The 72,089-nt window shown below is 42.7% G+C and overlaps 1 long non-coding RNA gene across 7 annotated transcripts; it reads right to left on the bottom strand.

Annotated features, from left to right (window-relative positions):
* Nucleotides 1-23,852: 23,852 nt before the first annotated feature.
* On the bottom strand, nt 23,853-63,589 carry LOC138740992 (uncharacterized). Of its 7 annotated transcripts, none has more exons than XR_011343250.1 (6): nt 63,440-63,589; nt 50,844-51,065; nt 46,097-46,220; nt 45,245-45,369; nt 26,529-26,718; nt 23,853-24,108 (listed from the first exon to the last, which is right to left on the bottom strand). It is a non-coding gene; the product is annotated as an uncharacterized lncRNA (long non-coding RNA). The 7 variants fall into 7 exon arrangements; XR_011343252.1 differs by lacking the exon at nt 63,440-63,589 and adding an exon at nt 57,682-57,768 and having other exon boundaries at nt 46,087-46,220; XR_011343253.1 differs by lacking the exon at nt 63,440-63,589 and adding an exon at nt 57,682-57,768 and having other exon boundaries at nt 23,853-24,111.
* Nucleotides 63,590-72,089: the final 8,500 nt, after the last annotated feature.

Below are 72,089 nucleotides of genomic sequence, written 5' to 3'. Positions count from 1 at the left end.
GCTCACTTGAAATTTGTTAGTAGATTGATGGATATGGACCAACCTCAGAGTTGGGCGAAGGTGGAAATGGCTTGTATTTCTGAAGTTGAGGTACATCAGTTCATATTTAAATGGAATATTAATTTATTGCGGGAATGTAATATGCCGGTATTAAAGCACTTGTTAAAGATATGGGGTAAAAGAAATATGGTTTTAGGGTCAAAGGGTAAACTATCAATTCAAACTCCAATTTACCATAATCAACTTATTCCCTTTTCAATATTTAATAATCATTTAAAGAGATGAAATTCCAAGGGTATAAAAATAGTTCAGGATTGCTTTGAATAAGGACAATTTCTTTCCTTTAATCATTTGAGGGAGAAATTTGATACATCTGTAAATTCTTTATTTGTGTACTATCAACTCAGAGCTTTGATAAAAGAGAATTATGGTAAAGAGATGAATTTACTCATTTTAACAAAATTTGAGTCTTTGATTTCCTCTACACCAAAGAAAGGTTATATTTCAGATATGTATCATTTGTTACAAGATAGCATGGATAAATCTGAAAGGGAGAAATCTAGGTTTAAATGGGAAAGTGATTAACTTACATTTTTCTCCTGAAGACAATTGGGAGGTTATGTGTCACAAAAGTGTAACAAAATTGACAAATGTAAGATTATGGAATGGTTAATTATCATTTTTTTTTTTTAACATCAGTTATATTTGACTCCAGAGAAATTGAAAAAATATGGGTTTAGTAATTTGGACTCTTGTTTTCGATGTGGACTATGTACTGGAACTTTTTTTTACATGAGTTTGGACTTGTGTTAAAGTACAACCATTTTGGGAAGGAATTTGATTGGTTTTGGAAAAGTTATTTAAGATTAAATTACCATTAGACCCATCGATTTTTTTTGTTATATATCTGACACTATCATTACATACCTCCCTGCTGGATCTGTTATTTCCTCATCTATCGTGATTGGTACATTTTTGTTAACTAATATGGCTACACCTCTAGCTTTTGAATTATATGATGCTGCCACTATGTGTCCTACCGAGTCTCTCTTTAATTTGTTATGTTCCACTTCAGTTAGATGCATTTCCTGCACAAATACAATATCTATTTTTTTCTTTTTTCAGTAAATTTAGTAGCCTCTTCCTTTTAATTTGGATATGTATTCCATTAATGTTTATAGTCATATAGTTCAATGTGGCCATCTTATATCTTGGCTATACCTCCTCACCACCTCCTCACCACCTCCATCCCCTTTTTCCTCCCCATTTTTGTCTTTTAAGTTCCCCTTTTTAAACTCAATGTATGACAACACATTTAAAACATAAAATACTCCAACGGTTCCCACACCCAATAACACCTTAACCCCAAATACACCCCCCTGCTCGGAGTTGCCCCTTATCCCTTTCCATTTGGTTTGCGATCTTGCTCGCAAGTGTCATCTGATTTTGCAGTGACAGTTATTCTCTTCCCCCCCCCCCCAGAAAACAGTTATTAAAAAAAATATACATACATCAAATTTGGTTCTCTAGTTCTACATTATTTTTACTTTATATTATTACATCTTTATATATACACTTTATCGCCAGTCTTCCTTGTTACATCTCTTCATCTCTCTTCTATCCTGCAAACACTCTGCGAATTCTTGTGCTTTCTTTGGATCCGAGAACAGCCTGTTTAGTTCGCCAGGTATAAATACTTTTAAGTACGGCTGGATGTCTTAACATGAGTTTATAGCCTTTTTTCCATAAAATCATTTTTGCCGTATTAAATTCCTTCCTCTTCTTTAAGAGTTCAAAACTTATGTCCAGGTAATAAAAAAAAAAAAAAATTGTCCCTTATATTCCAACTTTCTCTAATTTTATTCCTTGCCTGCTCCAGTATATTTTCTCTTGTCGTATATCTTAAAAAAAATTTACTAAGATGGATCTTGGTTTTTCATGTGTCTGCAATATCAGAGCTAGTGCTCTATGTGCCTTTCTACTTCCATTTCTTCTTGCAATTCTGTCATTCCCAAAACCTTCGGGGTCCATCCTTTTATAAATTCCTTCATGTCTGAGTCTTCTTCATCCTCCTTCAGGCCCACTATTTTTATGTTGTTTCATCTACTATAGTTTTCCAACATATCAATTTTCTGAAATAACAACTCTTGTATCTCTACATTTTTTGTCACTTTCTTCCAATTTTTCTCTTAAATCATTTACTTCCAATTCTACAGCAGTTTCCCATTCTTCTACATTTTCTACACTTTTCCCTATTTCTGTCATGACCAGTTCTAACCTTTGCATTTTATCTTCTGCTCTTTTCATTTTTCTTTTAATTTCACTAAATTCTAATGATAACCATTCTTTTAATGATCTAATTTGTTCTTCAAAAAAGGCTTTATCTATATTTTGTCCATCTGTTTTACTTTCTTTTTCACTGTGAAGATCTTGGTCTTCTTCCTCTTTTTCTGTGTCTGTACCTGTGTTTGTGTCTTCTTCTCTTTATAACTGTGTCTCTTCTGCCTTTTCTGATAAATTACTTCTAGGTCTTTGTCGGGCCTCCTCTTGCAGGGCCTCTTGCAGTTGGGCCTCTGGTCGCAGTCAGTCTGTCTGTCTGTCTGTCTGTCTGTTGGGCCTCCTGCTGTTGATCATCTTGTCATTGGTCACCCTGCTGCTGTTCTCCCTCTTCTGGCTCCTCGATCCTTTCTTCGCCATTATTTTGTTCCTCCAGCTGAATACCCCAATGCCGGGTGTCCCTCAGCTGGTCGTGTTGTAGCTGCCCACTCCTCGGCTGAACTCACCTCCCACCGGTGTTCACTATCTTTTGGTTGTGCACTTTTGTTTGGCTCCGAGAGCCATTTTTACAGTCCACCGGACGGAAGGTCACAACTTCGCAGGGCACTCACCAAACTCGGAGATTGGCTGCTCTTCACCACCGCAGCTCCCTGCTCCTTCTTTCTTCTCCAGTGATTTTCCTTTTTTCCCTCCGTTGTTCTTACTTTCTCTTTTTTGCGTGCCATCTTCTGGTTCTTCTCTGTAACTTTATCTTCAATTTCTTGAGTTTTATATTTGTTGAGCTCTGTTTTTTTTCCCCAAACTTTTTTTTCTTTTTCTGGAGAGGGCTGGTTCAAACTGACTGGCCACTACTCCATCACGTAACTCCTCAGCATGGAAACACTTTTGAGGTAAACAAGAGAGACTGGAAATACTGGAATACGGGAGCAACACACAAAATCCTAGAGGAGATCGATAGCTCAGGCAGTGTCCATAGAAGGGAATAGACATTTCAACCTGAACCCCTTCCTCAGGAATAGGGAGACAAAGTCAGGAGCTCATTCAAAATGTGGGGTGGAGGGTGGGGAGGAGGAGAAGCAGGAATTGGCAGGTGATCAGTTAGTGCAGGTGGGAAGGGGAAGTTTGGGAATGATAGAAGGCGGAGGCCTGAGAAAGGGAAAGGGAGCTGCAGGATGGAAGGTGTGGGTGAAGGCCAGCACCAGTTACTTTTCTTAAAAATTTTTGCAATTTCAGAAATGTACTTTACAAGAATTTAGCACCGTATTCTACACAATACTGCTGCCACAAAACAACAATTTGCATGGCTCATGTTCATGACAACCAACCTGATTCTGATGGCAACAATGATGAGGTGCCCATCAGAGAAGTGGAAAAAAATCTCGTGAAATGGTGCTAGAGTAACAATCAGAGTCTTAACATGGACAAGACAAAGGAGATGATCATGGACTTCAGAGAATGACCACCCTTCACTACACATTAACAACTCTGTAGTGGAGACCACTAAGTTTCTTGGAGTTCATTTAACTAGTGACCTATCATATAACCATACACAACACAAAAACAGGCCAGTTTGGCCTTTTTAGCCAGTGCCGAACATCTTCTCCTACCTAGTCCCACTGACCTGCATTCAGCACATAACCCCCCACATCTCTCCTGTCCATATAGCTATCCAAACGTTTCTTGAATATTAACATCGGTCTCACTTCTACCATCTCTGCCAGAAGTTCATTCCATAACCCCACCACACTGTGTGAAGAAATTCCTCCTCATGCTTCCACTAAACTTTTCCCCCTTTACTCTCAATCCATGCCCACTTGTTTAAATCTCCCCCACTCAGTGGAAAAAGCCTTTCCATATTGACTATCTGTCCCCCTTATCATTTTGAATACCCTTATCAAATCACCCCTCAACCTTCTACATTCCAGAGAATAAAGTCCCAGCCTACTCAGCCATTCCCTGTAACTCAAACCCTGAATTCATTGGCAATATCCTTGTAAATCTCCTCTGCACTCTCTCTATACTGTTTATATCCTTCCTGTAATTTGGTGACCAAAACTGCATATAATATTCTAAATTTGGCCTCACCAATGCCTTATACAATTTCAACACAACATCCCAACTCTTGTGTTCTATACTCTAATTTATTAAAGCCAACATACTAAATGCCTTTTTCACCACCCCATCCACATGTGATTCAAATTTCATGACTCCTAAATCCCTTTGTTCCACTGCACTCCTCAATTGTCTACCATTTAATGTGCATGTCCTATTTTGATTAGTCCTACCAAAATGTAGCACATCACATTTATCAGTATTAAACTCCACCTGCCATCTTTCAGCCCACTCTTCTAACTGTCCTATATTACCCTGTAAACTTCAATAATTTTCCTCACTGTCCACAGCACCACCAACCTTTGTATCATCTGCAAATTTATTAATCCAATTTGCCACCCTATCATCTAGATTGTTACTATATCTGACAAACAGCAGTGGACCCAGTACCGATCCCTGAGGCACTCCACCCATCACCAGCCTTCAATTCGACAAACAATTTTCCACCACTATGCTCTGGCATCTCCCAACCAACCATTGTTGAATCCATTTCACTACTTCAACATTAATACCCAATGCTTCCACTTTCCTTACAACCTCAAGAAAAGTCCAAATAGACAACATCCACCACCTTCCCCTCAATCTTTTTAGAAACCTCCTCGAAAAACTATAAAATTTGTTAGACATGATCTACCATGCTGGTAGACAGACTGACTGCGACCAGAGGCCCAACAGACAAAACCATGCTGACTACTCCAAATCAATCCGTCTTTTCAAGTAGTTGCATATACGATCTCCAAGAACACTTTCTATTAATTCCCCACCACTGACATCAGACTTACAGGCCTATAATTACCAGGTTTACTTTTATATCCTTTTTGGAACAACAAAAAAAAACATGAGCCACGCTCCAGTCCTCCGGCTCCTCCCAGTGACATATTAAATATTTCCATAAACGCCCCCAATATATGTTCACTAACCTCCCTCAGGGTTCTATGGAAGATTTTGCCAGGACCTGGAGATTTATCCACCTTGATCTTTTTCAATATAGCCAACACTACCTCCTCATTCATCCTTATATTATCCATGACATCACTACCATATTTCTTCACTTCATCTGGCTCAATATTCTTTTCCTTAGTGAATAAGGAAGAAAAAAAGTCATTAAAAATTTTACCCATCTCCTCTGGCTTCTCACAGAGCCGAACCCCCTCATCTTCAAGTGGTCCAATTTTATCCCTCACTATTCTTTTACTTTTAATATACCTATAGAAACCCTTTGGATTTACTTTTCCTGCCAAAGCAGCTTCATTTCTCCTTTTCGCCTTTCTAATTTCCTTCATAAGATTTTTTATACAATCCTTATATTCCTGAAGCAGTTCAGCCCTTCCTTGCTCTTTATACCTGTTCTACACATCCTTCTTCCTCCAAACCAAGTTCCCAATATCTTTTGAAAACAAGGCTCCCTACAGTTTCTAACCTTTCCTTTTACCCTCACGGGGACAGACCGACTCTGCGCTCTCAGAACTTCTCCTTTGAAGATCCTCCATTTATCAGCTACATTCTTCCCTGAAAATATTTTATCCCAATACACACCCTCCAAATCTTTTTTCATCCCTTGAAATTTGCTTTCTTCCAATTAGGAATCTCAACCTTTGGCCTACCTCTATTCTTTTCCATCACTAGCCTAAAACTAATAGTATTGTGATCACTAGACCCAAAGTGTTCCCCAACACAAACCTCTCACCTGACATACCTCATTCCCTTATAGGAGATTCGACACTGCCCCATTGAGTCAGTTCTTCTATGTATTGATTAAGAAAACTTTCCTGAACACATTTAACAAACTCTACACCATCCAGCCCTCTTACTGTATGGATGTCCCAGATAATGTGTGGAAAGATGAAATCTCCCACAACTACCACCTTGTTTTTTGTTTTTTTTTTATTTTTTTTTTATACACATATATGCAATCTCCTTACAGATTTGCTCCTCTAATTCCCTCAGTCCATTTGATGGTCTATAATACACTTCCATTAATGTATTCATGCTCCTGCCATTCCTCAATTCTTCCTAAATAATCTCACTGGACGATCCCACCAAACCATCCTGCCACAGCACTGCTGTAATGTTCTCTCTAATAAGCAATGCAACTTCTCCACCTTTTATCCCCCCCAGTTCTATCAAGCCTAAAACAACAGAATCCTGGAATATTTAACTGCCAAACATGCCCTTTCACCAACCAAGTTTCACTGATGGCCACAGTATCATATTTCCATGTGGCCATCCATGCTTTAAGCTCATCCTCCTTACTTACAATGCTCCTTGCATTAAAATATATGCACTTGAGAGACTGTCCTCCACATATACTCTTTTTGTTACCAACTACCTTTACCTTCATTTATATTTTTGTTCTGTTTCCTCCATCCAATTGAGGTGTTCTTCCTTCCTAATCTCTGTACTCTCATTCTGATCCCTCACCCTGCCAAACTAGTTTAAACCCTCCACAATAGCTCTAGAAAAGCTGCCCATCAGGATATTGGTCCTCTTCCAGTTCAAGTGCAGCCCGTCCCTTCTGTACAGGTCTGACTTGCCCCAGAAGAGATCCCAATGATCCAGAAATCTAAACCCCTGCCCCAGCTCCTGAGCCACACATTCATCCTCCACAACTTCCTATTTCTACCCTCACCAGCACATAGCACAGACAGAATCCTGAGATTGCCACCCTAAAGGACCTGCTTTTCAATATCTTCCCTAACTCTATGTATCCCATTTCAGGACCTCATCCCCACTTCTAACTACGTCATTAGGCCCGATATGGAACACAACTTCTGGCTGTTCAACCTCCCCCTCCAAAATGCTGAGGACTCAATCAGAGACATCCTTGACCCTCGGAGGCAGCTAAACAACCAGGATCCCCAATCTCGTCCAACAAACCTCTTATCTGCTCCCCTAACCATCAAGACCCAAACCTCAAGAGCCCAACTTTCCCCCCCCTGAGCCAAGGGTCCAGCCCCTGTGCTAGAAATCCAACCTCCATGACATCCTCTGTACATCATGCCCCCAACAGTATCCAAAGCAGTATACTTGTTGTTGAGGGGAACAGCCACAGGATTTCTCTGCACTGCCTGTCTCCCCCCTTTCCTCACAGTCACCCATTTCACTGACTGTTGGGGGTGACTTCCTCCTCCCATAACTCCTATCTATCACTGCCTCCTTTATGATCCACAGTCCATCCAGCTGCAACTCCAGTGCCCTAACCCAGTCTTCCATGAGTTGCAACTTGATGCACCTTTTGCAGGTGTCATCATCAGGAACATCTGTGGTGTCCCTGACTTCCCACATCCTGCTATTGGAGCTCTCAACTGCCCCAAGTGCCTCCATCACCTGCTCTTCAATTTAAAATAGAGTAATTTAGAAATATTTAAAAAGAAACTTACCAAACCTTACCTCATTGGGAAGCTCTTCCTCAGCCCCTGCTCACTTAAGTCAAAACCTTGAAGTCCCACTCCTTCACTAGACCACACACTAACTGAGCTGCTTCTTTAGCGAACCCTCCTTTTTAATTGGTTCCTGCTAATTTACTTAATTACCCAATTAATCCCTCCCACAATAATCAATGACCAGCAGTCACCAGACTCACCTGGCTGAAGGCTCCTAACCAAGTGAAGAGCAAGATAAGCTATCCTTATCTTTTTAAATTTTCCCTCCCGAGCAACGTCATGGTCTGCACACTAGGCCCCCACCCGACTTTCAAAATCACCCAGGAAAATTAAATAAGTAAAAAAAGAGAAATAAATAAATAGACCGGCCCTTAGAAATAAATAAATAGATTTCATCAAACACCAATGACTACTCACGGATAACCAATGACTCTCGTGGCTGAAGTCAACACTCAACATCTCCTCACTTATCAGGAAGATGCAATAGTGACTGCACTTCCTGGGAAGACTGAAGTGGGCAAGGCTACTGGTCACCATTATGTCAACCTTCTATAGGAGCTCTATTCAGAGTGTCCTGACCGGTTGCATCACAGTGTGGTACAATTGCTGCAGGGAAATGGATCGGAGGTCAATCCACAGAACCATAACATTGGCAGAGAGGATAACTGGGGTGTCACTTCCAACCCCCACATTTGGCTTGATTCTCTAGGATCATTGTCTGAAGAAGGAACGTAAAATCATTGAGAACTCTTTTCACCCTGCACTCAGCATCCTTCAGCTGCTCCCGTCAGGGAAGGGATACAGGAGGATTAGTACCAGCACCACCAGGCTGAGGAACAGCTTCTTCCTACAGGCAACGAGAATGCCAACAACCAAAGGAACTGCTTGCACTAACCATCCAAGACTTTCATTCAAACAAATCAATATTTATTTATTCCTAGATAAAATATTTGTCCTGTGTTGGGCTCTACCAGTTGCCCCAGTAATCACAAGGACAAAGGCTTTATTGTACAGAAGACTTGAGCTGGCCCGAATCCAAACTAGGGAAGTGCCGGGAAGAGAGAGGAGGCCCGACCTTTATGGCCTGGGTCCTAGGGGAGGAATCCAGGTGAGAGTGTCATCAGAGGGTGGGCCAGCCTGAGCCAATTAGCACACACAATCCATACCATTACATCCTGTATATGTATTATTTGTCTATATGTGTGTTATTTCTGGTTATGTGTCTGTGTGTTTTGCACCGAGGACCGGAGAATGTTGTTTTGGGCATGGACTAGAAGGGCCAAGTTGACTTGTTTCTATGTTGTAAGTTTTGGCTCCTCATGCCACACCCTGGAAACCGCTTCAGCTAGCGGGAGAAAACAAGTGAGGGGGTGGTGTCATTACTACACCACCAGGTGATCATCGCAACAGTGGAGCAGGTGAAAGAGGAGACATCTCTCAACGGCTACAAAGGCGGATGAGGATGCCCAACAATGGGTAGGGAGGCTTGTGAGCATGTTGCAAGAACTGCCGTGGACCCACAACACTCAGGGCTCGTCTATCTAGCATGTGATGCCTGGATTCAGTGGACTGTGTGGAAGAAACCATCACTGGTTTGACGGGCAGAAAAGCGATTCTCAGCAATGCATCGTGGAGCCCTAAGAGGGCACAGTGAGACACACACTGAACACTGCCGGCCATCCACTGCATCCTGATCTGTCTCCAGCCGTCTTTTATGTCTTGCCGCTGGGTCCAGATAGACAGGGGCGAGAGCGTAAGGCTGACGACCTGCACAACTCTCACTTTATTCCAAGTCAAGCTCAAGGCATGATTTCAAACCCAACAACAACAATATATTTACTCTCTTTATTTACTGCCTTCTCCCTGTGATTCCTAATTCCCTTCTTGGACAACCTCCATCTTAAACATACCCAAATGACTTGGCCTATACAGCCATATGAGGCAACAAATTCAATAGATTCACTCCCCTCTGGATAAAAAATTCATAATCTCTGTTCCAAATGGACATTTTTATATTCTAAGGCTCTACCTTCTGGTCCTATACTCCCCTACCATAGTAAACATCTTCTCCACATCCACTCCATACATTCTTTCAGTGTTTGATAGGTTTCAATGAGATTCCCCTCATTCTTCTGTAGTCCAGTGCGTCCAGTCCCAGAGCCATCAAACACTTCTCATAGAATAACCCTTTCATTCCAGAGATCATTCTAGAGGACCTCCTCTTGACCATCTTCAATGCCAATGCATCCTTCTTCAGATAAGGAACCCAAACCACTCATGGGCTTAATTACATAAATGAAACTGATGGTCCAGCAAATGTTACACTTCTTGCACTGCACAGAGAGCCGAACCTCATTCTTGGTGTCCTGGCTAATGTTGATCTCTCGTCCAACAAACAATCTGTGCATTTGATCATTGCACTTTGTGGGATGTTCCTGTGTACTGGTTCATTTCTATATTCCCTACCAACAACACCCGTTACACACTGTAACATAATAATGCCACAATGTCTATTCTACTCAATGCTTCATTAGTAATGAAACACCGTGGTCTATCCTGGGCTGTGAGAGCTGCTGTTTAAATGCAGATTGATTCTGTGAGCTGGGCTTGATCTCTGCTTGAGGCATGCCTCCGTAAGATGTCACACACAATGCGACCTGAGCCAGGTCACTAGGCCAAATCCTGCACATTTTTGCATGGTGAGAATGTGCCTAGATGGGGAGGAGCAATATTTAGATAAGGGGTGAATTCCATCACCATTTACGTGTTGCTGCTCTGTGCTCCCAACAAAGGGCTTTGAAGTTCTCGTTCCCAACCTGGCTACTCCTCAAGGGTCAAGTATCTCCATCCACTGAGGATATTACACATGGGCGTTGGGCAGCTTCTTGAATCGGTTCCTCTGTGCACCTGATAACTTCTTGCCGCTTTCCAAGAAAGAGTCCAATTGCGGGTTTCTCCTTCCAGAGGAAGGTGCACCACCACCATGTCCTTGGTAGTGGCCATCTCCTACCTGTCAGACCTTGTTGAAGGCAGGTCGGTGTCTTAGTGCAGCGATATTCAGGTTTATCACTGTTGAGGGAGCTCTATAGGGGTTCTAATATTAAAGTTCTAAAGGGGTTTGGTGAAACCAAATCTGGACCTTTGTGAACAGATTTAGCTTCATCATCTTAAAAAGAGAAATTGCAGACTTGTGCCTCAATACTCCGCTGTGTGACTGGATTCAAGATTTCCTCACCTCCAAACCCCAATCAATGCAGTTTGATTCAAGATTCCCTTATTGTTATGTTGTAGTACAGAACATTGCACAGATATAATAATATTAATGTTGCACAACTGTGTCTTCTACTGCCTGTCAGGCAGACAGTCACCATTAATGTCGCTCTGTGCCCATTACATTACGAGAGAAAGACAGGAAAGAGAGCCCTTTCAGAGTCACTGAGCATCCATGGATTTTCCTCCCAACACTCCCACAACCTCTTAGCTTGTGGTTACAGGATTTTACCTTAAGGGAGCCGTCAGCTCCTCTAACCGGCCGTTTAATGCCTGTACGGAGTTTTCGGCATTAGGGCCAAGCAGTTGAACCCTTTGGAGCAGTGCAGTGGCTCCATTATTCCCTCTCCCAGATCTACACCAGAGGCAGCACTGCTATTGCAAGCAGCTCCGAATGCCATTTTCAGATTGGCAAGAACATCTCCTCAGCCATCTCCATCAACACTGGGGCACCACAAGGCTGCCTATGCAGCCCCCTGCTCTAATCGCGATACACCTTTACAGACTTGATGTAACATTGGAAACCCTGGCAAATTTCCACAGATGTGTGTGGAAAGTGGGCTGACCAGCTGTATCATCATGACCTGGTAAAGGGGGAACACCAATGCCCCTGAGTGCAAAAGGAGGTGGGATGCAGCCCAGGGCATCACAGGCAAAACCCTCCACATTATCAAGCACATCTATAGGGAACGCTGCGATCAAAGAGCAGCACCCATCATCAAACACCCACATCACCCAGCACATGCACTGTTCTCACTGCTGCCTTCAGGAAAGAGGTCTAGGTGCCACAAGATTCACACCACCAGGTTCAGGAACAGCTGCTCCCCCTCCACCATCAGACTCCTCGACGACAAGCTCAATCAGAGACTCATGCAAGGAATGTAACGACCCTTACTATGCATATTATTTATTACTGAATATTTATGTTCTCTGTTTTTCCATATTAGTTTGGTTACATTATTCTTTGTTTACATTTCTCTCTTTTGTATACACATTTTTTTCTGGAGTAAAGTTTACCCGACTGATAAGTAGAAATTCTACCTGGCACACAGGTTAAAGAATCTCAGGGTTGTATAGGATGTTGTGTATGTAACTCTGACAACAATTTTGAACTTGAGCTTGAGAAGAACTTCACTAAATTGATGCAGAACCTCAACAAAGCAATATCAAAACAAGCTGGAAACACTCTGCAGATCAGGCAGCAACCACGTTAAGAGAGTTTCCGCTCCGTAAATGGTTATGTGGTTATATGGTTAAGTGGGGTTAACGTGGGGGGCGTGGCAAGATGGCGTAAGGAACAGACATGCCTTCCAGTCCTCTCCTGACTCTTTGTTATTGTTTTGTCTATAAGTGCCCGTTGAAACTTTCTAAAAAGTTTATAAGTAGTTAGAGGTGTTAAACTAGCTTCTAATGGTACAATTGCTGAAAAAAAGTAAAAGAAAATGGCAACAGATCGCTAAGAAATTACATTTCCCGAAGTTATCAGAGCCTACCTGTTTACAAGAAGCCAGGATTCAGCGTGGAATGGATCCAGGAGGAGAAGTGCAGGATTCGGCAACGGAGCCTCGCTCTTTACCAGTAGGCTCTTTAAAGATGGCGCCCGGCAGCCTTTGGAACAAAGGGCTAGCCAGGCGCGTGTATTTCAATCAACGCCCGCTATGAGCGCTGTCACTGAACCTTTGACAGTTGGAACAGCTGGGACGCCGCCAGCTGAAGACCCGACTTTAAAGAGACGTCCGCCGATTAATATAGCGGTGGCGCTGCGAAATGCACCACCAGTTATGAAGACTTCAATAGATCTTGATGTAATGAAGGCTCTTGATGTAATATGGGTTAAGGATAACCCTGACTATCAGTCTTCTGATACTGCTGAGGAGGTTGTGGCAGGGGTTTCTACACGGAGTCATACTGCAAGAAAAGCAGTTAAACTAAGGGAAGGATTAGAAGACCCTCTGGTTATTCAGAAACAGCAGGATCCTATTGTACCTGAATCTATTCCAGTTGATGTGCTTATTAAGAATCTTGAATTTAAGTTATCTTCTTCAATCAAAGAGATAGGTAAATCTTTGGTTCAAGTTAATACTAAGCTTAATACCTTGGTGGACATTAATACTCAACAGATGGTTGATTATGGAGCTTTTAAGCCTGAAACGAATAAAAGACTTGATGTTTGTGACCAAGGTATAGTTGAGGTACAAGATCAAATACAAGACGTAAATAAAACAATTGAAACTTTACAAATTCAGAATAAAAATTTAGCGAAAAAGGTTGATTATTTGGAGAATCAGTCTAGACAGAACAATGTAAAATTTATTGGTTTGCCAGAAGATATAGAAGGACCAGATCCAAGAAAATTCTTTACTGATTGGATCCCTCAAGTTTTAGGACAAGATAAGTTCCTGGATGGATTAATACTGGAACGTGCTGATCGAGCTTTGAGAAGAAAGCCTTTTCCAGGACAGAATCCAAGACCTGTTCTGGTCCGTTGTTTAAACTATTATGATAGAGAGACAATTTTGCATGTGGCTATTAGAAATGCTCAACAAAGCAGATCTCCTTTGATGGTCCAGAACAATCGTGTTTTTGTTTATCTACATTTGAGTCAAGAAATTATGTCTCAACGATGTGAATTTAATCCTGTGAAAGAAGTGCTATGGAAAAAAGGATATAAAGCAACATTTAGATACCCTGCAGTATTGAAGATTTTTCAGGATGGATATCAACCAAAATTTTTTGATAACCCTAAAGAAGCTATGGACTTTGTTCAACTGTTACCAATTACGCAATTCCAGGAATGACGTAGTCCTCCATGGTCTCCGAAGAGAGTGGAGACGCAAGATGGGAACCGAATTTCAAGAAGAAATTGAAGCAATGGTGGTCGGAGTGACAAAGCTGATTAAATATTTTTTTTTCTTATGAAGATTTAGATAATAATGATAGTTTAATGTGAAATGGGAGTCAGGAGAGGGAACTGGGTGGGCATTATTTTCCAGAAGTCGTCAGCTACGTGTGAGTTATCTCACACCCAATATTTTGTGGGAATTACTGCATTGTGCAGTTCAGACAGGAGGAGGTAGTCGTAACCTCCTACCTGTTGTTTTTTTATTAATTTTTGGATTAAGGAGTGAAGTTTCTTTTTATTATTTTTTGTTTTAATAATTTCTTTTTCTTGTTGTAGTTTTAAGAGGGGATAAAGGGAGGGGGTGTTTTTTTTATTTTTTTCTTTCTTTTTCTTTTTTTTTCTCTTGTTGTGTTGTTGTAAGAAATGTCTAAATTAAAGTTTGCTTCTCTTAATGTCCAGGGTTTAAATAATCCTATTAAGCGTAAGAAAGTACTTACTTACTTAAAAAAATTAAAAGTTGATGTGGCTTTTTTGCAGGAAACTCATTTAACAGATAAGGAACATTTGAAACTTAAATGCGAATGGGTTGGAGAAGTTTTTTTATTCTTCATTTAATTTAAAGGCAAAAGGAGTGGCAATTTTGGTGTACAAAAATCTACTATTTCAGTTACAGAATGAAGAGAAAAATGGTGGAAGATTATTAAAACTGAATTGTACAATCTTTAACGAGGCTTGGACTTTGCTTGATGTTTATGCTCCAAATGTTGAGGATACAGCTTTTGTTGTGGATATGTCTTTATTACTTGGACAAGCAAATTCTAATGTGATGATTGGGGGAGATTTAAATGTGGTGTTGGAGCCGTTATTGGACAAGTATCCAAGAGCAATTAAGAAATCTAAGATGGCAGTGCAAGTGACTAACATGATGACAGATTTGAATTTAGTTGATATTTGGCGAAGATTTAATCCTACAGAGAAAGATTTTTCTTTTTATTCTTCATACCATAATTCTTTTTCAAGAATTGATTATTTTTTAATTTCAACGCATTTGCAAGATAAGGTTATATCTGTAGATTATAAGGCAAGGTTGGTTTCAGATCATTCATTACTATTATTAGAATATCAGAGTTCGCAAGATGTTCAGAATTTATTAGTTATTTAAAAAAACAAATTGGGGTTTTTATTAGTAATAATATTAATTCTGTTTCTAGTCATTTTGTTTTATGGGATGCAATGAAAGCTTTTTTACAAGGTCAAATTATTAGTTATGCTTCTAAAGTAAAGAAAGAGAGAATCAGAGAGATTGAAGATTTAGAGAAAAAGATAACTGTTACTGAAAAAGAATTTCAAAACAATCCTACTGAAATGCAAAAGAATCAGTTAACTAATTTAAAATTTAAATATAATGAATTACAAACATATCGGTTTGAATGTTTAATGAATCGAACTAAACATAAGTTTTATGAATGGGGTGAGAAAGTTCATAAAGTCCTTTCATGGCAGTTGAAAAAAGAACAATTATCTAGGATTATACCAGCAATTAGAAAGAAATCGGGCATTACTTTTAGACAAAAAGAAATTAATGAGGAATTTTGTAATTTTTATAAAAAATTATATACTTCAGAATGTAAAGATGTAACTGAAGATGCAATAGATTCTTTTTTGAAAAATATTAAATTGGCACAACTGAATCAAGAAGATAGACAAGAGTTGGATAAATCTTTTACAGAAAATGAAATTGAAATGGCAATAAGAGATATGGCAAATGGAAAGGCACCTGGTGAAGATGGGTTTTCTATAGAGTTTTATAAAACTTTTTATGTTGATATATCTTCTATTTATAAGGATGTAATACGGCAAATTTATAAAACTTTTCAATTACCTGAATTTTGTTCTAATGTTATAATTACAGTTATACCAAAAAAAGATAAAGATCCTTTACAGGTTTCTTCTTATCGACCAATATCATTGTTAAATGTGGATTATAAAATTGTAGCTAAAGTTATGGCTAATAGATTAGCTCAATATTTACCTAAAATAATACATAAAGACCAAACAGGATTTATAAAAAATAGATATTTTTTATTTTGGGTTTAATAACTTTGATAAACAAATCTAAATCTCAAATGAATTATCCAATAGTGGTTTCGTTGGACGCAGAAAAGGCTTTTGATAGAGTGGAATGGAAGTTTTTATTTAAAGTACTTGAGAAATTTTGTTTTGGTTCCTTGTTTATTGGATTGATAAAGGCTTTATATAATAGTCCGAAGGCTAGAGTTGCTACCAATGGGCAGATTTCAGAATCTTTTGATTTAACAAGGTCTACTAGGCAAAGGATGTCCATTGTCACCTGCTTTATTTGCCATAGTTATTGAACCTTTGGCACAATTAATACGTCAAAATGAAAATGTTAAGGGTATGAGAGTTTTAAATGAGGAATATAAGATTAATTTATTTGCTGATGATGTTTTATTATATTTGGTGGATCCTGATATTTCTTTACCAGCAATTCAAGAATCTTTAGAAAATTATGGTCAATTATCTGGTTATAAGGTAAACTGGGCTAAAAGTGAAATTTTGTCAATTTGTAAAGATGATTATTCAACATATAAAAATATTATAAATTTGAAGTGGATTAAACAAATTAAATATTTAGGAATCAATGTTAATACAGAATATCAAGATTTAAATTCAATTAATTATCTTCCTTTAATAAAAAAAGATTAAGTTAGACTTGATTAGGTGGAAGGATTTACCTTTAGGTTTATTGGGGAGGATTAACACTATAAAAATGAATATTTTTCCTCGGATACAGTATTTGTTTCCATCAATTCCTTATTTTTTTTTTAAAAAAAGCTTTTTTAAGGATTTATATAAAGCAGTTAGAGACTTTTTATGGAAGGGAAAATTTCCGAGGGTAGCAATGAGAAAATTGCTGTGGGACTTTCAATTTGGAGGTTTGAGACTACCGAATTTTCAACATTATTATGAGGCAGCTCAATTTAAATTTCTTAGTGCATTAATGAATACGGTGGACCTACCTAGTTGGGCAAAGATAGAAATGGCAGTTATTTTAGAAAAATTTCCACATGAGTTTTTGTTTCGATGGAATAAAAATTTATTACGAACTTATGATGTACCAATATTGAAACATTTATTGAATTTATGGACAAGTAAACTTAATAAATTGGGGCTTAAAAATAAATGGTCTGGGCGATTGCCATTATATAATAATCAACTTGTTCCTTTTACAGTCTCCAATATTACTTTGAAACAATGGGAAAGGAAAGGAATAAAAAATTTATCAGATTGTTTTTTTGAAGGATGTTTTTGTTCTTTTGAGGAATTACAAAGGAAATTTGGTATTAGTGGAAATTCTGTATTTGTATATTATCAGTTAAGATCATTTGTAAAACAGGTATGTGGCCGACATATGATTTTATTGCCTGAAATTAGTTTTGAGAAATATGTACTTTCCATACCAAAAAAGGGGTATATATCTGATTTGTATTGTATTTTACAAGAAAATGAAAACAAGTTAGATTGGGATAAAGTTAAGTTGAAATGGGAAAAAGATTTAGGTTTTATAATAGCTGAAGAAGCCTGGATGGAAATTTGTCAGAATAGTATTCGGAAATTGATTAATGCTAGATTAGCAATGATTAATTATGATTTTATACATCATTTATATTTAACACCAGAGAAATTAAAAAAGTTTGGTCTTAGTAAGATAGATTGTTGTTTTTGTTGTGATCAGATGGCTAATACTTTTTTGTGATCGATTGCAACAGTTTTGGAAAGGTATTCAATCTATATTTAATAGTTTATATAATATCTATGTTGTATTAGATCCTGATATATTTTTATTAGGGAATATGCAATCATTAATTGACTTAGGCTTAAATGATTATCAGATTTCTTTTATCTATTTAGCCTTAATGGTGGCTAAGAAATGTATAGCGCTTACTTGGAAAGATAGAAATATACTAACCTCAGACAGGTGGTATTTAGAGATGAAGTCTTGTTTAATTATGGAAAGGATATCTTTTTCAATTCAAAATAAGATGTCTTTTTATCAGCTGAAGTGGACTCCATTTGTTAAGTACATGCAATTAAGTTTGATTTAAAAATGTTTTATGTGTGATATTTTAGATTTGATAACTTTTTTTATTAATATTTTTACTTGTTTTTTTTGTTTGTGAGTGTTTTTTTAATATATAATATTACTAACTTTATTAATTCTTCACTCTTTATTTTGGGGGGAAGGGTGGTTTTTTTTATATATATAGTTTTTTTTAGTGGCCGTATATATGCTGGGGGGGGGGGGTTGGACTGACTTAAATTAGGTTATTAATACTGTGTTGTAATAATTACTTTATTTTTCTTTTTCTTTAAATGTAATTTTTTTGTTTTATTCATGTGATAAAATCTTTAAATAAAGTTTCCAAAAAAAAAGTGGGGTTAACGTTTCAGGTGGAAGACCCTTTGCTGATTCCCATGGCATGTCTGTCATATAGAGGTCGATTGGGAAGGCTGGGGCTCCACTTCCTGGAGCCGAGAAGAAATGGGAGGCAAATTCACTGAAATAATAAAAATCATTAGAGAGAACAACAGGGAGGCTGTGGACACACCAGGGCAGAAGCAAGGAGGCTGAGAAATCTACAACTCCCAGGATAAGTGCCAGGCGAATTAGAACTGGAATGAGAATTGTCAGGCTGAGAGCCTTTGGCATCCTCTGCAGTGGAAGATTGCAGGGTCTCTGTCTTTGATTGCATTGGAAACAGAGGTCATTAGATTTCCCCTCCACTTTGTCCTCAAGCCAGAAAAGTTGACCCCAGTGATCCTGCTCGACCAGAAGATTGCATTTGGCTTCCGATTCCAGCGTCAGCAGTCTCCACCTTGTAATGAAATGGAGGGATATGCGGGTAAAAGTGAGGTCGATTATCAGCCAGGATCTCAATGAGCAGCAGAGGAGGCTCACAGAGCATGTGCAGTGCAACTCATGTTTTGCGTGCGACAGGCTTCACTTTGTGGAGTGGAAGTTGCCAGCTTGTCCTCCTTTCAATGTGGGCTAGATGTTTACCCTCACTGCTACATGGGGTGAACACAGCAAGGTGCTACAGCAAGAGAGGATCTGGATGTCCAGCATGTCCATCAACACACTGGCATAGGTGATTATCTATCAATGTGTACACATGGGTGAGTATGGTATGGTAGTGAGACTTGGACCACCTACTCCAAGATTTAAAGGAAACTCAACAGTTTTCACCTGTACAGCCTTCGCCACATCCTCAGCATCATCTAGAGATTCAAAGTCTCAAATTCTGAGGTCCTCTCCCATGCTGGACCCCACAATGTTCATGCTTTTAAGATAGCACAGTTTGCATTGGCTGGGCCATGCCCTTCACATGAAGGATGGCAGATGGCCAAAGGACATCCTCTATGGAGAAATGGCAACAGGCAAGAGGAACATTGGCTGACCCTAGCTTAGTTTCAAGGACCTCTCCAAATGCAACACGAAAACCTTAAAAACACAAGGATGCTGGGAGGATACAGCAGATGACCACAACAAATGGCAAGGTACTCTTCATCAACACCTAGAGCAAGGTGAGAGACTGATCGTGAGTCTGTATGAGGAATGGAGAGCTAATCGAAGAGCACAGTGGACAGCGGGCAAACAATTCGACGATGCGCTACACCTGCCATTCCAGGATCAGCTTCCGTAGCCACAGGCGATGCTGCTAAACAAACCAGTGAATACCTGAGGAGTAATTCCCATGGTTAATCGCGACCGATGGAGGCCAAGAAGATGGTGGGCATGGGCACTGATGCAGTCTCCTCTACACTGCGTCTCACAATTCCTCATCAGTTATCCTGCCTCTCCCTGTGTGCCACCCCCTCCAGCTCTTCCTCTCCCCACCCCTCTCTGAGCAAGGTGCTACCTGCTAGTGAGCTTATAATAGAAGCAGCAGCCACTCAGACATAAGATCAGGCTTTGTAGATCTGTTTGTAGCCGAAACCACATTCAGAGTATACAAGATTCAGGCTGCAGATCTGTCCCAGATGCAAAAGCTCACAGTTCATGTCACTGTGTGCCAGAGGATGTTTTTGCAAAACCAGACCATCAAGGGCAGAAAATAGAGTAATTTGTTTTTGTGAGTGGATGCGCGTACAAATTTAGCCCAGGCTTCCCCACCCTAAATTCCATTGAAACTGTGTTCCATCACAGAGTGCAATGTCCTTCCTCCTTCCTTATCTCACCAAGCATGCAGAGTAGGGAGTTGACTGATCTCCCCACTCCACTGCATATCCCCATTGTCTTCAGCCTCGCCAAATGTAAACGCTTGCATCTGCTGGTTCTTTGATGGCTCTCTGTCAGTTCCTCTTTGCTTTTCTGTGCAACAGGACAATGAACATTGAGGGAGAAACATTGGAGCGGCAGTGGCTGGAATCTTATGCAAACAATGAGAGACTGGAGGGACTCAACGGGTCACGCGCATTCTGCTCTATTTATTTGCAAAGCCCAAAAGCTGGATCCCACAGGTGGATCTGCTACCTTTGAAGGGCAGAGAGTTCTACACTAAACTGAAAACAGACATTGATCTCTTGAAATACTGATACCAGGGGCTGATTGTTTTCTGGTTTTCACCTCTGTTTGCTCGGCTGTGGTTCTTTGCCACTAGAAGGTTATGGTATTTAAAAACACACCGAAATGCTGGAGGAACTCAGCTGGTCTTGTCAGTGTCCATAAAAAGCAAAGATATATTTAAATATGCTAGCAGGCCCTTTCCTCCCAAATCCACCCATTAGCCAACAATCCTCACCATCTCCTCCCCTGATCGATTCTCACCATTGTCCTCCTAGCCATGTCTAATTATCACCTTTTGTCCGCTGGCCTGAGCTCCTCCCCCAGCCTTTTTATTCTGGAGCTTGCCTGTTTTTTGCTCAAAAATTGAAGAAGGCCTCAGGCCCAAAACTTTGATTATGGATCTTTGCCTCTTATGGATGCAGCGAGTTCCTCCAGCATTTTCAGATCCAATACTATATATTGTCATGTAATTAAACAGAGATGTAATATTACACAAAATTGGAGTTTAGAAGGATGAAGAGAGACATGATTGAGGTATTTAGGATTATCAAAGGGCTTGACAGGCTGAAATCAGAGCACATGTTCCCAATGATGGGAGAGACTAGGACTAGAGGGCATAGTTTAAGAATACAAGGAAGGCCATTTAACACAGAAATTTGGAGAAATTATTTTACCCAGAGAGTTGTGGGTCTGTGCATTGCCACAGAGGGTAGTGGGGGCGGATTCGTTGGATAGATATTTTTCAAACTTTATTTAAAATATAGAAAAAAAGCATAACATACAGTATAATAATAACCAAAAAATGATTTTACCAAAATATATATAAAAAACAAAACAAAACAAATAATATATTTTTTTTAAAAATCCAAAAAAAAAACCCCACCCCACCCCACCCTCCCACCCCTTCAGCCAGCTCCCTTAAGGGGAGCAAAAAAAAAACTATATATATATATATATATAATAAATATTATATATATAAAATATTATAAATGTTTAATAACATTTCAAAGTATATCTAAGTGCATATATTTCAAATATGGAGACCACTTACTAACAAAAGAAGAAGAATTATCATGTAAATTATAGGTAATTTTTTCCATGACAATACATACTTTCAATTCATTATGCCAGAGTAATATATTAATCTCAGTATCATCTTTCCAAGTACTAACAACACATTTACGCGCTACTGATAACACCAAACGTACAAAAGCAATTTGAATATTATCTAATCCCATTCCCCTTAATGAATACAAATTTCCCAACAAAAAAAAAATCATTGGATCTAATGGTAATATAAAATTATATAATTTTTACAAAACTAATATAATTCCTTGCCAAAATGATTGAACTTTAACACAGGTCCAAACGGCATGTAAAAAAGTTTCAATACATGAGCCACATCTAAAACAAGAATCTGAATTACTAAACCCATATATTTTTTAGCATTTCCGGGGTCAAATATAATTGATGTAAAAAATTATAATTAACCATTCCATATCTTACATTAGTTCAATTTAATTACATTATCCTGACACATAGTTGCCCAATCATCTTCAAGAAAAATAAATACTAAATCATTCTCCCATTTAAGTTTAGATTTTTCCAAATCTGACTTATCCATACTATCTTGTAACAAATTATACATAACTGAAATATATCCTTTTTTGGTATAGAGGAAATCAAAGATTCAAATCTCAACAAAGTAGGTAAAGTCATCTCTCTACCATAATTATCTTTTATCAAAGCTCTAAGTTGATAATACACAAATAAAGAATTTACAGGTATATCAAATCTTTCTCTCAATTGATTAAAAGAAAGAAATTGCCCCTCTTCAAAACAATCCTGTGTTGTCTTTATACCTTTAGAGTCCCAAATCTTTAAATGATTATTAAAAATTGAAAAAGGAATAAGCTGATTATTATATGATGGAGTTGGCTCTGAATGGGCAACTAAAGCGGCATCGTCTGCAAAGAGTAGTTCACGGACAAGTTGCTCTTGTGTCTTGGTGTGAGCTTGAAGGCGCCTCAGATTGAAGAGACTGCCATCCGTGCAGTACCGGATGTAAACAGCGTCTTCATTGTTGAGGTCTTTCATGGCTTGTTTCAGCATCATGCTGAAGAAGATTGAAAAGAGGGTTGGTGCGAGAACGCAGCCTTGCTTCACGCCATTGTTAATGGAGAAGGGTTCAGAGAGCTCATTGCTGTATCTGACCCGAACTTGTTGGTTTTTATGCAGTTGGATAACCATGTTGACGTCCTGTTTTGTGGAAACTGCCAACATGTTTGGCCTGGAAGTCAGCCTGAAGAAAACTGAGGTCCTCCATCAGCCAGCTCCCCACCATGACTACCAGCTCCCCCCACATCTCCATCAGGCACACAAAACTCAAAATGGTCAACCAGTTTACCTATCTCGGCTGCACCATTTCATCGGACGCCAGGATCGACAACGAGATAGACAACAGACTCGGCAAGGCAAATAGCGCCTTTGGAAGATTACACAAAAGAGTCTGGAAAAACAACCAACTGAAAAACCTCACAAAGATTAGTGTATACAGAGCCATTGTCATACACACACACTGACAAATGAAGATCAGAGCCATTGAGAGTAAACCGCAGTAATAACATCACACATTGATGGGAAGGAATGGAACAGAAAGGTCAGAAACCAAAATTCCACAGGTCAATGTATCTACAAATCTAAACATGGCTGCAGTGTGGATTTCTGGAGGTGCAGGCCTTAGGGTAAACCTTGGTGCTTGGAAAATATTGTGCACATCTTATCACTACTGGAAACAGAATCAAGAGATACCAGAAAGGAAGATACAAGGGCAGGGATATGATCATTACCAGGAAACGATGGTCAGATTGTCTCTTCTCTTGAAAAGGGAAACTGAGGGTGACTTAATAAAGATTTCTAAAATGATAAGATGTTTCGTTAGACTTCTTTGGAGAAGAATAAGATTTAAAAGGTGATGAATATAAAATAGCTACTAGCAAAATAACAAGGGAACTACAGAATTATTTCCTGGTATTAAGAGTGGTGAAAGCAGGAGAGTAGCTTTTAAGAAGAAACTGGACAAGTGTATCGAAGACAATTGGCGATGCAGCTGATGAGAAGGTGGGAGTGTATGTGAGCCCAAAGACCTACTTTGGTGTCCTATATAACTCTGACATTTTCCGCAATAGTGACTACAACTGATATCAAACGTTGCCCCAACCTCCCATGTAACACATTAGTCATCAGGGCCAATCGAAGTATTGCCCTGGGATTGGTTAACAACAGAGAATGTGGGGAGGCAAATACATCAGCAGCCAGCCCATGACCTGTAGCGTGCGTGCTCCTGTGAAGTGTGGGAAGAATGACTCACACCCAAGAGTTTGAAGTCGACGACTGGTTTACTGCACTGCAGCTCTACTTATATTCTCTCCCCACTACTGATGACAGGAGTGATGTCATGGCATCGGATTGGTAGGTTTTCCCATCGTGGCATGCTGCTTCCCACCGTGTGGGTTGTTACCTGGGACCCTGCAGGGTCTCCGCAGTCGCCGTGTTCATCAGCCATCTTGTGCACCGGTTTGCGTCCCAGTTAGCGAGCCACTGCAGTTTTACCATTCAATAGCTCCTGGCTGAACCTCCTCAATGGAAATTCCATGTATTAATTTTATTCTCAGCTCAGCCCTGCCTGCCTGATTCCTTATCTGTGACTGGAAATGGATGTTCTAGGGTCATCTCACCAGGGCCCCAGTGATCCCAGGAAGAGATCTCTCCTCTTGTGCTCATTCTCTACCAATAAAGACAAACCCTCCCATTGGAGTCTCTCACCTCGGCCCTGGCTGCCCACCCCTTGGAGTCTCTCACCTCAGCCCCGGCTGCTCACCCCTTGGAATCTCTCACCTTGGCTCTGCCCACCCACCCATTGGAGACTTTTACCTCGGCCGCCCACCCATCTGTGTTCGTGATGGCTCTGAAGACTCAGAAACTTCCCATGGTCCCAACCCCCACCGCACTGCTGGATCTCATAAGCTCATCCCCCTACCATCACTCCTTATCCTTCCCCATCCCCTCACACCTCTCCCTACTTAACCTCCGTCTCCTCCTTTGAGCTCCCCTTTTCTTCCCAATCCCCCAACCCTCAGACCCTTTCATCTTCCCCTTACTCTCTTGAGATCCTCCACCCCGCCACTTCTGACCTTCCATACCTTCTACCTCCCCTCCCTGACCTCCCCAACCCTCCTCCTCCCCCTCTGATTACATACCCCTCTCAGAAACATAATGCTCTGTCCTCAGTGGAGGGCTTACCTTCATCCTCCTCCACCCACACCTTCCATGCTGAACTTTTCTGTCATCTCCATGCCCACTTCCACCACCAGGATTCTCTACCCCCATCCCTCCCACCCCACAGTAGACCCCTTCTACCACTTTGAACCTTCTTCCTCCTCTTAGACACCTCATCCTGGCCAGCTGCCCACTCTGAATCTCTATTTCCAATTGCAGCTGAGACATCAACCATCTCAACTTCACCACACCCCTCTATTATTCTAATCTTACTTCCTCTGAACGCTCTGCCCTCCACTCTCCACCACAATCCCAACCTCATCATCAAACCCGCAGACAAGTGTGGTGCTATTGTGGTCTGGTGACCTCTTCCTTGCCAATGCCACGTGACAGCTCTCAGATACTTCCTTCTCCTTATCCCTTCCACAGGACCCCACCACAGAAGATCAAGCCACTGTATCCACTACTATCTCTAATATCATCACTTTTGGACACCTCTAACCACATTGTTCCCTATCCCCACACTGCCAGGTCTTACCTCCAACGATACACAAGCCCAATTATTCATGTGGACCCATTGTTTCTGCCTACTCCTCCCCCACTGAACTGGTATCATCTTACCTCAACTCTTTTTTTTCTCCCCTAGTCCAATCCCTCCCTGCCTATATCCACGATACCTCACTTGCTCTCCATCTCTTCAAAAGACTTCCAGTTCCCTGAACATGACCATCTCATTTTCACTATGAACATCCAATCCCTTTACACCTCTATCCCCCATACAGAAGGTCTCAAAGCCCTTTGTTGCTTTCTTCACAAGAGACCTAACCAGTCCCTTCTCCACCAGACCCTCCCCCTATCTGCCAGAACTAGTTCTCACCCTCAATAACTTCTCCTTTGACTCATCGCACTTTCTCCAAGTAAAACGAGCAGCCATGGGACCCCGCATGGGTCCCAGCTGTGCCTGCCTTTTTATTGGCTTTGCGGGGCAATCCACGTAGCAAGCCTACATAGACAAGGCCCCTCAACTCTTCCTCCACTACAATGATGACTACATCATTGCTGACTCATGGACCTATGATGAGCTTATCAACTTTATCCCCTTTGGTGTTAATTTTCACCCTGACCTCAAATTCATTTGGCCCATCTCTGGCAACTCTCCCTTTTTTCTTGCTCTCTCTGTCTCCATCTCAGGAGACAAAGTATCTACAGACATTTTTTCACAAACCTACCAACTCCCACAACTATCTCAACTACACTTCTTTACAACCAGTTTCCTTCAAGGATTCTGTTCCTTTCTCTAAGTACCACCATCTCCATTGCACCTACTCCAAAGATGAGGTCTTCCAGCCCAGATCATCTGAACTGTCGTCCTTTTACGAAAAATGTGGTTTCCCCTCCACCACCATCAACGCAGCCCTCACCGTATCTCCTTTTTCTGCTCATCTGCCCTGGCCCCCTCAAGTCCCCTCCCCCCACCGATACATCAAAAACAGGATTCCCCTAATTCTCACTGACCACCACACCACCCTCTTAATCAGCATATTACTCTCCGTAATTTCCATCACCTACCACACAATCCAAACACCAGATACATCTTCCCTTCTCCTCCTCTCTCCGCCTTCTGTGGGGACTCCCTTGTCCACTTATCCCTTCCTATTAATCACCCCCTCGGTACCTTCCCTTGGGGCCATTGGAAGTGCCACACATGCATCAACACCTTCTCCCTCACCACCATTTGGGGCCCCAAGCAGTCCTTCCAAGTGAAGCAACACCTCACCTGTGTATCTGTAGGGGCTTGCCTACTGCATGTGGTGCTCCTGCTATGGTTTCCTCTATATCAGAGAGAATGGATGCAGACTAGGAGATGGCCTCAGGGATCTCCCAGTGACCAACCATTTCAATTCTGCGCTCCAATCCTGCGCTGTCAAGTCTGTTCATGGCCTCAGGTACTGTCAAACCAAGGTCATCTGCAAATTGGAAGAACAACACTTAATATTCAATCTGGGCCCTCTTCAATGAGACGGCATTAATATCGACATCTCATTAACAGCCCCTATCTCCTTTCTCCCTCCTTCTCCCATCCCTCTGTCTTCTTTCCTCCAGTTCTCCGCCCCTTCCCTCTCCATTCACAGAAATGTCCCTTCTGCCGCTATTTGCTGGTGTGCTCCCCCTCCCTTATCCACCTATTACCTCCAGCCTGTGGGAACATGCCCCTCCTCCTGCCCTCCCTCCACCATTTTGTTTGGGCACCTGCTGACATTTTGCTCTTTACCTTGATGAAGGGCTCAAGCCTGAAACGTTGGTTATGTAACTCTGTTTTGATATATAAAGTCGACAGTTCTCCAGCCTTTTGATTTTACTTCAATCACAGGGTCTATAACAATGGTTCTCAAACTTTTTTCTTTCCACTCACATTAAGTGATCCCTATGCTCTGTGATTAGTAAAGGATTGTGAGTAGGAAGGGAAGGTTGAGAATCACTGCTCTCGACCCAAATGTTACTGAAATATTTTGCTTGAGAAAAATTCTCATTGGCCCATTTCCTTTGGGGTTCTGAGACCATGCACATAACAAGTCAATCAGGGATAATTAAAACAGTGGTTTTCAAACTTTTTCTTTCACCCACATCCCACCTTAAGCAAACACTTACTAATCACAGAGCACCAATGGCATAGGGATTACTTAAAGTGGGATGTGAGTGGAAAGAAAAAAGTTGAGAACCACGGCATGTTTTCCTCTCACAAATGGAGAGTGTGAACAGCTGGGATATCACCTTTGATTCCAGTACCAAATGGTTAGCCCATCTATTTTGGTTAGCTACTTTCAAACCCTTCTTTTCCAGGTGAACTTTATTGCTTCCTTAATCATTAATTCCAGCATTTTCAGGCATTCTGTGGCACCATTTTCTTCAATTGTAGGTTGCATTTTAAGTCATCGTGGTTAGTGTAGCGGTTAGCACATGATATTACAGAGCCAGCGACCCAGGTCTGAATCCCCCACTGTCTTCAGGAGGTTGTATGTTAGCCGCAGACCTAAGCACATTTCCTCCTCTTTGAACTCCAATGGGAGTTTAATGAGATTGTAGGACTAGGCGCTCGAATAGTCAGTGGGAATTAGAGGAGAAAAATGTTGGGAAATTGCAGACAATTGTAAGAATAATAAGGCTGTAATTGTAAAGGATTTTAATTTCCCTCATATTGATTGGGACTTCCAAAGATTTGAAGGCTTGGATGGGGAGGAATATATTAGGTTTGTCCCAGAAATGTTCTCAAGCAACTTCAGTATTAAAAGGTACCCATTTAAAACAGATGTGGAGGAATTTCTTTAACCAGAGAGTGGTGAACATCTGGAATTTACTACGAAGGGCAGCTGTGGAGGCCAAATCACTGAGAGTATTTAAGGCAAAGATTGATAGACATCTGAATAGTCAGGTTATGAGAAAGGAAAGTAGTGGGACTGCATATGAGAATGGATCAGTACACACACAGACACACACACAAGCCGCTTTCAGGTATTCTGATAGAAGATTAGGCGCCTGCAGACACGACTAGAGGAGTTCAGCTAGCAGAATGGATGGCTTTCTGGCACCTAAACGTACCAGCTGACTGCTAGCTGTCGAGCAGCGAAAGCCGGCTACTCCGGAAGGCGCCTAGTCCCGCCCACGCTGACTTCACGTCATAGCAGTGCGTCGCCATCCCTGACAAGCAACTCAGGCATGACTTGACTCTCGCTGCCATCTCTCCCCCACCCTCAACCGCCCAACTCCCACTGCCGCTGCCACTCTCCCCCGCCAGACTCCCATTGTTTCTGCTGATCCCCCCCCCACCCTCGCCCGCCCGACTCCCACTGCTATTCTCCACCCCCACCCTCACCCGCCCGACTCCCGCTGCCGCTTCGGGGGTTGGGGGGAGAAACCGGCAGTGGGAGTCAGGCAGGCAAGGGGGGGCAGACCGGCAGTGGGAACGGGAGACGGGTGGGAGAGGATGCGGTGGCAACTGGCAGTGGCAGTGGGAGTAAGGCGGGTGAGGGTTGGGGGGGATCTAGAAGCAGCAGTGGGAGTTGGGCAGGTGAAGGAGGGTGGGGAGAGACCGGCAGTGGCAGCGGGAGTCGGGTGGGTGAGGGAGGGTAGACTGTTAGCGGCAGCAGGAGTCGGACGGGCGAAGGTGAGGAGATGGGGAGACTGGCAGCGGGAGAGGGTGCAAAATAAAATTTGAAGGTCTACTTTAGTCTGGCTTCCTTGACTCTGGAGTCGATGGCTGACGACGTCACCGCAACATCATCAGCCCGCCCCCTGGCAGCCCGATACACAATCGATACTCCGACCAGGATAGTTATACCTCTCAGAGAAGGGTTAGGGAAGTAACCCTCCTGGCCGGCTTTTCTGGTTTCAGATGGCCACCCGACAGCCGCACAGGAGTATTCTGTGCAGCTTTACAGTTGAGCTTTGTGGCCACCTGAAAGTGGCTACAGACACACACACACACAGTCAGACACACACACAGACACATTCAGACACACACACATAGACAGACAGACAGACGCACATAAACAGAAACACACACATACACAGAAACACACAGACACACACTCAAACACATATACTCACTCACAAACACACACACTCACACAAGTGCACATGAACATACACACAGAGGCAAATGTGCACATACACATACAGACACACAAAGAGAAACACACACGGAACATACACATCTACACACGTAGACTCAAGCACACACATACACATATGCTCACACAGGCACATACACATGAACACATACAGGCATTCTCATACACATACGCAGACACAAGCACACTCAGACACACACAGACATGCACACACAGTACATACATACACACAGACAAACACACATACAAGCACACTCACAAAATCACAAGCACAGAGACACGCAGACACATAAACTCACACATACACACAGGCATGAACACACACAGAAACAAAAACATGCACAAACATACAGACGCACACATACACATGCACAGTCCCACACATAAACACACACACATACAGACGCAGAAATACATACATGCACACATAGACCACCATATGAACACATACACACACAAACACACACTCACATACACATATGCACACACAGACACATAAACAGACACACACAAACACATGTACACACAGAAGCACTCATACACATACACAAAGTCACATTCAAACACACACACAGAAACAGACACACACACAGATATGCATGCACACACAGACACAGAAACACAAACACACATGTGCACTCAAGCTTACACACATATACACACACAAACACACACAGAACCATGCACAAACACACACACACTCAAGCTCACACACAAATGATTTTTCAACAGTCACTAGAGAGGGGCATGGTGCTGTGGGATTAGCATGTTACAAACATGGTTCCTCTGTTTAAAAATGGCTCCAGGTATGGGCCCAGAAATTATCGGCCAGTAAGTTTGACATTGGTGGTTGTTAAACTAATGAATAGTATTCTTGGAGATAATATGTGTAAGTATCTAGAGGGGCAGGGACTGATCAGGACACCTAACATTGGTTTGTGTGGGGAAGGTCATGTTTGAAAAATCTTGAATTTTTGACAAAGTGACTAAGAAGGTTGATGAGGGTAGAGCAGTAGATGTAGTCTATCTGGATTTCAGTAAGGTTTTCGAAAAGTTTCCACATGGAATGTTGGTGAGGAAGGTTCAGGCACTAGAGATTAATGTTGAGATAGTCAGATGGGTCCCATGGTGGCTAGAAGATAGATGCTAGAGAGTCATGGTGAATTACTGTCTGGCATGATGGAGGCCAGTGACAAGCGGTGTGCCTCAGGATTTGGTTTTGGGTCCCTTGTTGTTCGTCATTTACATTAATGACTTGGATGATGGAGTGGTAAATTGGGTTAGTAAATATGCGGACGATACAAAAATAGGGGGAGTTGTGGATATTGAAGATGGTTTTCAGGGGCCCAAATTATAGGAAGAATATCAATAAGGTAGAGAGGATGCAGTGAAAATTTATTAAAATGTTGCCTGGATTACAGTATCTAGAATAAAAAGAAAGATTGAATAGACTTGGTCTTCATTCATTGGTGAGTAGAAGGTTAAGGGGGGATTTGATAGAGGTATGTGAATATGGTAGATATGCAGAGATATCTACCTATTCATAGGTAGATATGAATAGGCTCTTCCCCTTGAGGGTAGGAGAGATTGGAAAGAGGGGTCATAAGTTAAGGGTTAGGGTTTGTAAGTGACATAAGAGGAAGCTTTTTCCCTCAGAGAGTGGTGGCTGAGTGGAATTTCATTCCTGAAGAGGTGGTTGCAGCAGGGTCAATTTTGTCATTTAAGAGAAGGTTGGATAAGTGCATGGATGTGAGCGGATTGGAAAGTTATGGACAGGGAGCAGGTAGGTGGGACTAGTGGCTTTGAATACTATGCAAAATGATAAGTCTCCAGGTGAAGATGGGTTTACTTGTGAATTTTATAAAAAGTTTAAAGATTTATTAATGCCTCTATTAATCAAAGTATTAAAATAAAAACCTCAAACTTGTTCATTACCAGAATCTTTTTAAAATAGTATAATAACAGTAGTACCTGAGAACAATAGAAATTTATTAAAACTGGAGTCTTACAGACCTATATATTTATTAAATGTTAATTTTAAGATTGTAGCTAAAGTTTTGGCCATTAGCTTGAATGTATATTTACCAGAATTGGTTCATTTAGATCAATCTTAATTTGTTAAAAAGGGATACTGTGCCAATAATATTGCTAAATTAATTAGTTTAATTCATGTTTCTCAGAATAAGTCAGATTTAGCTTTAATTTTATCACTAGATGCTGAAAAGGCTTTTGATAGATTAAAATGGGATTATTTATTTAAAGTTTTTTAAAAATTCAATTTGGATTAATATTTATTAAATCCTTTGGCTAGAGTAGTGACTAATGGACAAGTTTCTTCTCCTTTTTCATTAACCAGATCAGCTAGACAAGGTTGTCCTTTGTCTCCAGCATTATTTGTTTTGGCAATTGATCCATTAGCACAATTAATTAGACAAGATGTTAGTATTAAATGAATTAAAGTCAATAAAGAGGAATATGATTAGTAGATTTACAGATGGTGTATTAATCTATATAACAGATCCTGAAAAATTATTATCTTTTTTATATAAGAAATTACAAGATTATAAGGAACTATCTGGTTATAAAATTATTTGGGACAAAATGAAGTTATGCTGTTAGTTGAAGATTATGATCGATGTAAACAAATTGCTCAATTTAAATGGACACAAAATCCAATTAAATATTTATGTATTAAAATTGATAAAAAATTTAGATAATTTGTATAAATTGAACTTTTACAGTTACTTAATAAAATTAAAGATGATTTAAATAGGTAGAATGATTTACCTATAACATTAATATGTAGAGTGAACTGTATTAAAATGAATATCTTTCCAATTATCCAATTTTTTTTCCAGTCTATTCCTTTTCAAATACTTCAAATTTTTTTTAAAGATCTTAACTTAATTATTAGAAATTTTTTTATGGAAAAGGGAAATGGCTAGAGTATCCTTGAAAATATTAACTTCAAAATTTGAATTAGGTGGCTTACAACTTCCACATTTTCAGAATTATTATAAAGCTGCCCAATTGAAACATATTAATGAATGTTTGACTTAAATAAATCCTCAGTTAGGTAAAATTGATGAACAATGTATACAAACATTTATTTATAAATAGAATTCAAAATTGTTAATTGGTAGAGATCCACCGATATTAAAGCATTTATTTCAATTATGGAATAAAATTGATTATGAGGTAAGTGGAAAAGATAAGATTTCAACTAAAACACTTTAAATCAAAATAAGCTTTTCCCTTTTACTGTTAATAATCAGTTTTTGAAGATATGTAAGCAATTGGGGATTAAAATGTTGAAGATTGTTTTGAAGCAGGGAACTTTATATCTTTTAAAATCAAATGAGGGAAAAATATGAGATCGCTAATAATAATTTTTTGTTATTATCAAGTAAAAGCTTTTTTAACTAAAACATTAGGCTATAGTTTAAAGTTACCTAGATAATTTGCTTTAGAGTTATTACTAAAGGAGAATAAATAAATTTATTTCCAAGATGTATAAATTATTACAAAGTAAAATGTTTAAACCAAACATTCATAAATCAAGATTAAAATAGGAAACTGATTTGAATAGGAAGATAAATGAAAATGTTTGGAGGAATTTATGCAAAGATAATATGACTAAGGTTATAAATATAAGGTACAGATTAGTACAACAGAATTTATACATCAATTATACTTAACCCATTAAAAATTAAAGAGATTTCATTTAATGTCTTCAGATTTATGTTTTAGATGTGGTGAAGAGATAGGCTCTTTCCTTCATTTGACTTAGATTTGTTCTAAAGTTAAGACTTTTTGGATACAAGTTAAATTATTCTTGGAAAAAGTATTAAAAGTTAAACTTCCATTTGATCCAACATTGTTTTTATTAGGAGACATTAATATGATTGCTTTAAGATTAAGACTGACTATGTAACAAATTGAACTTTTACATTTAGCTTTGGCTGTAACTAAGAAATATTTGGATATTACTTGGAAATCTGATTTAGCTCTAGCAATGCAAAGGTGGGATACTGAAATTAAATCTTCTATCCCTCTTGAAAAGATAACATATAATTTGAGGGATAATTATCATTTTTATTGTAAAAGTATGGAGCCCATATTTAAGAATTCTTGGTTTGAAGATTTAAGCTCTCAATCCATTCCAGTGAGACATCTTGGTTTCACAGCTGGATTGCTGAATTATATATAATTGATAATCTCTTTTGTCTTTCTTAATGGGATCTAATATAGGGGAAAGAGGGTGAGTATTAGTGGGGAGTGAGAGGGAGGTTGGGGGGTATATATTTTCTGTAAATGAATTTTATTATAATTGATGTTATATGGTTTTAAAATTTTTAAATAAAATATTTTTTAAAAGATGGCAGTGCCTATGATCAACATTTACCCTGAGGGGATGGGAGACTCTAGGGAAGCAGAGGCCTGGTATAGGGCACCAGCAGACAGGAAGATCACTCCCTATTTGAGAAGGAGAAACAGAGGAGATGATTCACGAGATGGTGACCATGGAGGCAGACCAGTGAGTGGCTCTGAGGTGGAAGAGCACACAGGCAGTGGGGCTGTGGGTGAATCGAGATGAGGAACCCATGTAGGCTGTTGGCTGCTGGAGACTGGCTGAAGGGAAACCGTGAATTGAAACCAGGATGCGAGAGGGTGCTGATGGCTTCCTGATCATGTCGGAGGTTTGGATCTGGAACTTGGGTCGTTGATGATTTGGGCTGAAGTCCGTGTGGCTGTAGAGGATGTAGGTGTGCTGGAGGCAAATCCTTGGACATTCAGTGACTCTGCGGGAACTCTCTGTTTCACTTCATCTCACTGTAAGGGGCACCTAGCAATTTCTGCTGACGGTGAATCTCTTTCTGCCTTATGATAGACTAAGTGAAATTTCATGTCACATCAAATGTTTGTTTTGTTATATCTTGAATATTTCTTATGATCTTATGGTCTTTATATGTAGATGTTTCCCACTTGAAAGAGGGCAGGACTGGAACTCCAACTGGAAAATGAGCCAGGGCAAGTATTGAAGTTTCAGCGGGTGAGTACTTTGGGAGCAGTTAAGGAAATAGTTAAGGAAAAGATAGGACTGGCCCATGAGTTAAAGTCTGAGGATTGGCCAAGGCCAGGCTTGATGTCAATAGACAAATATTTGCAAAGTTTAGTGAGGAGAGATTGTTTCAATGTGAAATGATGACTGGCAAGTGGGAGGCTTTTAAAAGAGGGATGGGCTTTCATAAACTGTCATAAACTTCGACAGGTGTACTGTAGAGAGCATTCTGGCTAGTTGCATCACTGCCTGGTATGGAGGCGCTATTTCACAGGGCAAGAATAAACTCCACAGGCACCAGACTTCACTCCATCGAGGTCATGAACATGAGGTGATGTCTTGAAAAAGCAGCTTCTATCCTCAAAGACCGTCAACACCCAGGCCATGTCCTCTTCCCTCTGCTACCATCAGGGAAAAGGTCCAGGAGCCTAAAGACGAGCACTCAGCGGCACAAGGGCAGCTTCTTCCCCGCTGCCATCAGATTCCTGAATAATCAATGAACCAAAGATACTACGTTACTTTTCATGCACTATTTTTGTTAGTATTATTTTATTTTTTATAGTAATGGTTATAATATGAATGTTTGCTCTTTGATGCTGCCACAAAACACCAAATTTCATGACTTGTTCATGACAATAAATTATTTTTTTTCCAAAATAAATCATACAGTCAAAATACAAATAGATACATAATATTTATCCAATATAATCTCTCACCCCCCCCCCCCAACCATAACCCACCCATCCCTCTCAGCCCCTCTCTAATCTACCCCAAAAGAAAGAAGAAAAAGAGAAGTGGAGATCAACTTACCTAACAACCTTCAAACCCCAACAACTGTGGGAAAAAAAAACTATTACAAATTCAAACCCATATCTCATATTTGGGCTCCAAACTTTAACAAAGAAACGGTCATTATTATATAAATTATACATTATTTATGACAATAAATTCTGATTTTGATATGTTCAGGATCATTTTGCTGTTAGAGTGCAGGGCAAGTTTGGCAGGTTTACAAAACCCTGGTTGATAGGGGATATCGGTGCTTTAGTTCATTTGTTCGAAACGTATCAGAGTGTATAGGTTAAATGGGTGTAAATTGGCCAGCACGGACGCATGGCCAAAATGGCCTGCTACTGTGCTGTATGTTCAAATAAATAAATAAATAGATAGGAAAAGGAAAGAGGCAGATATCAGGAATGGGCACCTGGAAATAGTGAGAAATCTGAGGGATTTGGAAAATTTAAAGGATAAATCAGGCAGGTAAAAATAGGACATGAAATGGGCTTGGCAGATAAGGTAAAAGAGAATTCTAAGAGATTATGTAAAAATATTAAGATCAGAGGGTAACTAGGAGAGAATGGATCCCCTTAAAAATCAATGGGGTCGGCTTTGTGCAGAGCCCCAGGAGAAGAGCAAGGCTTGAAATGAATACTTCCCAGCCATCCTTCCTGTGGGCGCGAAGCTGGAGAATTCAAAAATGATGATAGCCATGTCCTGAAATGCATTCACATTGCAAAAGGGGAGCTGAAGTGTTCAAGCGTGTGAAGGTGGGTAGTCCTGCCCAAGTGTTTCTGCGAAACATTGTGGGAGCTAGGGAAGGAACTGGCAGAAATATTTGTTTTGCCGTTCACCACAGGTGAGATGGCGGAACATTGCATCCGTGCTCAATAATTCTATGACTCTCCATTGACTCTTCTCTCTCCTGCCTTTGTCCTTTGATGGATTCTCCAAATTTCCCAATGAGATTTCCTGCATTTTTGGCAACAGTATTTACTTTTCCTTTGATCTCTTGTCATAAGAGCCAGACTGGATCATTTTTCCTGTTTTCATTTTATTTTGCCTTTAGGGGATATACATTACTTGTAAATTATGCATTTGCTCTGTAAGTGTTACCATTGCTTATTTACCGTCATATCCTAGTAGGTACTTTCCGTGTCTGCCTTGGCTCAATCTGGAGCCTTGTATTCTTCAAATGTAAACGTCTAGTTTAAAAAAAACTAATTTCAATTCTTCCAGTTTCCCCCAAATTAATTCTACTTGTGAATTTCTGAAGCTAAAATTCCTCCACACCTCTTATTTTTCCCCATTGAAGAACATCAGAGGTAGTTTTTAATTTGTATCTGTCTTCTATGACTTTGATGACTATGACCCCTGGGATGAAGAGGTTGACTTATGATGAAAGATTAAATCATCTAGGATTGTATTCGCTCGAGTTCAGAAGAATGAGAGGAGATCTTATAGAAACATATAGGATTATGAAGGGTATGGATAGGATAGATGTAGGAAGGTTTTTTGAGCTGGCCGGCGAAACTAAAACGAGAGGACACAGTCTCAAGATTCGGGGGAGTAGATTTAGGACAGAGATGAGGAAAAATAGTTTTTCCCAGAGAGTAGTGAATGTTTGGAATTCCCTAACCAGGGAAGTGGTTGAGGCTGCCTCATTAAACATATTTAAAATTCGGTTAGATAAACTTTTACATGATAAAGGAATTAGGGGATATGGGGGAAGGCAGGTAGGTGGAGTTAGGTCATAAATTAGATCAGCCATGATCATATTGAATGGCGGAGCAGGCTCGATGGGCCATTTTTGGCCTACTCCTGTTCCTACTTCCTATGTTCCTATGTTCTAAAATTAGCCTAGGAAGTTAATTATTCCAGGTAGTTTCTATTTCATATCAACCTGAAATAGAAGCTTCCTGGAATAATTAACTCCCAATTTTTGTCATCTGGAACCATGCCTCTGGAATGTCTATCATATATGAATCCAGTCAAATCTATTCATGCCACCTACACCTTGGAGGAGGGTAGACAGAAGGAATAGAGAGAGGTGTTACGAACCAGATGAGAACAGGTTTGTCTAAGGGAAGGAATTAAGCACTGGCTGCAAAAACTGTATCTAAGCAAAGCAGATAAGCAAGGAAATCTGCAGATGCCACTATCTAGTTCTATGCACAAAACTGCTGGAGAAATACAACAGGTCTCATATCATCTACAGGAATTAAAAGGGAGTCAGTGTTCCTTTGTCAGGAAAATCAAAAATCAGGCAGATACGTGAATTGAAAAGGTGCGGGGAGGGTGAAGGGAGGGGGAGCACAGGCTAACAGGTAAGAGATCGTAGGTACATTTGTAAGGGGAGAGGAGATAAAGCTGAGATGTGATGTGGCAAGAGCTGAGAACAAAGAAGAGTTGCTCTCTGATGGAAGGAAGGGAAGAGGGTGGGGAGCTGGAGGAAGGGGAACAGAGTAGGGTAAGTGTGGGGGGAGAGGTTAACAAAGATTGGTGAAGTCAATATTGATTCATTCTGGTTGGAGACTGCTGAGTATAAAGTGTTTTCTTCTGATGTCTAATTATCTGGTCTAGACAGGAAGTAAGGTGGAAGTTGCAGAAGGCATCACCACTATCTCCCAACACCTGACGATGGGGAGTAGTTTCTGAGGACTCTGGCAACCTTACACCACTTTACAAAAGTGGAGCAGCAAGAACAGTTAAACTCTATGGTTGGGGAAACCTATGAAAAAATAATTATCAGCAGAATTTGCAATGACTTGGACATGTGGGTTTCTGATAATGAGAATGTTTCTTGTCATATACATTGTGCAATGTACACATGCACCAAAATTCTTACTTGCTGTGACTTACAGGCACTTTGCAGAAAACAACTCCAAAAACATCAAAAAAATCCCCCACTTAATTGGATTAAAACAGGTCAATCAATGCAAAAAGAACTCTGATAAATATTCAGAGTGGGAGCAGTCCTTGATTAGGGTAACAAGAGCCTGATGTCTGTCAAAAAGAAACTGTTGTTAAACTGGAGCGCTGGCCTTCAGGCTCCTGTACCCTTTGCACAAAGGTAGCAGTGTGACCAGGGTGATGGGGGTCCTTTGTGATGTTGGCTGCTTGCTTGAGGAAAATCAGCATGGATTGGCGAAGGGAAACTAATCTGATACAGTTTTTAATGAGGTAACAGAGAGAAGCCATCTAGATGTTGATGTGGTGGACATGGAGTTTCAAAAGTTACTTGAGTGTGCTGTCGAACAGGTTGATCCTTGATAATGAAGCCCACAGAGAAAACATTGCCTCTGCAATGTATGGAACAGGTTGAGATATGTACTGTTGCAATGTTTAAGGAAAAATTGAATGGATACTGTAGAGATAGAGTGCTAGTAATCCTCCTGACAACTAGAGGGAGTCGGAGACTAGTTTGTGACAGTTGGATTCAAGATAGAGGTCTCCCCACAATCTTGTGTACTTTAGCTAATAAAGTACAGTTGTTTTAAAAGAACTCTAGCTTCTTTATAACAATAAAAGAAACATCACAAGGTACCATGAGTAGAAGAAACACCAGGGTGTGCATCAATTGTTATCAGCAGAGATATGCAGAGTGTAAATGCTCCTGACATTGTATATTGGACTGGAAATGTTGACCACGAGTGAAGGTTGTTCAAACAAAGATTCAAGATCAAGATTCAATTTATTATATTGTAATAAACGGTGTCATATTACACTGAATTGCTTTTGCCTGCTGTAAGGCTGACAAACTTGCCATCGGCAGAAATTGCCTGAAGCGCCTCTTACAGTCAGAGAAAGAGAAGCAATTTTGGATCACTGCAAGATTCAATGATCCGTGATCAAATTGTGTCCGGGATTATTGACAAGAAAGTGAAGGAGGTTGCTGTGAGAGACAGAGCTTACCTTAGCTGGAGCTGTGAAGATATGCCAGGCCAATAAATTAGTTCTGCAGCCCACAAAAAAGTGTGGTGAGAGGGCAAAAGCCAGTGAAAATGAAGCCACAGTGGATGACAACACAGACAAACAAAAAACGAGATATAGGAAACAACAGAAAGATAGAGAGACATTCAAGTGTGAATTGGTTTCAAAATAATTATGGAGAAAGATAGGTCTGGACCTGAGGTTGAGATTTTTAACTGGGGGAAGGCTCATTTTAAGGAGATGAGAAAGGATTTGGAAGGTGTGGACTGGGATAAATGGTTTTATGGGAAGGATGTAGAAGGAAAATGGGTGAAATTTTAAGGGTACAGAGATGGTACATTCCTGTTAGGATGAAAGGAAAGGTTAAATGTTTTAGGAGCCTTGGTTTTCAAGGGATATTAGAAATATGGTTTAGAAAAAGAGAGAGGTGCACAACAAGTATAGACAGCATGAAGTAAATGAGGTGTTAGAGGAATATAAAGATTGTAAAATGAATCTTAAGAAGGAAATTAGAAAGGCTAAGAGGAGATATGAGGTTGTGTTGTCAAGTAGGGTGACAATAAATCCAAAGGGTTTCTACAGATATATGAGGAGCAAAAGTATAGTGAGGGACCCCTAGAGGATGATAAGGGGGTGGCTATGCGTGGAGCCAAAGGAGATGGGGGAGATTTTGAACAGTATTTTTTTTCAGTATTTACTAAGGACAAGGATATTCATCTGTGTAAAATAATGGAAATGTAGGGAAGTTATGGAAACGGTGATGATTAAAGAAGAGGAAATTCTGGTGCTTTTAAAGAAAATAAAGGTGGGTAAGTCTCCAGGTCCCTTGGGCCTTGAGGGAGATTAGTGTAGAAATAGTAGGGGCTTTGATGGAGATATTTAAAATGTCATTAGTAATGGGAGTAGTGCCGGAGGATTGGAGGGTACCTCATGTAGTTCCATTATTTTAAAAAAGATGCTAGGAGTAAATCTAGTAATTATAGGCCTGTAAGTTTGATGTCAGTGGGTGTTGGGTAAGTTAATGGAAAATATTCTTAAGAGATGGTATATATCAATATTTGGATGGGCAGGGTTTGATTAGGAATAGTCAACATGGATAGTGAGGGGAAAAATCATGTTTGACAAACCTTATTGAATTTTTTGAGGAGGTGACTAGGAAATTTGTTGAGGGTAAGGTGGTGAATGTTGTATATATGGACTTTAGTAAGGTCTTTGATAAATTTCCTCAGGGAAGGATATTTAGGAAGGTTCAATCATTAGGTATTAACATTGAAGAAGTAAAATGGATTCAACAATGGGTGATGGTAGATGTCAGAGAGTAGTGGTAGATAACTGTTTGCCGGATTGGAAGCTGGTGTCTAGTGGTGTGTGCCTTAAGGTTCAGTATTGGGCCCATTACTGTTTGTCATATACATTCATGATCTGGATGATGGATTGGGAAATTGGATTAGTAAATATGTGGATGATACTAAGATAGGAGGAGCTGTGGATAATGAAGAAGAGTTTCAAAGCTTGCAGAGGGATTTAGGCCATTTAGAAGAGTGGGCTGAAAGATGGCAGATGGAATTTAATGCAGATAAGTGTTAAATGTTAAATTTTTGTAGGGCTAATCAAAATAGAACATACATGGTGAATGGACCAGAGGGATCTAGGAAATGATATATAGTTCCCTGAAGGTGAAGTTACTCGTGGATAGGGTAGTGAAGAAAGCTTATGGTATGTTGCTCTTTATAAAACAGAACATTGAGTGTAGGAGCTGGGATGTTTTGTTACAATTGTACAAGGCATTGGTGAGGCCAAATTTGGAGTATTATGTACAGTTTTGATCACTAAAATATTGGAAAGATATCAACAAAATGGGGAGAGTGCAGAGAAGATTTACTAGGATGTTGCTGGGGTTACAGGGAAAGGTTAAATAAGTTTGGACTTTATTCTTTGGAGTGTAGAGGTTGAGAGGGGAATTGTTTGAGGTTCTTAAAATTATTACGGGTATAGATAGAGTGGATATGGAGAGGCTTTTTCCTTTAAGAAAGGGGGAGATACAAACAAGAGGACACAAGTTGAGAGTTAGGGACAAATGTTTAGAGGAAACATAAGGGAAGGCTTCTTTATTCAGAGAGTGGTGGATGTGTGGAATGATCTTCCGGACACAGTGGTAGAGGCAGGCTTGATATTAACATTTAAGGAGAAGTTGGATATGTGTATGGACAGGAAAGGAATGGAGGGTTGGAGATTGAGTGTTGGTCAGAGGGATTAGGTGGGAGCAAGTGTTGGGCATGGACTAGATGGGCCAAATTGGCCTGGATCTGTGCTGTAATTGTTATATGGTTATATATTTGGTTATATGTGGCACTCAACATGCACCAAAACAATGCTCAGCCTATGGAAAAGTCTGTAATAAGTGCAAAGGGCAGAATTACTATGCAAAGGGAAACCAAACAGAAGTGAAAGTGTGTACACTGTACACACTATAGAAGAAATTGCCCTCAATTATACACTTTTTAAGTGGCCTGGTAGTGCAGGAAGATTATCAACCAACAGACACTGAACAGCCAAGTGTGAACAGAGTCGAGCAGGACAAGTGGACTGTGTCACTACATACAAATGGACAAAATATTCCTTTAAAGCTCGACACAGGGTCAAAGGTTCAATTTGATCTGTGAGCGTGACATCAGGGCAATGAAGATAAAGCCATACATCCATGCAAATCCTGTACAGCTCAAAGCTGAGAATAGACAGAGCATTGACATGAAAGATACATGTAAACTCAAGGTGAAAGTTGAAGAGAGCACCATCTCAGGTTCACAGTAGTTCCAGATGGACATGAATCACTGCTTGATGACAAAACATGTGTAAACTTAAATCTAGTCAAGGGGTGTACCACATTAACAGGGACAATGCATGGAACAGCGTAGAGGAAATATTGGATCAATTTCCTGACATCTTCAAGGGGGTTGGAGTTCCACCATTCACCTCTAAGATACAGTTAAAGGAGGACGCACGGCCAGTAGTACATGGCCCGAGGTGGGTTCCAGTGCCACTAAAAGAAAAGCTCAAAAAGGAATCCGTCCAAATGATGTCACTAGGGGTCATAAAGAAAGTGGAGGAGCCCACAGAATGGGTGAATGCAATGGTGTGTGTTAAAAAGAACAGTGACCTATGTGTGTGCATGGACCCAACAGACTTGAATGTCAATATAAAGAGGAAACATTATCCGATTCCAACCAGGATTGAAATTAGAAATGAAATGGCCGGTGCAAAGTTTTTCACTAATTTAGATGCATCCCAGAGCTTCTAGCAAATAAAACTGCATGAGGATGGCACAAAATACACAATTTGGCCAATACTCCTGTCTGAGGAAGCCTTTTGGAATTTCTTCAGCTCCAGAAGTGTTTCACAGGACAATGGGGTACATCATAGAACCAAATATTGGGTACGTGTGTACATGGATGACATGATCCTATGGGAACCAACTCAAGAATAACACAATGAGAGGCACATCAAAGTGCTGCAACACATCCAGAAGTATGGATTAAAGCTAAACAGAAAAATATTAGTTTGGTGTGATGGAAATCACCTTTCTGGGAGATAAACTGTCAGAAGCAGGTGTGAAGCCAGACAAGAGCAAGGTGAAAGCAATTTTAGAGGAGCCCAGACCCATAGACAATAGTAATACTCCAAAAGGATGGACAGACTGGTGGAGTGGGCAGACACAAGATGGATGTAGTCTATTATGAAGTATTCTACAATAAGACATTGAGAGTGCTGGGAATGATCAATTTCATTGGTAAATTCAAACCAAACCTGTTGTCCAAAAAAATGTACCTGAGGAAGTTATTACAGGACAAATGTGAATTCAAGTGGACAGACAACCACGAGGAAGAATGGGGATGACTGAAGACCATTCTAACTACTGAACCAGTACTTTTCTCATTCTTGACGCATCCCAAAAGACAAAAATATCTATGGATTCTTCAAAACATGGAATAGGTACCTTGCTGATTCAGGCTGTGGGAGAAGATTGGAGGCCAGTAGCATACACATAATGGACGATGACAACTTTTGAATGTTGATACCTACACATCGAGAAATAGTGCCTGGGTCTCATCTATGCACTTGAGAAATTCCACTATTATGTGTATGGTCGACCAACATTCATGGCAGAGACAGACCACAAGCCATTAATAGTGATATTCAAGAAAAATCTCAGTGAGATGTCACCGAGAATCCAAAGACTGATGATGAAGCTCCAAAGTTATGACTTAGAATTGATGTCCACACCAGAGAAACTTATTGCATCAGCTGCTGCATTGACCAGGGCAACGATGCAGAGTGAAGCACAAAATGAGAGTTCCACAGAGATGGATGTGAATCTCCACATAAACATGATCACTGAATCACTTCCCATATGAAATCCAAGCAGATCACAACTAAAAGAGAAAAGGACACAATTCTACAGAAGGTCACCATGAATTTGAATAAAGGATGGACTAGAGGTGAGTGTTAGTCATACTATGACATCAGAGCTGAGCTGAGTGCTGTCATCAGGTTTCTACTCAGACAGAACAGAGATGTCAAAGATGTCGAATGGAAACAAAAGCATCTGCAATGGAGACAAAAAAGTAAACTATGACAAGTCAGCAAGAAGCTTAGGCCCACTGGCACAGCATGACATGGAGAGACTCAGAGATTCCAACACCTGGGACAAAAAGCCCCTGTTCTGGAGGAAGTAAATCCATGATCCTACCCTGTCAGATCAGAGAATAGTCAAATACTGAGGAGGAATCAAAAGAGCCTGCTGAAAATGCAAGAGACACTGCAGGAACAGATGAATCCAGAAGATCCAACCTGCAAAGCTCAGAGGAAACACCACAAGTGCTAGACAGTAGTGGACCAGCAGAGCTGATACAAGCATCTTTGGCATAAAGATCCAAACCCATTATCAATGCATCTGACAGACTGAACCTTTAAAAGAAAAACAACTACACTTAAAATGTTTGTGCTGCTGATGTTGTGTTAACATTTGTGTTGAACTTTAAATTGAAATTAGTGTGTCATCTTCTTTTCTTTCTTCTTTGGCTTGGCTTCGCAGATGAAGATTTATGGAGGGGTAATGTCCACGTCAGCTGCAGGCTCGTTGGTGGCTGACAAGTCCGATGCGGGACAGGCATACACGGTTGCAGCGATTACAAGGGAAAGAGGGGGAGGACGTGGACATGTCCTCGGGCCTGCGCAAAGGAGCTTTTAGGTAGAGTGCAGTGTGCGCAGTACTGGCCCCAACCTTTACACCCATGGTTTGTGTGCCATGGCCAAGCAAGCTGGGATGTGGCAGCGAGGTCCTTGGGTCGTAGTGGCCTTCATATTGCTAGATTAAACATCTCAAGGAAAGGGTATGTAGTGATAAAGCATTAGTGATTCTCCTAACCACTAGAGGGAGTCAGAAAGTAATTTATGGCAGCTTCGATTGGATTTAAGATTGATGCCTCCACATGATCTTGTATACTTTGGCCAATTAAAGAATACTGTGGTTGTTATAAAAGAACACAGGTTTCTTTATTACAATAAAAAAAATCAGATACATGGATAGGATGGGTTCAATGGGATATCGGCCAAATGTAGGCAGATGGGTCTAGTGTGAGTGGGACATATTGGCCAGCAAGAGGGGGCTGAGGGGCCTGTTTCCATGGTGTTTGACACAATGATTTTCTGTCTATAACAAGATGGAAACACAGAGTGGCAATTTCTCAGGCTAGAGGACAGGGTGTACAAGAGTTCCCCAAGGTGCTCTGATTGGGCATTATAGGGCATATTGTTAGATGACACTGAACTTGGAGGCGCAGGAGATTGTGAATAGTAATCAAAAGGATGGACAGACTGGTGGAGTGGGCAGACACAAGATGGATGTAGTCTATTATGAAGTATTCTACAATAAGACATTAAAACAATACAGTAAAACCGCTGATATCCAGCATTCATGGAGATTGGTAGATGCTGGATAAGTGTACTTTCCAGTTGCTCAAGGTATTCTTGCAATCCCCAACTAATACACCTGCATTAAGAATAAAATGTTTAAAAATACTCTTCTGTACTTACACTGAACAAACTTCACTTGCATGAATATATAAACCTTAAAGCATTTTACTTTATTTTCAGCCTCATTCTTTGAAAACATTTAACCGTCGTTGCATCTGCAGGTTCCTCCCCCTCTATGGAGCTGCCTGTAAAGACGAGCAATAACATTATAGATAATTAAATCACTCCTCCGTCCAGTTTGCAGATAAAGCCTCTGACTAGGGTTACTCTTACTAAGCAGGGATTAGCCAGCTCTTCATCCTGGGCGGTGCCATTGCTGTTTCACACAACTTGATTCTAACAGCTGCTACAAGCACAGATTGACCAAGGTGCTCCGCTGGCTGAATATTTGCTCATGTGGATTTCCTCTGCTGAAGGACAACCAGATGGATTTGTACAATACCCCAGTAACTCTATGCCAATATTAGTTTCCAGGTTGAATTGAAATATTTCAGCTACCACAATGAGAGTCCTGGGCTCTGACTACTCCTCCAGTAATGAAAGCATGGGGAGAAGCACCTAAGTGAATAACAGGCTGGATGTGAAGATTGTTTTGTTTTGTTCCACCAACTGCTGACTGCTGCCTTAAAGCAGGAAACCTGCTTTGATGTAATGTTTTTGAAAGATCAAATGCAAATCTCTCAGTGAGTCCACAGCTTTCCTATGAGAACCAGTCTCAATCCCCTTGCACTCCATGCTGTGGAAAGACCAGATTCTCATCAGATTCCAGTCCACCACCACTCAGTAAATGTTAGGTCTGATCACGCAATGAATGGTACAAGTTACAGACTCAAATCTAATCAGGGTGTTCAGAAAGTTTAAAAGCAGCAGAAGGAAGAATGAGTTATTTTGGAATATATTACCCATTTGTACCTGGACCACAGCAGGAAACTTTTCTCCTGACATATCATGAGACACATATTACAGCAAGTGGCAGATTCAATAAGGTCGCACAGCAACGTCCAGTGGTGAAGGTTGAACAATTACCTGTTCATATCTAAAGATTAACAAACGAAAATTATTCATGTAGCACTTAGAACCATAGAACACTACAGCACTGAAAACATTCGGCCCTTCCAGTGTGTGACGAAAACATTATTCCGCTCGTCTCATTGGCCTGCACCCATTCCATAACCCTCCAGACCTCTCCTATCCATGTATCTATACAAGTTATTTTTAAAAATTAAGAGCAAGCCCACATTTACGAGGTCAGATGGCAACTCTTACAATACAATTGAGTCTGTAGCACCTTTGATGTGCAATGCAGGAATAAACAGATTGGCAGATGCAGTGTGACAAAATGCAGATGTTACACTTGGCACAAATGTGTTTCATTCAAGTGTCTGAGTGCAAAGAGCATGCAAGAATGACATAAATCACATTGCAGTGCTCGTTGCCCAAGTGAGATGACATTGTATATTTCTGACCAACCGGGTGGCCACTCACAGGAAGCAAGTTTGTAACAGTTTCACGCTGAACTAAGTCTGAACTATGCAAATGGCTAATCAAGCAGCAGTCCCTCTGCCAAGGAGCATCCACGTCACGGAGAGGGCGAGAGGCTGAGGCTGCACGCAGACTTGTGCAAGGGAAGGAGAGGGTGAAACCTGAAGCCTGGGTAGACTTTACATCACTCCACACCCAGTGTGATGGTTGTGATTCCCGCGGAGGGTGCACGTGATAGTGGACGGAGCTAACAGCTAGCTAGAGCATGCTGAAGGATGAAAGCACATTCCTGAGAGCTCATTCTCTGCCGGGAATTCCCAGCATTCCGAGATGCAAGACCCTGTATCTCAAGGCTGGGGTTTCCCAAGCCATTGATGACAACAACCACCTGAAGAAACACACAAAGATCAGCGTGAACAGAGCCGTGTCATACCCATGCTCCTGTTCGGCTGCGAATCATGGGTCCTCTACCGGCATCATCTACGGCTCCTAGAACGCTTCCATCAGCGCTGTCTCCGCTCCATCCTCAACATTCATTGGAATGACTTCATCACCAACATTGAAGTACTCGAGCTGGCAGAGTCCGCAAGCATTAAATCTATGCTGCTGAAGACCCAACTGTGCTGGGTGGGTCACGTCTCCAGAATGGAGGACCATCGCCTTCCCAAGATCGTGTTATATGGCGAGCTCTCCACTGGCCACCGAGACAGAGGTGTATCAAAGAAGAGGTACAAGGACTGCTTAAAGAAATTTCTTGGTGCCTGCCACATTGACCACTGCCAGTGGGCTGATATCGCCTCCAACCGTGCATCTTGGCGCCTCACAGTTCGGCGGGCAGCAACCTCCTTTGAAGAAGACTACAGAGCCCACCTCACTGACAAAACACAAAGGAGGAAAAACCCAACACCCAACCAAGCAATTTTCCCTTGCAACCGCTGGAACCGTGCCTGCCTGTCCCACATCGGACTTGTCAGTCACCAACGAGCCTGCAGCAGACATGGACATACCCCTCCATAAATCTTCGTCAGTGAAGCCAAGCCAAAGAAGAAGAAGATGACAGTGACAATTACCCTTCCACTGGCTCCAACTAGCTCTGACAACAGGCTCAGCACCACTGTGAATATTTATAAGATGATTCATTTATAAGACCACATCTTGAATTTCCACCTAAAATGTAGGTTTTCAGCTAGACTTGCTGTCTCAGAATGCCCCAAATCTGGCATTTACCGCTGACCAGTGGAGTGATGCTGCAAGGCACATTTAATATCCTAATTCACAATATTTTAAAAGCAAAGTACTCAGTTAAAGTTTATGATTTATTTGCATACTTTAAAATAAACCACTGTCGGCTCCTTTAACAGGCCGTTTATAGCCTGTCCAGAGCTGATGGCAGTCGGATGGACCCTACGGGTGAGCCCTGAGACTTCACCATAAAGTTTCGGATTTTACATTTGGTGTACAAGACAACCTTTGATTTAGGGGTGAAATTTTAAATGTTCAAGGATCATCTCCTCTTTTAATTTAATTCAATCAATTTACTATCAGTGGCTTTCTTTACAAGCACCTGTTTGGCTGCAGCAAGTAAAAGTCTTGGTGCCTATGTACAATAAACTCATTCTTATCAACTTGTCACCGGCATTCCAAACAGCTCACCTTCTGAACACAAAAATGCAAGAGGAACTCAGCAGGTCTCCCAGTATCCTTAGGAGCTAAAGGTATACAAGAAAGTTTCAGGCCTGAGACCTTCCTCAAGGTATGAGTAAACAACAGGCAGGCCCCTGAATGAAAAGTCGAGGGGAGAAGTGAAGAAAGGGCAGGGGGTAGAGGACAGGCCACCAGCACAGGGGCGTAGAGTTTGAGAGCAGTAGAGAGTGCAGAGCAGTGAGAGAAGCTCTCACAGAACTCCCTTCAAAGAGATGAGAACTACTTCAGGGTAGACATCCCTTGAAAAGATTTTGCAGCAGGAGATTGAGTCCATGGAGGGAAGGCAGATTTTGAGGGAAGTGCAAAACGGATATTGAGCAGAGAAGCTCCTGTCCCACGCTGTGATGCATCCAGAAAGACTGGAGCACCTGTTGAAGTTGTTGATGAATGGGGAGACATGCAAATTTCCTGAGTCTTTAAAGAAACTAGAGGTGTTGGGGCAATTTCTTGATTGATGGGCTTGTCCCAGGTCAGATCATTGGAGATATGTTTTCCAAAAATTAGAAACTATCTATTCCTTCATCTTCAGCGCTGTTAATGTGAACAGAGGTGCCCACTCTTATGACGTCAATGATCATCTCCTTCATCTCATTGACATTGAGAGGTTGGCAACAAGCCACTGGACTTTCAATCTCTTACCTGTATTCTATCTCATCATTATTTGATACCCAGCCCACTATTGTCACCGCACTCTCATCATCCACCACATGTGCATTAAGTCCCTGAACCCAGGTCAGTCAATATAATGCCAGCCATAATTTGCACTCCCTTCCCACCTCTTGTTATTCCTGATGGGGGAGGCATTGGTGAGGAGAGTAGACCGGAGACTCTGTGCAAGGGATCGTGACTCTCGGATGATATGTTGCCTCTTAAGGGCCAGGGTCAGCGATGTCTCTGGTCGAGTCCATAGAATTCTACAGAGGGAAGGTGATACAGATGCTGTCTGTACATATCTACAGATGCTGTGGATATGCTGTAACCAATAGGAAAAGGAAAGGACACTGTTTGACCCATTGAGTTTCTCCAGTCATGCTGCCTGTAGACTTTTATGTTTTATTTGTGAATACAAGGAGTTAGGAGAGAACCTAAAGACTAGGTCCTCAAGATTGATAATCTCTGAAGGGCAAGATTAGGAAGTAATGGCAGATGAATGTGTTGTTGAGTAATTGGTGCAGGGAGAAGGGGTTGAAGTTTGTGGTCATTGGGATCTCATGTGGGGTGAGTATAAGCTACACAAAAAAGATGGGTTGCACCTGAACTGGAGAGGGATCAATATCCTTGTGGACAGGTTTGTTAGCGCTGTTAGGGAGGGTTTAAACTGGCTGGGCAGGGTGTTAGCTCAGATGACGCAGCAGTTGGCAAAATGGCAGATGTAATGACACTCTAAGGAAGGACAGGCTGTGGATGGAGCAGAACCAGAAGATTGTGACATCATGGGCACCAATCTTCACTCCATCGAGGACATCTACAAGAGGAGGTGTCTTCAGAAATGCAGCCTCTATCCGCAAAGACCCCCCACCACCCAGGCCATGCCCTCTTCACTCTGCTGCTATTGGGGAAAAGGTACAGGAGGCTGAAGACGAGCACTCAACAGCACAAGGACAGCTTCTTCCCCACTGCCATCGGATTTCTGAATGATCAATGAACCAAAGACACTGCTTCACTTTGACTTTTTCTTGCACTATGTTTGATTTATTATGGAAGGTGGTTTATATGAACGTTTTCCCTGTGACGCCGCTGCAAAGCAACACATTTCATGATAATGCAGTAAGTTGGATGGGTTGAAGTGGACGTACTTTAATACAGGAGTATTAGGAATCGAGCAGATGAACTCAGAGTGTGGGTCAATACATGGAACCATGACATTGTGGCCATTACCGATATGTGGCTATTTTGGGCGCAGGAATGACTGCAGGATGTACAATAAGTGTGTGAAAGGGATGGGGGAGTGAGATTGCTGATCAGGGGGAAGTAATGGAGGGATTGTCTACTGAGTCATTGTGGGTGGATGTCAAGAACAGGAAGGGGGCAAGAAGCCTTCTCGATATGTGTTATCGATCTCCCCCCCCCACCCCCGCCCCCCGCCATAGTAACAGAGACATCAAGGAGCAGATAACAAGGAAGATTCCAGAAAGGTACAAAAATAATGTTGTAGTGTAGTGATGGGTGATTTTAACATTCCTAATATTGATTGGCACCATCTTAGAGTGAAGGGCTTGGATGGAGTGCAATTGTAAGGTTTCCTGTGCCAATATGTGGATAGGCCAACTAGAGGAGAGGCTGTTCTTGACCTGGTCTTGGACAAATGAACCAGGACAGGTGTCAGTGGGTGATGAATGTGATCACAGCTCCTTCTCCTTTACCATAGGGCTGGAGAACATCAAACATAAAACATTACAGCACAATACAGGCCCTTCGGCCCTCGATGTGGTGCTGACCAATTTATTCAGTCGCTACCATTTCCTCCAATCACCTCCTGGCTTTCTTTTCCTTCCCAGCTCTTGTTATTCTTGATGGGGAAGGCATTGGTGAGGAGAGTAGACCGGAGACTCTGTGCAAGGGATCGTGACTCTCGGATGATATGTTGCCTCTCAGGGGCCAGGGTCAGCGATGTCTCTGATCGAGTCCATAGAATTCTACAGTGGGAAGGTGGTACAGATGCTGTCTGTAAATATCTACAGATGCTGTGGATATGCTGTAACCAATAGGAAAAGGAAAGGACACTGTTTGACCCATTGAGTTTCTCCAGTCATGGTGCCTGTAGACTTTTATGTTTTATTTGTGAATACAAGGAGTTAGGAGAGAACCTAGAGACCAGATACATGAAGGATCATGATGGCATTTGTGGTTTTGTGACATTAACAGTGGCGAGTCATTTTTTGCCCTCCATCACACATCTATAAATTTATCAGGGTTTCTGATTGTGGTGATCCAAATATGTGTATATGTGACTGTCAATGGGTCGCTGGCCCATTCCCCACTGGTAACTCGTTCCCTGGTAACTACTCCCCTTGTGACTCTGGAATAAAGGTCGATCTCGCTCTCCCTGTCCTCAGTTGAGCACACGGAATCGGGCCAGTTACAAGTCTAAAGTGTAATAAAACCTCTCGTTCTTCACTCTACGGCTTTGGAGTCATTGATAGAGCCTATCACTGATGTAATTTCAAATCTCCGCAAACACCTGAGGAAGTAAAGGCTCTGACATGCTTTCCTCGCGATGCCAAGAGCTGCATTCTGACGTGGTGAATGTAGGCTCGATCTTGCATTTTAAGAATAAATTGAATAGATTTGAAAAAATTTTAAGATTTAAGATTTAGATTTTTAAATGTTCAAGATTTAAGAATTGACCTTGTTTTAAGAATAAATTGGATAGATATATGAACACTATAAATGGCTGCGATGATTCATTAACAATGAGCTGAACACCTTCTATGTCAACTGTGACAGTATTTAAAGGTGGCTTGGAAGGAATTGTTAGAGCAGCTTGTACACACATTTTACAACAAAGAATTTTTGGAGGACTTTTGCAGAAAGCAACAAAGTAGCAATGGTAGCAGCTTGCCTGGGAGAACATGTGATCTTTGCAGGCAAGGGACAGAACAGCTTTGCTCTCAGAGAGGGAGGGTGTGAAACAGAGAGAGAAGAGACAGAAATCAGTTTAAGAAGGACAAGGTGGCAAACTTTGGAAGACTGCCTGGTCAAAGGAGAAGACTGTGAAAGGTGACCTGAAAGAAAGAGGATCATCTGGAGAACCCTGAAGGGGGCAAGTTTCATCAGCAAGGCTGATTGAGAAGGAATCAGTTGTGGATGTCCTGGAAAAGGAATCTCTCTCTGAAAACCAGCAAGAACCCTCCTGAGTGGTAACCATTTGCCTGTTAAGCACCAAAGCTTGGTGAACTTTGTAATGCTAACTTCTGTGCACAGTACAAGAATTGCCTGCAACCAATGAGATTGGACTGTGATCCAAAGAAGTTTTCTAATCCTAAATATACATTACACACACTTGTGCTTAGTATTAGAGGGGGGATTAAGTAGGTTAGGTAGGTTAAGTAATAAGTTAAAGTTTAATTCAGTTTTCTGTTCAATTATAATTAAAACTACTTTTGTTTAAGTAACCCTGTGTTGTGGTGCATGTCTATTACTGCTGGTTTTGAGGGTCCTCTGGACTCTGTAACAACACTTTGAGAAGAAGAACCAAACAGTGCCAACTAGAATCCCTGAAAAAGGCTGAGGACCTTGTGATATCTATCTCTGAGGGTAATGTCAGACATCATTCAAGGGGGTGAACCCTTGCAAGGCATCAGGCCCTGATGTTGTACCTGGCAGCATACTGAACATCTGCATCAACCAACTAGCCAGAGTGTCCACAGACATTTTCAACCTCTCATTGCTGCAGTCAGAAGTTCCCATCTGCTTCAAAAGGGCATCATAATCCTGGTGCCCAAGAAGAGTAGTGTGAGCTGCCTCAACAACTACTGCCCAGTAGCATTAACTTCTACTGAGATGAAATGCTTTGAGAGGCTGGTCATGGCCAGAATGAACACGTACCTAAGCAAAGATCTGGACCCACTGCAATTCGCCTATCGTCACAATCGCTCCACAGCAAATGCAATATCGCTGGCTCTTCACTCAGCCCTGGATCACCTCAAAAACAGCAACTCATACATACGGCTGCTCTTCATCGACTACAGCTCAGCCTTCAACACCATTTTTCCCTCAGCGTTGGTCAAGAAGCTACAAACTTTGTACCCACTCTGCAACTGGATCCTTAACTTTCTCATCAGAAGACCACAGTCAGTACAATTTGGAACCAACATCTCCTCCTCACTGACGCACAAGGATACATGCTTAGCCTACAAATGCTATCTACAAGTTTGCCGATGACACCACAGTTGTCGGCAGAATCACAAACAACAATGAGGAAGTGTACAGGGGGGAGATAGATCAGCTCATTGAATAGTGCAATGACAATAAACTTGCACTCAATGTCAGCAAAACCAAGGAGATGGTTGTGAACTTCAGGAGGAAGTTAGGGGAACATGACCCAGTCCTCATCGAGGCCTCAGTATTGGAGAAGGGTCAAGAACTTCAAATTCCTGGGTGTCAACATCTCCAAGGATCTGTCCTGGAGCCTCCATGTTGACGGAATTACAAAGAAGGCTCGCTAGAGGCTATACTTTGTGAGGTGTCTGAGGAGATTTCATATGTCACCAAAAACTCTGAAACTTCTACAGCTGTACCGTGGAGAGCATTCTGCCTGATTTCATTACTGCCTGGTATGGAGGCGGCAACTTTCAGGACAAGATTAAACTCCAGAGGGTTGTTAACTCAGCCTGCAACATCACAGGCACCAGACTTCACTCCATCGAGGACATCGACACGAGGCAGTGTCTTAAAAGAGCAGCCTCTATCCTCAAAGACCCCCATCACACAGGCCATGTCCTCCTCACTCTGATACCATCAGGAATAAGATACAGGAGCCTAAAGATGAGCACTCAGTGGCATAAGGACAGCTTCTTCCCTGCTGCCATCCTAAATAATCAATGAACCAAAGACACTACCTTACTTTTCATGGACTTTTTTATATATATATAGTAATGTTGTAAGATGGTTATAGTATGAAATGTTTTCACTGTGATGCTGCTGCAGGACACTGAATTTCATGACTTGTTCATGACAATAAATTCTGATAAGAGAGGGTTATGGAATGGGAACGGGTCAGTGGGACTAGTGACATGATAGTTGGCACGGACTAGAGGGGCTAAATGGTCTGTTTTCTGTGCATTCTATAGTTCTATGGTTCTACTATGATGGGTCCAGGAAAGATCCTCTGAGGTAATGACTCCCAAGAACTTAAGATTTTAAACCATTCTACATCAATAAATTTTCCTTCGGGCTCAAACCCGAAACGTTTGTTATACATCTTCGGATGCTGCAGGGCCTGCTGAGTTTCTCCAGCACCTATATCATTTTACACCTACATTTTAGCCAAACTCTCCACTGCAAGACCACTGATGTACACTGCCTCCTGCAGCCAAGAATTTTCCGCCTCTTCGCTGTATCCCTGGTGTCCCACATTGATTTGGATTAGCTTGGCTTTTTTTAGGGATGTTGGATTAATTTCAACTACTTCAAATAGAAGGGCCCAAAATAAACATTGCTGGTTGCAGCTTCCAAAACAAGAGAGGAAAGGCTTTTGGAAGAGGTTATCCTGCAGACCTGTTATCTGATAATCTGAAAAACGTCTACTAGAGGTGGGTGCAGCAAGTGCCTCAAGGAGGATTAACGGGCAATGTGTTTCTTTCAGAAATCACAAAAGATTTATTGCAAAAACTTCCTCATCCCACCTACACCCCCCTCCCCACTGCTCACCTTCTTGTTCAAGCATTTGTTTAATTTTCAAAACTCCTGAAGAAAGTATTACATCAGTTCCCTCACATGCATCTCTAGGCAACCCCTCCAAAATGCTGGAGAACTCAGCGGTTCCTGCAGCATCCATAGGAGACACAGAATCTGTATATAACCAATGTTTCAGGCCTAAGCACTTTTTCGAGGTCTGAACAAAAATCAGACTCAGGCCTGAAACATTAGATCTATATTTTAGCTTAGATATGCAACAGGTACTTTTGGCCCATGAGCCCGTGCCACCCAATTACACACAATTGACTGACAACCCCAGTACATTTTGAAGGGTGGGAGGAAACTGGAGCACTTGGATACAGGAGAACATGCAAACAGACTGCAATGGTTTCGAACATGGGTTGCTGGCATTGTAACAGCATTGACCTAACAGTGCTGCCCATGGCTACTTTGCCTCCTGTGGGCACTGGGGAACCTGCTGAGCTCCTCCAGCACTTTGGTGTAGTAACTGCAATCACAGCATCTTCAGACTTTCCTGTTTCAGCCCCTCTGTGGACTCCATGTTTACCTGCCTTTATTTCAAAAGCTTTGCATTCATGAAGGTGCGTCTGTCCTCAGAACCAACCTCCCACTTCTATAACAGTTTCTTTCCGACAGTTATCGGGTCTCCTTGTTACATTAATCACAGACTGCTCCAACACCACAAGAGGACTGTCTGCAATATTGCAATGCCAAAAGAGATGTCAAAAGAAATTGGTGAAGATAAGGTGGTAGATGTGGTGTAATTCATTTTAAAGGCATTTGTAAAGTTTCCCCATGGTGGCTCATTCAGAAAGTCATGAGGCATGGGATCCAAGGAACCTGCAGAGAGCAGAGGGTAGTAGGAGATGGAATGTATTTTGCCTGGAGATCAGTGACTAGTGATATTCCTCAGGGATGTGTCTGGAATCCAAGCTCTTTTTGATTTTTGTAAATGGGTTGCATAAGTTTGCAGATGGACATGAAGGTTGAAGCTGTTGTGGACAGTGTAGAATGTTGTTATAGGGTACAAAATGATATGGACAGGCTACAGATTTGATCAGATAGGTGGTAGATGGAGTTCAATCCAGATAAGTGTGAAGTGATGCACTTTGGAAAGTCAAATTTGAAGGTGGAGCACGTGGTTAATGACAAGATTCTTAACAGGGTGAAGGAACAGAGAGATCTAGGGGACCAGGTCCAGAGATCCTTCAAGGTTGCCACAAAAGTTGATAGGATGGTTAAAAAAGGCCTGTGTTGTGTTGGCCTTCATTAGTTGGCGGACTGAGTTCAAGAGTTGTGAAGCAATTATTTCAGCTCTATAAAACTCAAGTTAGAGCACACTTGGAATATTGCATCCGGTTCTGCATCCTCATTACAGAAAAAATGGAGATGCCTTGGAGAGGGTGCAGAAGAGATTTAACAGGATGTTGCCTGGATTGGAGAATGTGATAGTACAGATTCTATCACCAATGTGTATATGTACAGATTGCAGTGTAAGATAACTGATTGGCTGAGAAAGTAGCCACACCTACTGGCAGGTCATAAAGGATTGCTCCTAGCCAGACCAGGTCATTCTGGACTGGTCGACCTACTTGTGATATGCTCCAGTCTTTTAGTTAATGAAAGCCTTGGTTTGGATCAACAAGTCTTTGATTCTTTCAACGCGCTCTACAATTTTATTAACTAAAAGGTTTTGAAGGGATGGAGCGTATGCTATGGCTGAAATGCCTTAACATCGACCCACAGTCAGCTACAGCCTCAAATGACTTTAAGCATTGGGTGAGATGCTTCGAAACATACTTACAGCTCCTTGACCCTGCCGTCGACTACTAATATTGATGACTATGGTGTCCCCGAGAGTCTACCAGAGTGTCCAGGTCATGACCACGTACGCCGCAGCCTTGAAGGTGCTGAAAAGGCTCTACGAGTGATCGGTTAACAGGGTCTATGCTCGGTACAAACTTGCTACAAGGAGGCAATAGCCTGGTGAGTCCTGTAGAGCTTATATTCAGGCAGTAAGGGCAATGGGCAGGGACTGTGCCTGCACAGACAGAACTGCTGCGGAGACCACAGACGATCTCATTCGGGATGCCTATGTGGCCGGGGTTCAATCGAATGAGGTGAGGCAGAGCCTGCTAGAGCATTGGGGAGAAAACCTAGAGGACGTGATCCGGATTGCAGAGACGATGGAGGGTGCAGTCTTAAGTATGGACACGTAGTCTCGGGGCTGTACCCCACATTCTGATGTGAGTAGGATGCCCTCCCTCTACCCTACTACTGCCGCTACACTGTCTGATGCAACCACAAAGTGTAATTTCTGTGGGAGCAACAAGCACAGCAGGTCCCAGTGCCCGGTGAGAAAAGCCAGGTGCCAGAAGTGCCTTAAAATGGCCACTTTGCTGTAGTCTGTCACTCCAAAATGGCCACTGTCAAACACAGTGCCTCGTATGAAGCCCAATTGCCATTCTCCATTTCAGACACCACTTCTTCAGAGCTCTCATCCAATGAGAGTGAGGACTCCACCACGTGGCAGCGCCTGACATCACGGGGCAGACGCCGAGCGCGGATGTTACAACCCACCCTAGCCGCAATGACGTTCACCCTACCTCACGAAGCAACGTCCGACCAGGCCCCAGCTCCGACCTCAATAGCCACCGCCGCCGCCGACCAGGGACCCACTGCCACTACCAACTGGGGACCCGCCACCACCGAGGCAGCTGACCAGGTACCAACAACTGCGACTGACGCTTCCAACCGGGGACCTACTGACGCTGCCGATGGGGACACGCTGCCGTGACCGACACTACCGATCTGGTACCCACCAACGCTGCCGACTGGGGACCCGACGCTGCTGACCAGGGACCCACCGCCGCCGACCGCCTGACTGATCGCCCCACCGCTGACAGCAAGCAGCGACCCCCAACACTTACCGTTGGCTGGCCGACACCCCCAGCAGGCTGCAGGCAGCAACACCAACTCCTCGATGCTGTCTCTTCAGGCCCAACTCTTTGCGTGATGTCATCATGCACACATTGTGTCATCACACACACGTTGTGTGATGTCATCACGCAGGACTCCACTGTCCCCATTACAAGCCTCTGCATCAGTAACCCTCAACCAGGACTTACCTCAACCCCTCATAAAAGCAATGGAACTGATTAAAGTGCATGGACAGTATACCAATTGCTTATTTGACTCGGGGTCAACTGACAGTTTTATCTGTCCAGACCTGGCCCACCGTTGCAGACTGGCTATTCTCCCACTGCACAGAGAATTTCATTGGAGACCAGATTGCACTCGACTGGGGTAAAATGACATACTGCGTGGCAACCCTGAAAGTCCAGGGCATCACCTTCACAGACTTCAAACTATTAGTCCTTCCCCAATTGTGCACCCCTGCACTGCTGGGACTGGATTTTCAGTGCCAGTTTCAATCCATTTCCCTGCACTTTGGGGGGCCTCATGCTCCACTCTCTGTCTGTAACCACTCCACCCCGGAAGCCTCCTGCCAGCGGCAGCCTGATCCACCCGCCTCCATGCCCCAGGGCTTCACCTGTGGTCTTTCCACCCTCCGAGTTGCTCAACCAGCGCTTTTCGCAAACCTCACCCCTGGCTGGAAGCCTGTGGCCACCAAAAGCCAGCAATATAGTTATGAACACAGGAAATTCATCACAAGCGAGGTGCACAGACTGCTTGATGAGGGCATTATCGAACCTAGCTCGAGTCCATGGAGGGCCCAGGTGGTGGTTGTTAAAAATGTGGAGAAGCCACAGATGGTGGTTGACTGGTTCTTCACGCTTCTGGATGCGTATCCCCTTCCACGGATCACGGATGTGGTGAATCAGATCATCCAATACCGTGTATTTTCCACCATTGATTTATGTTCGGCCTATCATCAGCTCCTGATCCGCCAAGAAGACCGACCTTTCACGGCCTTTGAAGTGAATGGGCGGCTGTATCAATTCCTCAGGGTACCCTTTGGTGTCATAAATGGTGTCACAGTCTTCCAGTGGGAAATGGACTGGATGGTGGACCAGAATGGGCTGACAGCTACTTTCTCGTATCTGGACAATGTCACCATCTGTGGCCATGTCACGGAGGATCACGATGCCAACCTTGAGAATTTTTTTCAGACTCCAATTCGGCTGAACTTGACCTACAATTTCGACAAGTGTGTCTTCCGGACCACTCAACTCGCAATTCTGGGTTCTGTGGTGGAGAACAGGGTGGCCATGCTGGACCCTGACTGCATGTGTCCGCTCATGGACTTGCCCACCCCCCTCCACACCCAGAAGGCACTCAGACGCTGCCTGGGCTTTTTCTCTTACTATGCCCAATGGATTCCACACTATGCCGACAAGGCACGGCCACTCATCAAGACCACCTCCTTCTCCCTGTCAACCGAAGTCAGAGTGGCCTTCGACCGCATCAAATTGGACATCGCTGCTGGAATGCTTCATGCCATTGATGAGTCCATTCCATTCCAAGTCGAGAGAGATGTGTCCGACTTTGCACTGGGAGCCACTTTGTATCAGGCCTGCCGGCCGGTAGCCTTCTCCAGCACACTCCAGGGTCCTGAGAGCTGACACTCCTCTGTCGAGACGGAGGCCCAGGCCATAGTCGAAGCAGTACGTCATTGGAGACACTACCTCACTGGCAGGTGCTTTACGCTGCTGACCGATCAATGCGCAGTCTCCATGTTTAGCAATACCCAGCGAGGTAAGATCGAGAATGACAAAATCGCCAGGTGGAGAATCCAGCTCTTCACCTTTAATTATGACATACTGTATCATCCTGGTAAACTCAATGACCCCCCAGGTGTGCTCTCCAGGGGGACTTGCACCAACATACAACTGGAAAGGCTGCAGAGACTCCATGAGGAGCTCTGTCATCCAGGGGCCACTAGGTTCACGCACTTTGTCAAAGCTCGCAACCTGCCCTACACGGTCGAGGAGATTCGCTCCATGACCCGAGCCTGCCCAGTGTGCGCTGAGTGCAAGCCCCATTTCTTCTGTCTGGAGAACGCCCATGTCATCAAAGCTACCCGTTCCTTTGAGCTTCTCAGCGTAGACTTCAAGGGGCCCCTACCATTGACCAACTGTAACACCTACATCCTTATGGCCATTGACGAGTACTCCCGTTTCCTGTTTGCTGTTCCCTGCTCAGACATGACTACCTCCTCAGTTATAGAGGCTCTGCACAGCATCTTCGCCATCTTCGGGTACCCCAGTTACATCCACAGTGACAGGGGGTCGTCGTTTATGAGCGCAGAGCTGTGGCAGTACCTTCTGGAGCGTGGTATTGCTTCAAGCAGGACCACCAGCTATAACCCATGCGGAAATGGGCAAGTCGAAAGAAAGAATGCCACTGTCTGGAAAACGGTTACGCTTGCCCTCCAGTCCAAAGGTCTCCCCACCTCTCGCTGGTAGGATGTGCTTTCCATCCGCTCCCTTCTATGCACTGTGACCAATGCCACCCCCCCATGAAAGGATGTTTTCTTTCCCGAGGAAATCCCAATCAGGAACAACATGGCCAGCATGGCTCACGGTTCCCGGTCCGTTGCTCTTATGACGCCACATCCAGTACTCAAAGAATGACCCCTTGGTTGACCAAGTGACTCTGCTCCATGCAAACCCTCATTATGCCTACGTTGAGTAGCCGGACGGACGGGAGGACACAGTCTCGGTAAGGGACCTAGCCCACGCCGGATCAGGCGCAGCAGTGCCTTTAACCCAACCTCCCCCTATTCCTTCTCCCCCAGGTCATTTGCTTGAACTGAGGGACCAGCACCACCTCATCAGCTCAGGCCAGACTGTCAACAACGCCATTGAGGAATTGAGCGAAGCAGTGGCCACACCCTACGGGCCTGCCGGCGACACGACTCCGGCGACCCCAATCCTGGCACCACAGCGGTCACGCCAGATGGTCAGGCCCCCTGACCGGTACAGCCTCTAACCTCCATCCACCCCAGGGTCAGTTCTCAAAGAAGGGGTGAATGTGATAGTACAAATTCTATCACCAATGTGTATATGTACATATGTACAGATGGTAGTGTAGGATGACTGTGATTGGCTGAGAGCATAGCCACACCTACTGGCAGGTCTTCAAGGGTTGCTCCTAGCCAGACCAGGTCATTCTGGACTGGTCGACCTACTTGTGATATGCTCCAGTCTTTTAGTTAATAAAAGCCTTGGTTTGGATCAACAAGTCTTTGGTTCTTTCAACGCGGTCTACAGAGAACATATGTTACGAAGCAAGTTTGTTAGAGCTATGACTTTTCTCTTTGGTGCGATGAAGAATGAGAGATGATTTAATAGAGGTCTACAAGATTATGAGGGGCCAAGTTTAAGATTATATAAGATTATGAGGGGAGGAAAGTTCAGAGGAGATATCAGAGGTATGTTTTTACACAAAGAGTGGTGGGTGCCTGGAATTTATTGCCAAGTGAGTGGTGAAGGCTGGTACAATAGGGACATTCAAAAGAGAGAGGCCCATGAATAATAGTGGGGTTATGGAAAAATTAGATTGTTGTGATATAGGTTTCCATAGATTGATGCAACATCATGGGGTGAAGGGCCAGTACTGGCCTGTATTATTCTATGTTCAATAACTTCTCCTTCAGCTCCTCCCACTTACTCCAAGGCAATGATTACAGTTATATCTGACTTTTGGTTGGCTAGATGGTGCAATCCCTGCTACAAACCTACACCGCCAAGGCTCACCAACTCTTCTTCCACTATATCGACCACTAGATGCTGTGCCTCATGAACCCATGATTAGCTTGTCAACTTTATCCACTTTGCTGCTAATTTTCACCCCAACCTCAAATTCACAGTCTATCTCTGGCAACTCTCTCCCCTTTCTCAATCTCTGCCTCCATCTCTGAAGACAAACTATCTACCGACATCTTTGATAAATCTATCAACTCCCACAATTACCTCAACTACATCTCATCACACCTTATCCTCTGTAAAGATTCTATGGCTTCCTCTCAATTCCTCCATCTCCATCACATTTGCTCATATTATAGGTCTTCCATTCCAGAACATCCAAGGTGTTCTCCTTCATCAAAAAACATGTCTCACCCTATACTGACATTAACTCAGCCCTCACCTGCATCTCTCTTATTTCTGCCCTGGTTCCCTCTGCCCCATAATACCCCTTGTCCTCACCAACTACCCCACCAGCCTCCTCATCCAACATACTATCCTCCATAATCTCTGCCACTTACAATGTGATCCCACCACCAGCACATCTTCCCCTCTCCTTCCCTTTCCACCTTCTGCAGAGGCTTTCCTGTCCAGGTCTCCCTCATCCATTCATCCCTTCCCACTAATTGCCCCTTCAGAACCTATCCCTGTAACCACAGGAAATGCTGTACCTGCTCCCACATCCCTCCCCACCATATGTGGCCCCAACCAATCCTTCCAAGTGAAGTATGGGTCATCTACTGCAACCGTTGCTCCAGTTATGACCTCCTCTACATCACAGAGACTGGATGCAGACCGGGAGGTCATTTTGTTGAGCACCTTTGCTCCGTCCACTCCAATTGCAAGCATCTCCCAGGGGCTAACCATTTTAATTCTACACACCATTCCTGCACCATCATGTCTATCTATGGCCTCATGCACTGCCAAATTGAGGCCATCCACAAATTCTACGAACAACACCTAATATTCCATCTGGGCACTCTCCAACCAGATCGTATTAACATCGTTGGTGTCTCTCTTTCCCTACCCCTCTATCTTCTTTCCTCCAGCCCCCATCCCCTCCCTCTCCTTTCAGAGAGGTTCCCTCTCTCCAATCACTTCAGCTTTTCCCTTCTAACCACCTGCAGTTACCTATGACATCTTACTTGCTACTCCCCCTGCCCCTTCCTCCCTCTTCTCCTCCCTTCCCTTCACCTGCCCCCATCTTTGTTTTTTGATCAGGCGCCTGTCTGTTTCTTGCTTAGGCCCGGAACCCCTTTATTTCCTTCTGAGTTTCTGCAGAACATTTATATAATTTCATATTTATTTTCCTTTTAATTAATGCATCCTGTTATTGACCTTCTTTTCATGAGGGACCTGTTCACCTGCAGCGAGAATTTCGATGCAGATTTACATTGTTCAATGGATATGACAATAAACACGTCATCGTTCAATGAATGAATGAGTGCAACCATTGTCTGCTTCAACCTCTACTCCAGGATAGAGAGGAAACAACAAATGGCTACAAGGACAAACTCCCAAAGCACAGGAAACTGATTTAGCAGCACGTCCAACACAGGCACACCTTGCCCAGAGGAAACACACAGAATGATAAGTGCATCTGTTGCAACTGGGTCATGGACACTGCACAAATAACAGGGAAGTGACACATTGTGCTGCAAAGGTCAGTGGTGAAAGGAGCTAAAAAATTAGATCAGACTCTGAACAGACACTGTGCAAAATCCCAACCTGCTGTATTGATTACCACCTCACATCTCAATCCTCATTTTCCTCCTCACTCTATCAGCTTGGGGTGCTATCTGGACTAATATCAGTTCAAGTTCAAGTTTGAAGTTTATGCTTATTGTAACATGTACTGGGATTCAGTGACAGAGGTTGCTTGGTGAGCAGAACATGGAAGTTAGAACAGTGCAGCACAGTACAGACCTTTGTCCTTCGATAGAGTGCTGACCTATGATAAAGACTAAACCGTCCCTACCTTGTAACCCTCCATTTTCCTTCCATCCATATGCATTAAATGCCCCTAATGTTTCAGCTGCCTTCTTGAGAGAGTGCCTCACAACAATTTTGCAATGAATGGGAGGTTGAAGTTGGTGATGCCTGTGCAAGTTTGATCAAAGATTTAACAATCTCCTCAGACTTCTTACAAAGTAGACTACTTACCAATGTAACCAGGGATCCTCGATGTCATAATCAATCAAATGATGAGTTGATATCAAGGGCAGTGGAGCATGAAACATTGGTTATCTATCATTAGCTCCTATGCACGCAATGTGACCTGCTGAGTTTCTCCAGCTTTTTGTTGCATTTCCACGATATCAAGGGCAGTTTCTCTCATCAGCGCTGGACCAAGGCTGAACTGAAGTCGGAGGCTGAGGACTTTGACAGAACCTATGCTCAATCTCAGCGAGGAGGTCGTTATGATGCCATTGCCATTGTAGAGCCCAGTCGATCATCCTTCAGAAACTGGGAAGGTGAATGGCCGTGTGGTATTTGTCCTGCTTCTTGTGGATGGGACATACCTGGGTGATCTTCCATGTTGTCAGGAAGATGCCTGTTGGAACAGAGTGACACATGGAATGAAGTGATTAACACAATGCTATTACAGAGCCAATGACTCCAATTTGAATCCAGCACTGTCTGTAAGGAGTTTGTACATTCTCCCTGTTTCTGAAACATAGGAACATAGGACGTAGAAACAGGAGTAGGCCAAAAATGGCCCATCGAGGCTGCTCCGCCATTCAATACGATCATGGCTGATCTAACACAAGTCTTTAGTATTATGAACATATGTGGGGTACCCGAACAGAATAAATATGGTGCAGAGTGCTTTAATGACCATGGCTGTGGTCATGTCTGGGCAGAGAATAGTGAATGGGAAGAGTGAGTATTGATCCACAATGTTCAGGAATTAGCTGTTCTGATTTGTGGTCGGGAGGGGCCCCTTGAAGTCTATGCTGAGGCATTCAAAGGGGTGAGTGGCTTTGATGAGTTGGGGTCTCTCTGGCCTGTAAAATTGCGGCTTGCATTTCGCACAGACCAGTCAATTGCGTGTCAGCTCTCTGACTTCCTCCAACCACGTAGGGAAGGTTACAGGCCCTCACAAAGTGGTAGAGTCTCGTGACCCCTGGTTGGCAGAGGCTATCGTGGAGGGCGTGCAGGTGATTTATTTGCACCCTGGCACAGGTTCCTCTGGACAGCATGTCGGGGAGCTTGTTGAGCTTACCTAGCTCAACAATGACAAGATCTCTTAATTATAGGTGGTTAGCTCAATTCTCCACCGCATGATCATGTCATTCTTAATTTTGCCTTGCTGTTTGTTATTAAACATAAACGCGATGGCTCTCTGGTCCATCAGCAGGGTGAATGGCCTGCCGGCCAAGCAGTGCCTCCAGTGGTGCACGACCTCCACTATAGCCTGTGCCTCCTTCTCCATGGTGGAGAGGCAGCCTGCCTTTCGTGTGTGAAAATAATGCCCCAGGCCTGCCTGCTTGGTTCAGTGTGGCAGCCAGGGCGAAGTCGAAGGCATCACTCCACTTGGAACTTGACGGCGTGGCGATCTGCCTTGGCGATCTCATCTCTGATGCTCTCGAAAGCCTTACAGGCCTCCGCTGACGGGGGAAAGGTCATGGTTTTCACCAGGCGTTGGGCCTTGTCGGCATAGTTGGGGACCCATTGTGTGTAATACGAAAAGAGCCCCTTTTTAAAGCCTTGGGGTTCTGTGGAAGAGGTAATTCTAGGAGGGTGTGCATGCACTCAGGATCGGGGGCAATCACACCCTGCTCCACCACATACCCCAGGATTGCCAGCATCTCTTTGCTGAACACACTTTGTATGTTAGATTGAGGGCTTTCGCAGTGCCCAGGAACCTCTGCAGGTTGTTGTCATGTTCTTTCTGGTCATGGCCATATATGGTGAAATTATCCAAGTATGAGTAAGTTGCTTTTAACCCATTGTCATCCGCCATGTGGTCCATTTCCCTTTGGAACACCAACACCAAGTTTGTGAGGCTGAAAGGGACCTGTAAGAATTGGTACAGTTGACCGTTGGCCTCAAATGCTGTGTAGGGGCAGTCCTTTGGGCGGATAGGGATCTGATGGTATGCTGACTTGAGATCTATGGTTGAAAAGACCCTGTATTTTGCAATCTCATTCACCAAGTCATCAATTCGGGGTGGGGGTAGGCATCGAGTAGGATGAACAGGTTGATCGTTCCACTATACTCAATCATCATCTGGTTCTTCCCTGCCCCTTTAGCACCAGCACCTGTGCCCTCCATGGACTATTACTGGGCTCTAATTCCCTCCCTCAGCAACCATTCCAACTCAGACTTAATGAATCCCCTGTCCTCCAGGCTATACCATCTACTCTTAGTGGTCACAGTTTGGGGTGAGGTTTTGGAACAGAGTGAGGGGTGGGGGGAAGGGAGCCGTAGGGTGGCCAGGACGCAGGTGGGTAGTGCTGGCCCACCTCCTAGTGCATGATTTGAAAGGGGGAGGGGGCGAGGGACCTCCTGGAACTGGTTGTTCCTGACTGTGAGTGGGGAATGGGGGCCATCAAACTGCATCAGTACCCCTTTTAGCTGGCACTGGAAATCCAGTCCCAATATGATGAGGGTGGAGAGATGGGGCATCACCAGCAGTCTGAAATTTTTGTATTGCGTCTCCCCCACAGTTAGGTGCACGGAGCACTTCCCACAGATTTCTGTTGAGAGGAACTTGGAGGCACTTCCAAGGGGACACAGTCAGGGAGTAGCGATCGGCAGTGCATGGGTGTATGAAACTCTTCATGCTCCCCGTGTTGAACAGGCAACCCATGGTGTGAACCTTTACCTCTATGTCCATCATGGACCATCTCAGCTGGTGTTCTTGACTCTGGTCCAAGATAATCAAGGCTAACGTTGGTTCACTGTCTGATCCATTGCTGCCATGTCATTGAGTCGGTGGCTTCCCCCATGGATCGCACGCAGTGGGTCCTGGAAGTGAAGCCAGCACGGACATCCCTCCCTGTCATGATGTGGGTCCGGAGGTTTGTTTCTCCACAACCGGAAGTGATGACTGGAGCTGGTTGAGCTAAGATGGTGATGCCGGTTGTGGGCCTCACGTGGCGCTGCTTATGGGGGGCTTAGATTGGCATACCCTTGCATAGTGTACTTTCTGCTGGCAGTTTGAGCAGGTTGTGCTAAATGCAGGACAGTACTTTTGGGGATCCTTGCTCTGGTCACAGTAGTTGCAGCCCGCACAATCTCATCGACTGACTCACCCGGACCTTGGCTGGAAGCACGCGTACCTGGCGTTCCTTGGCACTCCATATTGTTGCCAGAGCAGGGCCATAACCTCTCCATACTCCGTGCAATTGCAGATCAGTTGGAGGGCACGATGGCCGACCGCTGCGAATAGTAGATCATACTCATCGCTGTCTGCTGAGATTTCATGGCACTTCATGTAGGCCACATGTTGAATTTCATGGAGGCCTCTGCGCCTTTTGGGTCGATCTCCAGCTTCACCAACCGAATCACCTTATTCATGGTGTTTAAAATTAGCACAATCAATGACGACCCACAGACACAAAGGTCCAAAGAATTTATTGATCTAAAGATCCAAGCAGGTCTCAGTATGCTGATGGCTTAAGTCTAAGGGCAGGTATGGGGGAGGAGACTAGGGCTTTCGGCCTTTATTAGCGGTCTTAGATGGAGGGGTTACCGGTTCCGCAGGTGGGTCAGCCTGTCCAGCTCAGTGGGGATGGTGCCCACAATACCATGTTCCACCACAGGGGGTAACATCTGCTATATTCCCTTCCTCGATTACTGCCTTCAAAAATTCAGTCAGGTTTGTGCACACTCCAAAAACGTATGGGGGCTGTAGGCTAATTGGTGTATTCATCTCACGTGGGCTCATGGGCCAGAGGGGCTTGTTACTGTGCTGAATCTATACATTTAAAAACAAATTAAAATTTTAATAAAATTAATTTTCTCTCGATCATCTATTTGAGCTCAGACGTAGAGGTGAGCCCATTAATTTTTTTTTCATGATTATTGTTTGTGAAGTTTTTCCCAAGTTTTATTTTGAGGTTGGGGAGTTGATCCGTGCACATCCTGTACCCATAAACAGACACACCCTGGCTTATCAGCCTTAATGCATCGATTGCCATAACACCCATTCATAGAATCAATTGTAAAAAAAATGCTTGCTTTCTGAGCAATGTGATTAGGGATCCTCCAGATTATGAATGAAAATATCCTCATCTTTGTTCACACAATTCACAATGGAAATCTTTACAAATGGATTGTGATCATTCAACAATGCTCAAACATTGCTCATTTGTTTCTGACAATAAATGGAACTCTTACACAATGGGACGACTGCCCAGGCCATCGGGTCAGGATGTTGATCACACTTCTTTTCATTGTTGAAACACGATGTGGTTGGTGTTGTTGTGTCAGTGGTGATTACTTCAACATGTCCCCAGAGTGCTGGCTCAGTAACTGATTGAGAGGAAGTGCTGGGGAACAAGTCACCTTTCTCACATTTGTTGTGAGTGCAAGGACAAATCCATGCAACAAACTTGAACTAACCTTCTACTGAAAGAGTTCGCACAGTCTGCTTGCTTTATGACCCCAATTCATCAGCAGGAGCTGGTTTATAAATAACATGCTCCAGACATGCAATAATTCATCAACATACAACAGCACATGTATGGTGTGATGAATCAGAGAGACTTTCAAGCAGTTCAAAATTTATTATCATTTGTCTGTAGATATACAACCAAATCAAATGGCTTTTCTTCCGAGCATGGTGCATTCACATACAGAAATACACAGCACATATCATACATACAAATAAATATCTAAATTCTTGGAATAATTACTAAGAGATAGAGTTCATCAATTTCACAGCTATTTCCCAGTCTGACTGCCCTGATTTTGATTGTCCGGTACCTCTGTCCTGATGGTAGTGGGTCAAATATTTGATCACTGCCTGGCAGAGGCAGCAGACCCTGTTGATTGGAGAAGGGGCAGACTAACCTCCTCAGCACTGAGGGACCTGGTTACAATCAGTCAGTTTAATGGGCAGGCAATCACCCTATTCTAACTTCTATGGATGGGAGGGGATTATCTGGAAGGTGAAAAGCTTCCTGAGAAAATGCAATCCCCACCCACCCAACAAGCCCCTCTCCTCTGGATCCCTGTGATCTCTGGCCCACAACTGCTCAAAGTGAAGAAGCACTTGTGACAACACTGTGAATGACAAGGCCACAGACTGGGAGCACACAGAAGCAGTGCTGCACGAACAATGGGGAAGGGGGGGGGGGGGGGGGAGAAAAAACGGACCGCATCAGTCCCAGAGAACCCACCAAACCGTAACATCATGCACCTCCTGTCCCATGTGTGGAAGAGTCTGTGAGCCCAGAGTCATCCAGATCAGCCCCCTATGAGCCCATGAAACCAGAGTGTAAGTGAATCCTGATCCTGAACAACTGCAAAAGTATGGAAGGAAGCAGTTACACATTGATGGAATCAGCGATCAATAGTATATTAGTCCTGAAGTGCTTCCTGTAAGTCTATACATTAATTAGGTAACCTGGTCTTGCTGTTGCACCATAATGTTGGAGGACTTTTCAATATAGATGCTGATCCATTGTGTGAAAGCAAAGACCTCACTAATCCACATTTTGGGAATGTCCCAAAGTAGGAAGATTTTAGGGAAACATTTTTCAATCTTTAACAATGATATTTAAACAGTAAAATAGATCCTTGCCCTTTAATTGCCTTGTTTGGCTTCATTCACGATCCGACACTACCTTTGTCAGCATCTCAAGTGAAGGTTTTAGCTTTTAGAACATTGATAGGCAGACAAAAGATGAACTTCCACTGACTCATGGATAGTGGCTCCAGGATGTAACGGCATATTTAAGTTTTGAAAAAAATTAGATTCAATATCAGAGATTTAAAAGTTTAAGTTTGAAAGGATACAGGGTCCATTCATTGGCATTTGGGCTTCTCCAACGATGCTCCATCTGGCTTCTGGAGGTAGCGACCCAATCCAGTTTTGACGTTCTTTCTCTTCACTTTAAAAAAAAATGCATACATATATACTCATGATAAATAAATAAACAACAGGGGAGGGAACAGTGTGACAGGAAGTCAAATTGTATTACAAAAACATACTGCAGGGTGTAGAAGAAAATCCTGCTTAAAGCTTATGGGGATAATCTCACTGTTTGGGAAATGGTGATAGAGTACCAGATGGGGAGTCAAGCAAGGAGATCACAGAGGTGACCAACGAGCTTGGGGCTTTCTTAGGGAGGATCCTTGTAAGTGGGATGAAGCATGAAACCTTCACAGATAGTCCAAGCACGAATATTATGGAGGGCTATCCTATGGGTCAATGGGACAAGGCAGAATAATAGTTCAGCATTGACTAGATGGGCCAAAGGGCCCCCTTTCTGAGCTGTAATGTTCTATGATTCGGTGGAAAAACACACGACACCTCCAAATCGGAGGAGCAAAACCTCATATTCCGTCTAGACACCCTCCAACCACATGGCATTAACACCGCCTTCTCCACTTTCCTCTGTCTCTGTTCATAGAAAAACCCCCTCTCCTGATGAATATTCAGCTTTTCTCTCCCACCTTCCTATTCATGTCCACCTCTGGACACTTGGCCGTTGGCCTGTGCTCCCCCCAGCGGCCTTTCTTCCCTACACCCCTAACCTTTTTATTCAGGTGCCTGCGTGCTTTTTTACTCATACCTTGATAAATAGCTTAGGCTCGAAACACTGTTAAATATCTTTGTTATCGTATGAACACTGCAGGACCTGCTGAGTTTCTCCAACAGTTTTGTGAACTTATACCTGACCCCATGTTTCATGACTATGGTCTTTGTTTGCTCCCTTGACCAAGTGACTGCTCTGAATAAAGTTGTATTGACAGTGGTGACTGCACTGCGTTACTGCAAATAAATCACATGCCTGCCACTGAAAGCCCATCCTCTGCCAGTGTGCTCAGATCATCCATGCTGCCCATCTCCTTCTCACTGAAGACAAGAACTTTTCTGTGGGGGCAAGATGATGGGCTTCAGTCATGTGCGGAGGCCGAGGACACCACATGTGGGTATGTCCCCATCGTGACCCACCTTTCGCTGGTACTGCCACAAGTGCATGAGGCTTTGGGGCATCATTCATCTGGGCCCAGAGCTCGAACCACCACTGTCCAGTGGGAGGGCAGCACGGCCAGATTGAATGTGGCCCCATTCCTTCACCAACTAAGTTTATGCATTTTACTCTTACCTTTGGTTTATACAGGTGGTCCTCGACTTCTGACCTACACAAGTTACGTCCACTCACACATGAGCAAATTTTTAAAAGTCTTTATTAAAACTACTGTACAAGTACATATTTTGTATTAAAAGTACTGTATACAGTGGTCCGCACTCCCGGCAGAATCCCGAGGTCCCCGCTCCCTGTTCCCAGTGGCAGCCCAAGATCCCTGATCTCCAGGTCATGACCAAACCCAAGTTACAACCAATCAAACCCAGTGCAAGAGCAATGAATGTTCTCTGCTGCACTGGAGACTCGAATGGGTTCAATTCTAGGTTTGGTCATCCCAGGGAGGTCCTGGGTGGGTAATTCATGTGATTGCTCTTCCTCCACACTTCTCCACCAAGTCCAAAATGTTCAATCTGTAACATCCCCAACTTCTGCTGTTCCTTCCTTCCTCACCATAGAGTAGCTTGTGTCTCACCACCACCCCCCACCCCCCCCAGACCCAGGAGCTACTCAGTGTCCAATGTTGCCCAGCTACTCCCCCTCGTCTCACAACAGATATTTTGTTGCTAATCTGTCAGTCTGTGTTCGCATGTTTTAATTTTTTTTTAAAAAGATATTTGGCACGGTAACAGGCCATTTTGGCCCACGATCCCTTGCCACCAGAATACACCCCATTGACTTGCAACCCCAAGGACGTTTTGAATGGTGGAAAAAACCAGAGCTCCCAGGAAAAACAAATGCAGACACAGGATGAATGTACAAACTCCTTACAGACAGCACAGGATTAGAAACCCAGGTCATGATCGCTGGTGCTGTTACAGCAATGGACTAATTGTAGGCTACCAATGATGTCCCCTACATTATCCATGTCCCCAACACTCTGCCACTCACCCCCCCCCCCCCCACCTTACACTCTCAGTGTCCATATAACCATTTACAGCAGAGAATCAGGCCAGTTTGGCCCTACTAGTCCATCGCCATTAGAGTCGCAAATCGATGACTACCTATCATTAAATTTTGATGACCCAAGAACACAAAAAGCAGGAGCAGAATTGGCCTTCTGGTCCATCGAACCTGCTCTGCCTTTCAATTACAGCTGATCTGATGAGGGACTCCACTGCTGTTAATTCCCCATTTCCTCAAAATTCTCTGCCTGAAATCATTCTATCAGGCAGTCTCCACTGTTCAAACTCAATCCAGTGAAGGAATAGTCAACGCTTTTATTTCAGACTTCCAGCATCCACAGTTTTTGCTTGAATCTAATTTGCCAATCCCACGACTTAGTTATGAGGGGACTTTCAATAACCTCATGGGACAATGGAGAGAACGTAGAACAACACAGCACAAAGCTGTGCTGCCTGA

The sequence above is a fragment of the Narcine bancroftii genome, chromosome 8, assembly GCF_036971445.1.
Source record: "Narcine bancroftii isolate sNarBan1 chromosome 8, sNarBan1.hap1, whole genome shotgun sequence".
Taxonomy (NCBI): domain Eukaryota; kingdom Metazoa; phylum Chordata; class Chondrichthyes; order Torpediniformes; family Narcinidae; genus Narcine; species Narcine bancroftii.
This window is presented reverse-complemented; position numbering and strand designations above follow the sequence as displayed.